The 69,784-nt window shown below is 33.0% G+C and overlaps 1 protein-coding gene across 1 annotated transcript; it reads left to right on the top strand.

Moving 5' to 3' along the window:
- The first annotated feature begins 11,151 nt into the window (after window positions 1–11,151).
- LOC140441269 (uncharacterized) lies at window positions 11,152–37,352 on the top strand. The gene is made up of 3 exons (XM_072531882.1): window positions 11,152–11,285; window positions 22,805–22,898; window positions 32,131–37,352. The coding sequence occupies exons 2-3, from the start codon at window positions 22,842–22,844 to the stop codon at window positions 37,342–37,344; spliced, it is 5,271 nt and encodes a 1,756-aa protein (XP_072387983.1). The 5' UTR covers window positions 11,152–11,285; window positions 22,805–22,841; the 3' UTR covers window positions 37,345–37,352.
- The last annotated feature ends 32,432 nt before the right edge of the window (window positions 37,353–69,784 follow it).

Genomic DNA, 69,784 nt, shown 5'->3' with positions numbered 1-69,784 from the left:
TTTATTATTTAACTGAATCTTCCAGCGGTTTCTATTTATCTAGTCGCAGTAATCAACTTTAATTTATTTTACTCATGTACTTCTCTCTAAGAAAAAAAAATAAATAAAGAACTTACAGGCGACACCAGACAAAGAAGAACAATCATAACAAGAGATAATAATGGAGGAATACTTACTGAAGAGAGCAAAATAAAGGAAGTATGGGAACAATATATAATCCATCTGTTCCATGACGAGAGGGAACATGAACAAGATATAGGTGAAGAAGAACAATACCTATAAATTTTACCCTCAGAAGTAAAGAATGCCCTACAGAATACAAAATAAGGAAAAGCACCGGGTCCTGATCAAGTTCCAGTTGAACTGTTAAAAGTCCAAGATGACGGTAATATAAAGAGACTCGCCCGAATTCTCAACCACATATATGTAGAGGGCAATATCCCGGAAGAATGGCTTAAATCGATATTTTTACCTCTACCAAAAAAACAACAGTCCCAAATCATGTAATGACTATAGATTAATAAGCGTAATGTGCCACCTTTAAAGATTCTCTTGAAAATCGTTTAAAACCGAATTTATAAGAAATGTGAGGAGCAGATAGATGAAACGCAGTTTGACTTCAGAGGAGGCATGGGTACAAGAAAGGCATTATTTGCGTTGACGGTACTCTTGCAGAAATGTCGGGAATATAACAAGACTGCATATGTATGCTTCATAGACTTTAGGATGGCCTTTGACCGAGTGCAGCATATAAAGTTAATAGATGAATTAAAAAACATCAATTTAGCCAAAAAAACATTGAGTTTATTAGGGCTATATACTGGAACCAGAAAGCAGTATTAAAGGTGAACGATGTAGAAACAAATAATATACTGATTGCGATAGGGGTTAGGCAAGGATGCGTCTTGTCTCCGACGCTTTTCAACGTGTACTCACAGGTCATATTCAGAAAAGCCTTATGGGAAAGAAAAGAGGGAGTAAGAATTGGTGCAGAAATCATAAACACCATCATATTTGCAGATGACACGGTAATTATGGCTGAGAGAACTACAAACTTTACTGGATGCAATTAATAGTGAATGCATTCAAATGGGACTTGACATCAACACTGATAAGACCAAATTTATGATAGTATCAAGGAGTCCAATAAATAATGAACAACTAACTCTTGGTGGACAGCAAATAGAAAGAGTGACAAAATATAAATATCTGGGGGCTTACATCAACACAGAATTAGATCCAGACCAAGAGATCAGGGTACGAATAGAAATGGCAAGGGCAGCGTTCTTAAAATTTAAGCAATTGTTCTGTGACAAAAATCTGAATACTGCGCTGAGACTGCGGTTTGTTACATGTTACGTCTGGTCGCAACTATTGTACGGGGTAGAAACATGGACATTAAAAACGCAAATAGTTAAGAAGCTTGAAGCTTTTGAATTTTGGATATATCGGAGAATGTTGGGAATTCCGTGGACTGCCAAGGTCACCAATGAGGAAGTGCTGAGAAGGATGGGTCGAGACAAAAAATTGTTGAGAACAATAAAAGTACGCAAGACTGCATACCTTGGACACATACTGAGGAATGATAAGTATAGTCTTCTGCACTTCATCATGCAGGGTAGAGTCCATGGCAAAAAAGGAATAGGTAGAAAGAGGAAGTCATGGCTGCAAAATATTCGAGACTGGACAAACATGACTGTAGACGAATTATTTCACGTTGGAAAAGACGGAGAAACTTTTAAAAATGTGGTCGCCAACCTCCGTTGATGGGGACGGCATAGAAAGAAGACTTCTCTCTATTTTCCTCTTTTTTATGTCTAAAATTTGTTCTTATGTACTTATTTACATACTTTACTACATAGAATTTAAAATTAATTCTGTTTCCAATATCTTTATTGCGTTTATTGTATTTTTCACTAGTTTCTATTTAAAATCACACTCTTATAATCTTTTGTTTTACATCTGTCTCTTGACTTATTGATATGCATTTTTTAAGATACCTCAAGAAAGTGGCTTCACAAACATGCATAGATTACTTCCATTTCTTCTTTCCTACATTCTATTGTATTGTTTGCTTTTAATGTGCTTCACTATTTTACATGCTATTTATTAGTGTCAGCTTACTTATTTTCTTCTTCTTTATTATTTTTTAATAGGCAAAATGCCTGTTCAATCTTCAGTTTCTATTAAACAGTCATTCCAACATTTTTCGCTTGTGGTTTCGAAATGTTCTTACTATACTGTTTTGTGCCATTATAATAATATGTTTGTTCTATTATATTCTTCTCTTTTGTCTTCATGTATTAACTGGAACTATTTTGCACTGTCCTGAAATATCTTTACTTCTTTTTCTATCGTATAAAGTTTTTCGATTATCCTTTTTATTATTTTCATCACTGCTTTATTCTAATTGTGTCAGGATTTGTTTCTATTGTGCACGTTATAATGGAGCGCACTGTTGTCTTGTACATTCTAATTCTCATATCCACATCAAGATTTTTGTTTCTCCATATAACGCCATTTAGAGAGCCAGATTTTTTATTTTATTAACTTTTGCAGCATGGAGTCTTACTTCATTTTCGACGTTGTTGGAGCTGGATATATCTATTCCTAGATAATTTAATCTCATTGTTTGTTCTATTACTTTCCCGTCAACTTTTAGTTTACATCGTATCGGTTCAGATAGTCATGCATTTTGTTTTTTCAGTTGCTCTTTTCATACTCAGATATTTCCCTTTTGTGTTAAAACGATGTAAGAGTCTCTAAAGATCGCCTTCATTTTTGGCTACCAGAACAGCATCGTCTGCCTAACATAGAACTTTTACCTCTACCTTCTCCAGCTTATATCTTTTACTTTGCTTACTTTCATTATTAGCTCATTTCTAAGGATGTTAAAGGAAAATGAGCTTAGTGGGTCACGTTGTCTGATTACAGTGCATACTTTAATCTGATTTGTAAATGTCCTATTTACTCTCTCTCTAATTGTGTTTTCTTTGTAATTGTCTTTAATTTTTATGATTAGGTTTTGCGGAATTCCCCTGTTAAGTAATAATTTGATAACAACATCCATCTAAATTTTATCAAAGGCTCTCCGTAGACCTACGAAAAACAGCGTCGCATAATAATTGCAGCGTCCATACACGATCTTCCAGATTCAAAACCTTGTTGTTCAGCTGCGAATGCTGTGAGACTATTTATTATGTTATTTATCACTTTTAGTGTAAGGATTGAATTTAATTTTTTTTTTATTTAATTATTTAATTAAGAAAATTAAATAAAGAAAATCAGACCGGAGAAATAAAGAGAAGGATACGGTTGGCTTTGGTATCCTTCGGAATACTTTCCTCCTATATACTAAAAAATAGCAAATACACCCAATATTTAAAAACAAGAGTCTTCAACCAATGTATACTTCCTGTTCTCACCTACGGTTCTCAAACTTGGACGTTTATAAAGGAAAACATGGAAAAAATAGCAAAGACCCAAAGAGCCATGGAAAGGCAAATGCTGAACATCAGTCTATCAGACAAGAAAAGAAATACTTGGATCCGCAACAAAACAGAAGTGACCGATGTATTAACGCAGATAGCAAAACTTAAGTGGAAGTTCGCTGAACATACCATAAGACAGAAAGACGACAGATGGAATAAGATGATTATACACTGGAGACCATATAGTTACAAACAAAAAAGAGGAAGGCCACAAATTAGATGGTCAGATGACTTGAAGAAACACGCAGGCCCGAAGTGGATACAAACTGCGTACAATAGAGAGACGTGAAAGAAGGAAAAGCAGTCCTATGTCCAAAATTGGACAGCAAGGGCTATATAGATAGATAGATAGAGTGTCAGAATTGTATTTAGAAGATTCTTTATTCTATAACTAGAAGGTATCTCTTTCTTAAACATAGGCACAACTATACGTAACCTCCAGCTGTTTGGGATTCTAGTATGTTCAAGGATCATTTGCAAAAATTTTGTTATTTCACTTAGTAATGCCACTTAATCATATTTAAACAGTTTATTCGTTATTTTATCAGATCCTGGAGAGTTTCTGTTTTTAACTGGCCTAGTGCTTTACAGACTTCCCAGGTGTTTAGGTATACATAGTCGTTAAACGGGATATTGGGTTATTCTCTAACTGCTATGAGTAAATTTCCCAGTGTTATTTATACGATCTTTATATTTTTGGTTGATAAGTTTCCCACATCCTGCTGCATTTTTTTCTTTTTCTGTCCCAATATAATACATTAAAAATTCTCCATAGTTTGTTTGTCCTTTTCTTTTAGTCTCTTAAATTACGTAGACATACATGTGCTTATCATTTAGCTGTTCCATAAGTTCCCGATTTCTAGTTAAGTGACTTGATGTTCCACGTTCCTTATGGCAACACATGTTTCTTTTTCCACTTAGTCGTAATTCTTTTCCAATTTTCAGATGATACCGTTTTTCCTTACTATTGTTGTTTTCATCCCTTCTAATGGAGTAGCATGTCCTTGAAAATTCGGCCAATGGTGTTTCGTGAAATTTGTAAAAACCTGTAATATCCTAACAGAGTATAATAATCATAATTTCTTAAAGTCTAAATATGAAACTTGTAAATTTATATTATTAGTACTGACTAGAAATTTGTGGAAATATGTAAAAAATAGACAATTTTATTCATAATATTCAGTTTTGTGTGATAAAGTGAATTGTGATATACGAAAGCATTTCTGTGGTTATAATAGTTCTCATTCACACATAATTTTATTTATATTCTAAATGAATCGCTTATTTCAGAAACAACCTAAGTCACATTCGGACAGTTTGTAGAAGATGAAAAAAACGTTTTGAGAGTTTACCTGAACATTTTCACTAAAAGTAAAGTTTGAAGTTAATAGATTACACCTAATGTAAGAATTTATCACAAAAAAAAGTATTCTAAATCGTTACTGAACTCTTTAGATAAACATTTTTAAAATGGACTTAGGTTGTTTCATTAATGAAATGTCAGGTTTCAAAACAAAAGTATTTATTACTAAACAATTTTAATATCATACAGTTTGTTTTGTTACTTCCTTGGATTTTTTCTTAGTTACTGATGTTTGAATAATATTTTCGTAAAATGGTTTGAACGGTTCCTCCACCCATTGAAGCAGTGTGGTTAAATTTTCTCTTTTGGCCTTAGTATTGAAATTGGGTTTTTATACACCCTTTGAGTTGGCATTTTAACTGTGACATTGCTTGGTTTTGGAATGGAAACATTGTAGGTACTCCATATCGCACCATTAATGTATTCACTAGCTCAAATGCTGTCGGAAGCATCAACGCTGTAGACAAAATGATGCAATTTGGAAATTGAGAACGAAATTCGTTGGTCCCTTGTTAACTTCTGTGTCTCGGTCGACGCATATGCAAACTTATAATACCTAGGCCACCAGTCTTTAAAATTTATAATACTGTGGTGTTTTTATTAATCCAATTTATTGTCTTTATTTATTATCAAAGGTTCTACATTTATAACACTTACAAGTTTATTAGAATCTTTATATATTTATTACAGTTTTGCACTTTTCACTAAGAACTAGAACACAACTACTTTAATTTATATCATTTATTTACAATATTTATTTCGGACTAAAAACTCGACTTCATATGCAAAACTAACTGTAACTTGAATAAAAGGTTCCTCTATATTTATACTAAACAACCGTTAGACTAGAATTCCGACGATTCCCTTCGAACAGACGAGAAGGCCACCCGGACTGGTTTTTCATTCAACCTGCTTGTGGAAACTTCGAATCGTAGGAGACCCGTCAGATATTAACTGGGGTTTCTGCCGGCTGGTGTATGATCTAGAAAAGACTTGAATGGAATAGAATTAGAAATATAATGTTTACAGTTAAATATGAATCATATATTTATCGTAAAAATACTTTCCCTTTTAATTTTACAGACCGTGAACAGGTTTTGGGCACTTGTGGTAACCATGATCTCCGTGTACTTATGGATGTCATAAACTCGGTCAAATTTTCTGAGGTTTTTTTTAAAAACCCCAAAAACATAGTCTCAGGGAAGAAATGAGTGACCTCGAAGTGGGAAAAATTATTGAATATTTTGAAATCTGCCTGTATCGGTTAAAGCCAAACACATTAACACACATCACACTTAATATTGGTGATGCAAAAAATATTAACGGTAAGCTGCGACAGATAAAATAGAATCCACAAAGAAAATAATTCCTGCAGCTGGCTGTATACCACGTATCACAAAAAAGAGGTTGAATCTTTGTAAATGGGTATATTTTATAAAAACCCTTAAAAGGGGTACATCAAAAACACGAACGTTTTCGGAACAACAGTTCCATCATCAGGTTAAAAATACAGGTTACCATGCCTGAGCCACCAAAATATTTGGGTAAAAACCCTTTAAAATATATATAGTTACCAAAGATTGTACATAATGTTATTAATATTATTTGATGTTTAATATTTTAATTAAATTTTACTTCAGGTAACATACACCCATGCTTTAAGTGAGTTTCAGTGTCCGGAGAGTAAACCTCTTCAAACGGACTTCAGCTGGTAACAGATAAAATAGGCCTTGTACGGAAATTGCAGGTAGTTTAAGGTTCTATATAAAATCGAAGGCGATTGCTTCTACATCATCTCATTGAACGCATTTCTCAACTTGATCACGTAGGGCTGTGTAAATTTTTTTAGTTCGGCGGCAGTGTACGACTTTTTTGACAACCGCTACTTTTTTTTGCTGCTTCACCAAGACTTGGGCTTTTAATTTTTAAATTAATCTCCTCACAGACATTGCATGTTTCAGTTTGTGGCCTACCAAAATCAAGGTTAAAATTTTAATGAAAAAATTTATTGTAGTGACTGTATTTTACTGTACTCTCGGGATAATTTTTGATAAATAATTCTTGCAATATTTTTGTATTAAGTTTCGCATCTAAGTACTTAAATTCCTTACCAGAGTAATAAGACCATTTGACTGGAAGTGACTCTTCGTTTTTTGTTGTCATACCGTAAAAGTTACCAAAACTAATGTTCCTTTTATCTTTACTTTTTCAAAACATTTGAGTAGACACCTAAGACACCTTTAGTAGCAGGCTCTCCATCCTTAGCATTTTCAGCACTGGTGGTTGGTTGATCGATGTTCATAATAATATTAAAATACGAAAGTTTTTCTTCCAATATACAGACAACTTTTTGTAAGCAGCAGTAAGAGCAAACATTAGAAACACTATGAATTTTATAGGTCATGGTAAAAGTCGATATGTAAAATAACAACTGACAATTTAGTGCAGAAACAATCTTAGTCCGGGACTAAGGTGGTTTTAGAAATATATGAATATTTTAAATCGATATAAAATCAACTGTGCTTACGGGACTTAGGTGTATTCTGCATTAAATTGTGTGTAACCTACAGAAATACATGTTGGTGGTATAAACTCAAAATCGCCAAAATGTTACTTAGGTTGTTTCTGAAATAAGCGATTTAAATATACTTGTATATATATACAGTGAGTACGTAAAGGTTGAAATTAATTCGTTAAACACTGGATTTAGCCATTGGGAAAAAAAAGTCAGACAGGTCGATTTTATTGTTCAGTTGCGCATTTTTTGCTGAAATTATTTTTTCCCATAATTTTTTTAATGATAACACCTTATTTTGACACTATTATCAAAAACAGCACATCTTTTTGTACACGAATGTCATATTTTTTCTTATGTCAGTTGTAACATTTCCAGAAATTAATTCAGGAATACTAAAACACGTATTTTTATAATTCTCGTTCCGCCGCTGCCTTTAAATAGTTTTTTAAAATTACTTTTTATTAGTGTAAATCTTTAATTGTTAAATGTCATTAAACACGTCATTAAGACTAAATTGCACTAATTCGACTTTACAATAATGGTTAACTATAAAAAAATAATGTGTTTTAAAAAAGATATCGACATCATGGCCCGTTTAAGCGAAATGCAACGCCTAAAGATTTTAATGATGATAGGTTATGGAGATAGGATCCGTACACAATCTGAGGTTCGCAACTTATTTAAAAATAAATATCCCGATAGGCCTATTACAGAATCGACGATGAGCGAAGTCGAAGCAAAATTTAGAAATTTTGGCAATGAAGGTAATAAGTATACGAAAGGCTGTCTAGGTCTTACTTAAGATCAACAATTATATGTAATATTACCAGTGCAAGGAAATTCTCACAAACCTAGCTGTCAAATTGCATTGAAGCAATCGATATGTCAAACGTCTGCTCTAAAGTCTCTAAAAGAAATAAGTGGTACCCATATAAAGTGCAAGTGATTCATGAACTTAATGAAGATGATTTTGTACGCAGACAAGAATTTTGTGAATTAATGATGGATCGATGTAATCATGATCCGAAATAATTTCTAGGGAAATGTATTTTCTCAGATGATGCCTCCTTCTCCTTAGCAGGTACAGTAAATTGCCAAAAACTGTAGGCACTGGGGCACACTTAGTATCCACAGACAGTTAACGTGTGGGCGGGAATAGTTGATAAAATAATTGTGAGCCCATCTTTTATCGACGGTTCAATAAACGGTGACAAGTATTTTGATTTACTTTAACAGCGAATCATTCCCGCACTTGCGACTCTATACACAAATCATCAAAATCCTCAGCTACCAGACAGTTTGCTATAGTACCAGCAAGATGGAGCACCACCGCATTACGCACGACATGTACGTGAATACCTAAATAATATTTTTCCTTCTATATGAATTGGCAGACGAGCATTTTTAGAGTGGCCAGCTAGATCTCCTGATCTTTCCCACTAGATTTTTTCTTATGGGGATATCTTAAGTCTAAAGTTTACTTTAACAGACCTAAGAGTATCGACAAACTTAAAAAAGAGAAAATTAGAACCGAATTAATGCTAAGACACTAGATAATATTTTGTAAGAGTTTCAACATCGTCTTGCATATTGCCAAGAGGCAACTGCTTTGCAATTTGAGCATTTAATTTAATAGGTTGTAGTGTAACGGCTAGCTCTTTCGAAGCGAGCCGTTTTAATGAGTCTGTAGAGTCATTAACCCACACGGGTTGAAATAAAAATCAATCTATTAGTTTCAACGTATATACAAAAATAAAAATAAAATATATTCTATGTCCCCGTCTGGATCCCGCGAGAGTGAATTCCCCGGCGGACGCCCGTAAAAGAAAAATTATTATTACTAACAAAAAAAAAATGGAATACGCGAATTTAATCGCACGCAGACTTGTACTCGCGTCCACTTCAATTCAGCGGAAGCGCCAAACGCACTCGCAATCGAAATATTCGGTTGTGCAGATCCACGGTATACGGTAACGTTCAATGCACGATACCCACGGGTTCTGCTTGATTGAGGACAGAGTATAATCCTCAGTACGGAAGTCTCTCTGCTCGGGTCGGCTCGCAGATTCAATACACCAGCGAGCCAGGGAGCCTAGAGCGTTAGGCACAAGACTAATTTAATTCCGCCAATCGCTCGCCTTAAATAGCCGCTCCAAACCCCACCTCGTCGTCTCGTCGTGGAAATGGATGCGGAATTATCGACACTTCTACGGTTCGAACTGTTGAACGTCCAGCACATCGTTACAGTAGGTTTATTTAGTCCTGTTTATATTTTTATAAATTACATTTAGATATGAGTAAAATAACTTTTATTTCTCAAATATACGGTTATGTGGCATAATCGACATAAGAAAACATATGACAGTCGTATACAAAAAGATGTGCCCTTTTCGATAATAGTTTCAAAATAAGGTATTACCATTAAAAAAGATAATGACGTCATAACTCAAACAATGATGACGTCATCAAAAATATTAGATCAGCAAAAAATGCGCAACTCAAAAATACAGTCGACCTGTCTGAGCTTTTTTTACCCAATGGCTAAATCAAGCTTTTAACAAATTTATTTTAACTTTTACGTGCTCACTGTATATACTTTTTTACAATTTTATACACCTGTACATATTAATTATAATTTTTTATATTAAAAATTTTTGTTTCATATTTTTGTTTTGTTTTTATTTGTAGTAGTAATTTTTTTCGATATATTTTTAAAATAATGCTAAACTTTGCAATTTCAATGTCCTTACGCAAAACAATGGGTTTTGGAATGGCTCTTTTGATGCTGTGACGAATTTGTTAGAATATGTTAAAAAATTGGAATAGGTAAGTTTGATAAGGGCACATCCTGAACGCATGCTCATATTTATTTATTATTATTGTCGGTTCAAAACTCGTGGCTACTGATTGACTCATTGTAATTGAATAATTAGAATCTTTTTGGACACCTTCATTTGCCAATCGTCTAATTGTTGGCAAAGAAATTCTTAACACCTCAGCAATACGCAGAAATAAACAGTAGGTAAAAATAAAACAATTTTATTTTCAGTGTAATTTTAAACTTACTTCACGAACAGCAGAAATTGGTAATAAAGTTTGTCCAGCTTCTTTTTCTAATTCAAAATATTTAAGCAATTTTGAGTATCAGTACGTGTTCCTTTTCCGTAAATCTTTGCATTTTAAAAATATTTTAATGAAAACCAAAACAAAATAAAAATATAAACACAAATAATGCACAACAACGCTGTGAAATAATATCAAATACTGACCTGAACCGACAAGAATCATTCCACTCTTTGACACTTCGAAAGGATGGCTAACATCAACAAGTTTTAGGTCAAATATTTGTGACTCGCGTAACTGATTGGCCAGAGAAAGCGCGCATTTCAAACATCAACGAATCAAACGTAGGTTAGGAATAGACCGGTCATGTATGCAACGCTGTAATATTTTCATGTTTTAATCACGGAACTGCCGCTTTTTTATCACATCCAACTTAATGCGTTAGAAAGAAATCGAAAAACTGTGACGCACTGAAAGAAGGCTCTGAGAAGAACCATACAATAGTACCGTGATCTTATGTGTTACTTTATGGACGCAATATATAATAATTTGATAAATTTATAAAAAAATTCACACACATATAAAAAAATTAGGTATATATTTTTAGAACATAATAGTCAGCTTAAATGTGCTAATACAGCCCTGTTCACTTTCTCTGAAGATTACGATATCAGCGCCGCATCCGTTCATTCGATAAGACTCTCAGTCTTGTTTACTAAAGTTAAGAGTGAACATGTGTTTATAGTAGTTTTTTATTTTTAAACACTGAAATACTGGAATATCATATGGGATTATAAATTTTTAATTATACCATGATCTAGGATTTCATCAATGTTCATAGTATATAGACGTAAGTACTAATCATTTCTTCTTATGATCTAAAAATTGAGGTTAATGTCAGTGTCGGTTATAAATAGTATTCAAATTATTAAACTTTAGCGTATTTTGTATTTCATGACCTAGACTATGTTACTATCAACGTAGACTAGACACACTTCTTACGGTTTCTGAACTATGGAAGAGTGGTTATTATTAGAAATATATATATATATATATATATATATATATATATATATATATATATATATATATATATATATATATATATATATATATATATATATATATTTATATATATATATATATATATATATATATATATATATATATATATATATTTATGTATATATATATATATATATATATATATATTTATGTATATATATATATATATATATATATATATATATATATATATATATATATATATATATATATAATATGAGGCGGAGAAAGCAAAAGTGGTAAGTCATCTGAGCATTATTGTGAGAAACAATTAAATCTACGTAACATGTATATACATGCTTGTGATATATTTTTATTTATTAAGAACATATGTAATTATACTAACATTTTTGTACAAATAAAACTATGTTAAGGGTAGTTTTTAAGGGCTGAAATGACTTACTTACACCACTTTTCCTTTCATGTTTATTGGTTTTACATTAGAAAATCAAAAATAAATTTACTAGCATATTAGTCATTATTTTCTGCTACATCAGGAAATGGCCCAGCTTCTTCATTGACTTCATCAGATGATATAAGATTACTAAAATAGGAATGGTGGACTGGAGGAATATATGGTAGCAAATCACACATATCCCGTTTTTTGGCTGGCATGACTGGTCGAGGTGCTGGGTACAGGCAATCTAGTTGAAGATTTTTCAACAAACAACGATATTAAATTGTGAAAAGTAAAAATCTTCATTTAGTGTTTCTTTATAGAACAGTGAAAATGGCTCATTTTTTTGACTCTAATCCACTGCATTTTTAACCATGAGACTATTTTATTATCCGTATTACTTTTTCTTTTTGTAGGCAGCCCAAGTTGTCAATGTACATATTATGTTTATAGTATGCGATGGATGTGGTTAGTTTTGGGAAAGTTACTCTAGGTCAAAAGTGAATGCATAGCAAGAATTGTCAGTCTGGGTTTTTACCTATTTCTGCCGGCGCAATCGTGCCCATAGCTTAAAGGACCCTTTATCGAGACCGGATTATAGCAGGTAACATCGCTGCAATCGTCCACTGCCCTTAGAGATTTCCAAGTTTCTTGTACCATACTTTCTGGTTCTGGGCTCGGGTTTTCTATTTAAGAGTCCAGATTTTCTCGGCATATTGCTTTTATTTAGCTGAGATTGGCTGTACACCTTTCTTACGTACCGGTTACGCAGGTGTGATTATTGTTATATTTTTTTCTAGTACCTGAGTTACATTGTCTGCTCATTGTAGACGAATTTGACTGATTGTTGTAATAATATCTTTTATAGCAATATCATTCTGCTTATGCACGTTCAGTAGCTCAAAATTATATCTGCGCCTCTAACGTTCAGTTTTCGCAAACTGCTCCAAAAATTTTGTTCCCTATATTTTAACCTTTCTGGTTAATTGGAGGAGGTATTATTATTTTGTCTTTACCAATGTCTCAGTTAACTGATTTTTCTTGTTTTTATTACAAATCAGAATTATGTCTCTATACTTATTCGTTGTAGAATTTCTCTTCGACGGTCTTAAGTCCAAGGTATTTTAAAGATTCGACAATCAACATCTCGAAAACTTCTGGTTTAATTAAGGTCATAAACTTTAGCGCCCAGGTCTCGGCTCCTTTATGGTAATGTTAACCATGCATATGATCGTACAAACTTAGTCTTAGCGAATTTGAGATATACATTGAAAGCCACCTTAGTCTGTGGTGGTGATTATGAAACTATCCCTGGCTTCAGAAATTCAAATTTGTATTTCTTGATCAACCCAACTTACAGAACTTCGTTTTACAATCTATCGAATTATTGAAAAAAATATCTCCCAGAATGTACTAATATTTTTTGTATTTCTCTCACGCTCTCTCCTGTCATTTCTTCATTACTTTGGATCGTGATTTCTTCCAATATTCTTAACAATTTTTCTCCATTGGTGTCTATCTGTAGCTGCTCTGAGAGCTTCGCAGAATGAGTTTCCAGCAGTTGACTTCTTAATTTGGTTGGACCCTCTAATTGGTGATCGTCCTCTTGATCTTCTCGCTGGAACGTTTTCAGAAATAATTAATCTCTCCAAACTATCGTCACCCAGATTGTGGACAGCCTTTTTTTAATCTCGAGTTGATTTAGAATGAAAACGTTTGTCTTATAAGCTGTCCAAGGCATGCGTAGCATTCTTCTCCAGTACCACATCTCAAAGGCATCAATTTTTTGGTTTTGGCATCCCCGAAGGGTCCAAGTCTCCGCCCCGTATAGAAATACTGATAGTACAAGGGCATTCACCAGTCTCATCTTGATATTTTAAGAGATAGATCTGTCTTTCCAAACTTTAGTTATAAATCGCATTTTTTGCCATACCAATACGTCTCCGAACTTCTGCTTCACAGTTAACATCGTTAGTTTTAGACAAAACTGTCCACTATCTGGTATTCCTGCAACATGTTAGTCAGTTGAATAGTGTAGAATAGTGTGTCCAACACCATTATTTTTCTCTTAGCTTTATTGATTTTCAGATCAACTTTATTGCTTTCGTACTCAACTCTTCGCATCAGATTAAACAGTTCTTGCTCATTTGCTGCTATAAACGTAGTGTCATCAGCAAATTTTTTAAATTGGAGATTTTCCTAACAGCCACTCTTACTCCAACGGCCCATCAATCTAAAGCCATCCTCATGACATGTTCACCATTAAATCAGGTGACAATACGCATCCTTGTCTAACACACATTTTTTATATTACTGCTTATATATTTTCAAAAAAATTTCTGTCCTTCTGAAGTTAAAAAATTATTTAAAAAATGTAGGCTTCTATTTAAAAAGAATTTAATGATGCAATAAAAACGTGTCATAAAATCATCGTGGCAAAAAATGTTAAAACCTACAAGTAAGCTAAATTGAACATTTGTTGTCTCTTAGCATTTTATGATTTAACCTGAGTTCCTTAGTCCGGTCCATCTTGCCGAAAAACCCAGCAGTAAATGTTTTGTCCTTGGATAAACCAAGATTTTGCAGGTAGACTAACTACAATGTAGTTTATAGCAATGTTTTATTCGTATTGTAAGTTTCAAAAGATATAGTAAAAAAATTTAAACTTAAAAATGAAGAACGTTTTTAACATAGCGATGGATTGAACAAAAATAGTTTAGGACTGGAAGTCTCTCCTAGTGGAAGCAAAAATTAGTACTGAGTACTTAAAGTAAATGAAGAAAACACGTAAATATATAACTATCGAAAGAAACGATAAAATTAATAAAGGCAAATTGAACGGTGCACATTCCAAACAGTTGAAAAGTTAAATTAATTATTATATACTTAGTAAAATTGAACAATGCACATTGGAAATAGTTGAAATATTTATATATTTAGGTCACAGTCGACAAAGCTTCAACTTTATATTCAGAATAGAAGCTAATGAAACTAGAAAAAAAAATAATCAAGTAAAATGTGATAATTACCTACCATTATAATCTTTACTATGTTTGAATGCTACTTAGCATCAAATCATTTTTTGCCTCATTTTAGAAAAATTTTAAAAAGCATCGTTCAATTTTTGTCCCAAAAACGTAATTTATATCTACAGTGTGATTAATTTCCCGTCTATAAATATTATGTTTGTTTTTTCCCGATATCGTTCCAATTCCACAATATCTTGATAAGTAATACAATTTGTGATTTTAAATTAATAAATACAGCATCATTATCATCTGTGAACACTGACAGCCCATGGAGGGCCATGGTCGCCCGTTGGGGTTTCTAGGCTCTAATTTTTACATGGAGTGGACGCGGACGTGTACGAATTAGACCCTCCGAAATATAGCAAACTGATCACCAGCATCCTTTGGATATAGGTAAACTCATCACGGGCGATAGGTAAACTCATCACCAGCATTTTTGCCCCAAGACGCTGGTTTCTAATGCAAAAGATTGCCTGTTATCTGTTACACTTCTTGTTTATGTGATAACCTATTAAATTCAAAAATAGTTTTAAGCAGATTGCTTTAAAATTTAACTCATATATTTATTTATATCGGGTGTCTTACGGTGAGTGGCGATTGGAAAATTTTTTTTATTTTCGCGTAGTTTTAGGTAGAGATCAATAGAATTTAGTGGAATTCCCTAATACTAGACAATGCATTACATTTGTATTTAATACGTTTAGACTTAGATTATTCTTTTACATGATCAAACCTTGGCGGTTTGCAAACATTTTATGGTCTGTACCTACCAAGGAGTGCAGGTAGGCCAGTGATCAGTTTACAAATCTCTCCGGGTCTATTTTAAAATGCCTGATTTTATCGGGGTGATGAGTTTGTACTATCTACGATGGCATTTATGCTAATTTGTGATGATTTTACGTGTACTCGTGGAGGTCAGCCACACGAGTAGACCTCAAAAAATCCAGCGTTTTATATTATCTAAAATCGTTACTTTTTATTTCTACTTTCTCTTCTTGAAGATCATTCAGTGTCATGTATATTCTGCTTTCTTGAGTTCAGTAGACCATGTTTTTCTTTTCTTTGCTTGTTTTTCCCATTCTCGTATTCCATCTCTTTCTGGGCCTACCTGAGTACTGTTCTTATATTTCTCTTATCATCCATCCTTTCTACGTGTCATCATACGTTACTACGAGTCTCAAAACTATAGTGGATATTTTTATTTTAGATAATAATAGATTAGTTAATAGATACTAATTTTGATTTTATAATATTTTTTACGCTGTAGAAGTATTTTTTTCCAAGTGAAATTCTCGTTGTTACCTCATCACTGTTTTTATTTCCTTGTGTAACTATTGATCATAAATATTTGGAATGGTCTACTTTTTTAAATTTTTGCCCGCTTAAAGATATATGAGTGCCTTTTTCCTAGACTTCTAGACGCATAGTATGTGCCGCTTCTTTAAAATATGTATAAATCTTTTCTGGGTCTTTTAGTATCCAGCTAATTATATCTATATCATCTGCGTAAGCTATGGCTTGGTTGATTTGGTAAATATTGTACCTTTTCTATCTATAGGAGTTTTTCTAATACGTTGTTTCAACGCAAGGTTAAAAAGTGTTGTGGATAGCACATCTCCTTGTGTTAGACCTTCGTTGATAATAAATTCATCGGACAGTTGACTTTGGATTCTTACTTTTGCTTTGGTGTTGGTTAGGCATATGTTTGCTAATCTGATTAGTTTTTTTTGCACATGTAACTCTTGCATTGCGTTATATAATTTCTTTCTAATTATTGAGTCATACGCTTGATTGAAATCTACAAACAGATGATGCAGTTTGGTATTCTGTTCGTAGAATTTATTTTTCCAGCGTTTGCCTTATTGTAAAATTTGGTCTATGCTTGACCTACTTTTTCTCAATCCTCCTGGATAATCTTTTGTTGTTTTTTTCATAAGATTGTTTAGCATTCTTTCTAATATTTTGCTAAATATTTTGTATCCAACAATTAGAAGTGATATTCCCCGGTGATTATTGCAGTCTAACTTATCTCCCTTCTTATGTATATGGCATACCACTGCAATTTTCCATTGTTCCGGCAATATTTCTGTATTCCATAATATCGTCGGTATACTGCGAAAACCAGATAAATGACAAATTTTAAAATATTGAGTTAAGTAGGTATACCAAAATTCTCAGCTTTTTCCGCTCTACATACAGGTAAAACCCAATAAATGATACGACTTACCATTCAGCAGATAATTTATGTAATAAACAAATAAGTTACACCTAATCAACTTTTCATTTTCAAATAAAACAATATATCGCTACTTACTTCCATAAAATTAAAGTTCTGTTGCATGTAAAACAAAGTAAGCCCACATATATTATTATGCCGGACAACAATATATTTCTGCTACTGCAAACCGTATTCAATAAAAAGGTGATAAGTATCATTATTACATTTTACGTGCATGATTTATTAAAATTTCTCTTTCATATCGACTAGTAAATATCTTTAAGTACACTTACTTCATTCTACCTGAAAACGGGTTAAGTTAAAATTTAGAAATGGTTACTAAGCTAAACCCATGAATGATCTTTATAACACATACACAGATAGAGTAACTGAACACAGCAGTTCAATTCTTGATGATTCTGAGAACAATATAGTTTCAATGATGGAATCCATTTTTGATAGTGACTTTTCAGATGTAAACCCCACATATCAGCCAAGTGAAGAGGGATCGCTCTCTCTAGGAAGTCTATATGATTTACACACAGCTGTCTTTGATAGCCTAAATGATGAGAAAAAAGATACTGAAATAGGTGCACCCACGAACAATTTAGTGTCAACTGAAATAGCTAGTTGGATATTAAATCTACTTCTTGACAAAGTATGGAAAGACGTACGTCCACTAAAACGTTGGAGAAAAGTTAACCCCAAAGATTGGGTAATAAAGGTCGCAAAAAGGAGGCGTGCTGAAGGTTTGCATTATGAGATAAAAAAAAAGACCATAGACCAGCAAAATTGCCAAAACCAGTTAATTGTTCAGAGTGCTTTTACAAATGTGCCAGTTATTTCAGCGAAGATTACAGACAAAGACTATGTCGTGATTACTGAAAGTTAGAATATGTAGGCCTGAAACATTTTCTTATTGCACGTATTAAAACGGAGCAACCAAAGAGAGTCGTTGCAGTTCGTTGAAGTTTAAAAAACCACGTGCATTTTCCAAAAAGTGTTACTTTTCTTTGAATGGTCAAGACATACAGGTATGTGAGAAATTTTTTTGTAAGACACTTTGTATATCAGCGTCGTTAATACAGGATGTTGTAAGAAAAACTGATATTCTAGGCTGTTATGCAGATACGGATAAAAGAGGCAAGCATACACCGCCAAATAAAACAAGCAGTAAAACCCGAAAAATCGTGAAGGCTCATATTGAGTCTTTTCCAACCATGGGCCCACATTATATTCACCAAAGTTCAAAGCGTAGATATTTGGACAAAAATTTAAGTATAAGAAAAATGGACCAACTTTTTATAAATGACTGTGAGCAGAAGAAACTGGAAGGTGTTAGCGAAATTACATATCAAAGAATATTTTCTAACGACTATAATTTAAACTTTTTTGTTGCTAAAAAAAATCAATGTTTAGTTTGTAATACATATGATAGGGCTAATCCAACTGACAAATCGGATTTAGAAGACAGTTACAGAGAACATCAGGGAAGAAAAGAAGTATGTAATCTTAAAAAACAAAATGATAAGAAAAGATCTAATGAACAACGGGATTTTGTTTCAATTACTTTCGATCTAGAGGCCGTACTACAGATTCCAAGTGGATTGACTGGAAAACTATATTATTCTCGAAAATTATGTGTCTACAATTTGTGTGTATATGAAGCCGCATTACCAAATGCAGCTTACTGTTTTGACTGGTCAGAAATTAACGGTAGACAAAGAAGCTCTGAAATAGGAAGCATTATACTCCACTACTTATCAAAATGTGTTCCAGAATATGTAAGTGAAATAAGTTTATTTTCTGATACCTGCAGAAGACAGAATCGTAATCAGCATATTGCAGCCTTACTATTATGGTATGTTCAAAACATAGACCATTTAAATATTATTGAACACAAATTTTTAGAGTCTGAACATTCCTATATGAAAGTTGACTCTATGCAGAGTAATATCGAAACCGCTAAAAAACACAGATCTATCTATGCGATGCCAGATTACTTGTCTGTTTTTCAAAATGCAAGAGAAACTAAAAATATCAAGGTTGATGATAAAAAAGTATGTATAGAACCATACAAATGTAAACAAGTTAAATACTACGACTTTTATTATTTAAAAAATTTGTCACACACTTTAATTAACAACCGGACAAAAGACCAAAACAGCGAAAAAATAATGTGGTTGAAGATAGAAATAATGAGATGCGTGAAAGGAGGGACAAACAGAATCTATTTTAATTATGACATGTCAACAAGCTTCAATTATTTCCTTACTGATACTGCACGGCAGTCAAAAAGAAAAAAGCACGCCAAGTTATCAACTAATACAAGCAATCTTGAAGAACTTAAACGACTTTATGATGCACATTTGCCAATTAGCATAGCAAAAAAGAGAGATTTGGTACAGCTATGGGCTAAGGGAGTGATACCAGAGGAATATCACGGGTGATATCGTAATTTGAAAACGGGAAATGATGTAACAGACATCTTGCCAGAGCCTGCTTTCAGTGACGAATCGGACGAGGAAGCCTCAAAATAATAATATTGTTATTAAAATAAATTTGATTTTTTCTATAAAACTGCCTATCATTCATATAAATAATAACTATAACTACACACAGATGTTAACAAAATTTTCAGGGAAAACCAGTTAAATGTCATAAATATCGACTAATACCTTAAAACATTGCTATTACCTAGTAAAAGCCTCATATCTCGATCACAAAACTGGAAAATATTATACTTGGTTTATTATATTTGTGTTAAATATGTTATTTGAAGAGTAATTGATTTATTTAGATTTACAGGTAAAACCAGGTAAATGATAGCATTTCCAACTTAAATTTACGATTAGTCAGATAGGTGCCTTAACTTTTTCAAACTAATGATAGAATATCATTTCAGATATATGCATCTTTCACTAGAATACCTAATATCAAAAACAGGCTGACTGATTAATTCACAATAAAAAACTAAACTTTAAAAACGTTTTTTCTCGATTTCGGTATTCCGACATTTACCTGGTTTTCGCAGTATACCGACGATATGTCTAGTATTAACTTTGATATTTCACTCTGTCTATTTCAATATCTGTCAATCTGTCCTGCATATTTTAACATTTCTACGGTTATTGTATCGCATCCTGAGCTCTTGTTATTTTTTATTTTTTTTTTATTACATCTTCTATTTCTTCTTCTGTTGGTGCATAGGTCAGCATCAGCCTCTCCGACTAATCTTAGCTCTTCTATTTTGTAACGCTGATTTTGTTTATTCAACAGTTCTTCGAAATATTCTCTCCATCGTTTTAGCACTGCTTTTTCATCTGCTATTAGCTCACCATTTTTGTCTTTACATAATTTTTCCTTTGTTTAAAACATTTTTTATCAAAATTTATTTTTTTATAGAATTGTTTCATATCATTTTTCTATTCATGTTCATCTAGCCTATCAATCTTTTCTTTATTTTGTTGTCTCTCGTACCATCCTTTTTTGCTAGGTTCTTTGTTTTCTCCACTAGTTCTTTTAAAGCTGGTATAACTGCTTCTTTTAAAACCCTAACAAATACATAAATGAACATAATTTAATGAAAAACATAAAACTGTTGTGCTTGTTACTGCATTTCTCCCTCCAATTCTCTCATTTCTCATAAAGATTAGAGCATTTTCCGTACGCACTTAACACGTTACTCGCGCGTCGTATAAAAATTGCAATAACTTTTTGATCGTTAAATTTTAAAATCAGAAATTTTTTAAAAAACTTCTTAAAATATTAGATGTTAATCCATTTCTCTTCTTCTTAATATGCCTATCCGTTACGAATGTTGGCGATCATCATGGCAATGTTTATTTTATCTGCAGCAGTGCGGAAAAGCTGGACAGCTGTTGTATTGAACCAGATTGTGAGGTTCTTTAACCAAGATGTTCTTCTTCTTCCTGGACCTCATTCTCCAAATATTTTTTCTTACAGGATGGCTTAAACGAGAGCATATCTGGATTCATTTCGCATAATATGTCCGAAAAATTGTAACTTTTGAAATGTGATGGTGGTAAGTACCTTTCGGTTTTTATTCATTCTTCCGAGGACCTCCTCATTTATGACTCGGTCAGTCCACGGGACCTTGAGTATTCTCCGATATAGCTACATCTCCAATGCTTCCAGTTATCTGGACATATCTTCGTTCAAGGTCCACGTTTCAGGTTCCAGCATTTTTACTTTTGTATCAAGAGAGAGGTTGTGACTCTTGAAGAAGGTCCCCATCTGACTGAAGATGGATCTAGCTTTTCCGATGCGTGCTCTAATTTCCTCGTTGTTGATCCATTCTTCATTGATTATGGTGCCGAGGTAGTTGTAGTGCGTCACTCTTTCTACAGGGGATTGGTTGACGTAGAGTTGACCCTCTGTTATCCTTTTCTTGCTTATTATCATAATCTTTGTCTTCTTGACGTTTATATTGAGTCCATATTGTTGACTGTAATACGTAATTTTGTTCATAAGAACTTGTACGTCTTCCAAGTTGTCGACAAATACTATGATGTCATCTGCATATTTAATGTTGTTTAGCCGGGAACCATTTAGTAGAATACCTTCTTCAGTTTCATGCAAAGCTTCGATGAATATTCTTTCAGAGTACAGATTAAGGATTAGAGAAGACAAAATACAGCCATGCCTCACACCACGCATGATTTTCACATAGTCATTGTGTTCTCTTTCAACTCTGAGATTTGCTGTGTGATTCCAGTAAAGATTTCTAATTATCTTCAGATCTTGGTTGTTAATTCCTGCTTCTTTTAGTATTTGCATGATCTTGGCGTGCGGTACTCGCTCAAACGCTTTTTCGTAATCGACCAGATATGTGTATACGTCGCATTTGACGTTTCTGCATCTCTGGAATAAGACTTGTACTGAGAACAAAGCCTCTCTAGTACCAACAGCATTTGTGAACTAGAACTGGTTGGGGGAAATTTGACTTTCACACAGTTTGTAGATTCTCTTATGAATTATCTTTAGGAACAATTTTAGAAGATGACTCATGAGGCTTACGGTAATCTTCGCATTTTTTGGCTCTTGGTTTTTTTGGAAGTGCAATAAACTCATATTTAGCCATTCTGTTGGTATTTCTCCAGAGTTGTGTATGTTGTTGAATATCTTTGTGATTATTGGTATTGATTCGTTGTACATTAATTTTAGTAGTTCTACTTGTATATTAAGCTGTTATTATTGAGCTGTTAATCCATAATTAGGTCAAAAGGGAGACCGCTTGTAACACAATTTTTAATTATAAAAAAATGTCCGACGAGTAGCATAAAAATCGCCATTTTGTTTGTAATTAGAATTAAGAGTTCTGACTATAATATACGCTTATTTTTTCGAAATTATAAATTGTAATGTTTAAATCATGCTGAGAATCGTGAGTTAAATATAAAATTTCATTCAAATTAAAAAATTAAAATGTTTGCTTTTTTCTTGTTTATTTATGTTTTCTCACGCTAATCAAAAAATTTTATTAAAAAAATTTGTACAGATTTTTATTACAAACGTTTTATTTCCAAATTTGCACGGTTGATTGCACAGAAATTCAAAATACGCACCTTGTTGCATATACCTAAATCTTACATAAATATGATGTTTGCTTTTAATTGCACCAATATTGTTAATTACAGTTGATCCAAATGATCAAGGTCAATAACCGCCTACCCGATGGATCCTAATAATGTGGATGGGTCTAAGGTACGGAAAAAGAGTGTTCCGTCAAAGGTAAGAAGTTGATTTATTTATTTATCTATTATATGGTAAAACCCCATTAATAGACTAAATCCCAATAAATGCTTAGGTTTAAAATATTAAAATAGTATAGATTATTATAAAATAGAGTGTATCAGAACGAAAATTTGACCCCCCCACCCCCCGACAAACCAAGAACTTTATACCAAGAGGAATTTTTATGCAAAATTCATGCCCTCAAGTGTAACCCCCTACATCAACCCCCTCCCCCCCCAGTGTGGTCGAGTGGCACATCATTTGAAAGGTAATTTTTTTTAATTTACGTAATAACTGTGAAGGTAATTTTGGATTTAACTAATTTATTGGTTGAATATCAGCAATAACAATAAAAACATAAAATTTCAACAAATTAACTAATTTAATGTTTTTAGTGACCTCAATACAATAATACAGTACCATTTTAAAGCCTCTTTGTACATTTGCATATACCTCCGGTGCCAATAATCGGCATTCTGTCACAATTCTTTGTCGTAACTCTGCAAAACCTTTAGGCGGAGTGGCGTATATTTTTGATTTTAGGTATCCTCAAAAAAAAAAATCCAAAGGTGAAAGATCCGGTGATCTGGTCGGCCACTCTATTGGACCACTTCTCCAAATCCAAGGCAATGGAAAACGTTGATTCAAAAATTGTCTTATGCGTATATCATAACGTGGGGGAGCCCTGTCCTGTTGGAAAGTCAGTTCATCCTCTAAAAGATTATAATTAGATTCCAATGGTTTAGTGATGAGCGGATCAATAACGTCTTCTAAAAAATTTAAATAAGTTGTTTCGTTGAGATTTCCTTCAAGAAATAATGGTCCAATATCGTAATTCGCTAAATTGCCAACACATACATTTAATTTATGAGGTATTTGTGTATGTGTCTTCATGAAAAAATGAGGATTACTGTTACTTCAATAACGACAATTATGTCTATTTACTTCACCATTTAACATAAAAGTAAACTCGTCGGAAAAACACGTATTGTACAATCGATGATGGTTGTTATGATTTCACTTAATTCTTCACAAAATTGAAGCCTACGATGTAGCTTCAAAATTCGCCAAATCAGTCTTTGATTTGTGGCATGAGCTTTCTTTCCAGAAATTCAATATACTGATGTTGATTCATCATTCCATTCACAATGTACAGCCTCCCTGTGCCCTTACTGCTCATCACAGACCATACCATGATCTTGAGAGGATGCTTTACTCGCTCCACTATGCAATCCTTGTGATATTTTTCACCCACTCGTCTTCTGACGAAGGCCGACTTATCCATGAGTATCTCCACTGTAGACTTATCGGAGAAACAAACCTGTGATTAAAAAAAATTATAAGATATTTTTTTTGTGATAAAAACAGTGGTTATAGGGATTTAAACTTTAGTAGTGACGTAATTTACCTAGTTCCAATCCCCAATTGTCAAATTTTGGTGTTCTTTGGCCCATTCCAGTCTCTTTTTCATCAGGCTTCCAGGCTTCTTTCTATTGCTTACGAAGATATCCCTCATTTTTCTTTCGTCTCTGGGTGTAGTGACACGCTTTCGACCACATTTTTAGGCACGCTGGTGAGTCAGAGGATTGTTGGTATCAATTTTTCTTGATATTGCTCACTCTTGCTTGCGCTACTTGGCATTGTTGAGCTATATGACGTTGGAAAAACTTTGTATTCAATAAAAGTGTCTTTATCTCCACCATTTTACATACAGGGGCGTCTTTAGCCTAACCCATTACGATTTTCTTCTCAAAAATCGAAATGTTTTGAAAATGTCTTTAAAATTAAAACTAATTTTTTTTCACTCACAATCACTACTAATACATTAGTAAAACATACTACAAAGATAAAACGATACTAATCTTTCAAAAACATACAAACTCAGTTGTAAACTTCAAGCGCACATTCACCACAATGTGTATGTTGTCACGTAATTTGACACAAATGACAGTGTTAGAGCTGTAAACGTAAAAAAAGTAAGGTTATCAGTGACAAAATATATTGGCATACCTTAATCGTATAGTAGCATACTAGCGGACCAACTCGACATCGAGTTTTTTAAATGAAATTTTTATTTTGCGAGAAAAATTAAGAGATCAATACAAACAATATAAGCAAGAATATACATAACATTCATCAATAATAATGCAAGTAAAAAAAAGTGATTATGAAAGTTGACCTAAAAACCGGAATGCAATTTTTAGTTCATCAAATGTCGACATGGATATCATTTAGCAGTTAATTTTGCATGCTGATCATGAATCCGGTGTCAGATTTGCTCTATCTTGACGTTTTATGCGCGTTTCGGGTCACGTCCGGTGTCGGATCGCAACCGGAAGTACATATTTAGATTCGTCTCGACGAGACCTTTCGATCCATATATACATGGTGGGGTCAAGTAAAAAAAAGTGATTATGGAAGTCGACCTCAAAACCGGAATGCAATTTTTAGTTCATCAAATGTCGACATGGATATCATTTAGCAGTTAATTTTGCATGCTGATCACGAATCCGGTGTCAGATTTGCTCTATCTTGACGTTTTATGCGCGTTTCGGGTCACTTCCGGTGTCGGATCGCAACCGGAAGTACATATTTAGATTCGTCTCGACGAGACCTTTCGATCCATATATACATGGTGGGGTCTAAAACTTAAAGTAAATTTTAACTTCCGGTCATCTCAAAACCGGAAGTGAATTTTTGTACCAAAAGTATATCTTGACAATCTCATACGTAATACTAATAATATTCCGAAAAAATATTTTAATTATCTAATATGGTTTTTGAGTAAAGTGATGGACAAGAAAAGGGCTTAGCGTTTTAGTATATAAGATGATTTTATTACAAAATTTTTGAACAAGTTTGAAAAACTTAAACTTTTGTGACTGATCATAATAATTTGATCACCCACTGTACAAGGTTATTGACACTGGATCAATTTTGTTACTGTACATTTTATACTACATTAGATATAATTGCAATAAAGAGAATATGTAAAAGAGAAAGTAATAAAAAAGAAAACACCAAATTTTGTAATTCAAGTTCGTTTTTCGAAGGAAATCTAGTACCTTCTAAACAAGTTTTAATTGGCTGAGGATCACATATTTTGTGTAATTTCGAGGTTGAATTCTTCCATTGGTTTTGCCAGGACTTTTTGATTTGGGACCTTAAAAGTGGTTTTAGATCTGATGCTAGTTGAACAGATTTGATGTCTGATTTGGTATAAATTGCTTCTTTTGCAGCATTATTAACAGTCTTATTACCTAAAATACCAATGATGAAGGAATTCAGATTAATGCTATGTTTGTTCCAGAAAAGTAAGACAGTTTTTTGCTTCATGTAAGTATGGCATGAACCAATGGATATTCCAAATATATATTTTTAATCGTGTCGATAGATGACATTGAATCTGTACCTATTGCATTGTTCTTTGCTTTAGATTTTTTACATAAGCAGTTTAATGCTTGTAAGATGGTGTACAGTCTCCTGTATTGATAGAGGTGGATTGTGAAAGGCAGAACTTCTGAATGATACTATTTGAAGTTGTTACAGAATATCTGACACCTGTCTCAGTTTTAGACGCATCCTTGTAGAGAATCCCGTCATATGAGTTTGTGTTGACTAGCTTCAGGAAATATTGCCTCAGAATTTGGCTGCTGGTTTCATTTTTATGATAATTATTAAGCGAAACGTTAATTTTTGGTATGTTATTAATCCAAGGAGGAGTCGATGATAGTATATGACTATTTCATATATATATTTTTATATATTTTTATATATTTTGAAAAATCAACAGGTCCTGAAAGGGAAGTGGAATTTGAGGTAATGTCTAATATTTATTGTTAGGCTCACAATTATAGGGTTTATAAATTTGAATTACTTTTACCTGTTTAGTTTGCTTTTGATGTTGGATATTATCCTCTCATTTATATAAACCAAGAAATTATTGAAGTTATACTTCTATACGCACGGTCGGCGTTGAAAATTTTCATGAGAGTGAATCTGTGAAACCATTACATATGTAAGATAATGAGTAAGAGAGAGACAGAAGATATATTTTCTCTCTCTTCCTCTATCGAGAATAAAAATGTTCCTTTTGTATATATATTGATTATTATATATATATATATATATATATATATATATATATATATATATATATATATATATATATATATATATTATATATAATATTGTATGTATATATAAATATATAATATATTATATATAATATAATATGTATTAATATTATTATTTATGTGATATGTTTTGTATTATTTAAAATTAAACGTTTATAATTATTTTAGGCTTTTGTATTTAAAATAATCACTGTTTTACCGAGAACTGTCAATTTTGAAATCCGTTATTGTTATGTCTAATTGGCAAATCCTTTACGTGTTTGGTTCATACGCTGGTGGATGTGAAATCGAATCCCAATTATGAATTTCCTTTTTTATTTTTGAAACATTTAAAAACTTGACGTTAATCTTATTAAATATATGTAATATACGCAAAAAAACATAGATTTTAAAATAAAATGAAAATTATTACATAATCCGAGTTGGGTGGTCTGTGTCGTTTGAACTGACAAGAACCACGTGTTCAAGTCGGGCAAGGAAGCATGTTGCTCTTTAACTATTAACATTTACAACCATTGTCATCGCCTAGGGTCGCATTATATTTTAAATTTTAATATGTAAACCATATATTGATATCTCCACTGCAATTTTATTGTTAGCTACAAGTACCAAAAGAATGCACTGAGGATGATCTGAGCTAGATCGAAATGTTTTTAAATTTTTTAACTATGGTGTATAGCCAACTACTAGGATTTTCCCATTAATTATATATATATATATATATATATATATATATATATATATATATTTACAGTTTCATCTTACTTCAGTGGTTTTTAATATCAAATAGTGAAACAGGCATTAACTACTTTACAATTATTTTTTTATATGATTCGTAATAAAACAAAACATAAAAACACAACACTTTTCTACCTTATAATTTACGGTTAGGCTTAGTATAAGAGACATCTAAATATCTGTTTGTTAGCTGAGAATTAAATCTGTATTAAACCGATCTATTTTTAATATTTCGAGTAAATTAAATTTTTAGCTAAGTCAAAACAAGTTCCTATTCTCATTTTCGAATTTTTTCTTTATGTTCGTCTTTCAAAAGTATTAGTTCCTTATTTAGTAAGGTTATCAACGATTTTATTACTAACATTTATGTCCTAGTTATCCATAACTAAATAATTTTTTTATGTTTAGTATCAATACAGGAGATGTAACCATAACCATTGAAGATTTTAACATTACATTAAAGCATATAAGTATGTATAGATACGAGCGAAAATAAACTGGCACACGGTCAGAGTTTTGTCAGAAGTTTAAAATTATAGCGACAAATATATTTTTTTAATCATCAATATGTAGACTGTAAACATGGAAATTACCTGTCGATAACAAAAAAAAAACAAAAGATTAGCGAATTTACTAGGTAGCTTACATACTTATCAGCAAGAGATACGGTGGTAAGTCTATCAAATCGACGAAAAATAAAAATAATAAAAAAAATGGGTGTGACAGTCCAGTGGGACTGCCGGTAGAAGCTATACTTCTATATACGCGTTCGCCGTTAAAAATTTATATAGGAGTCAATCTGCACAATCATTACATATGTAATGCTATAGGTAAGAGAGAGCAGAAAGAGAAAAATAATTAGTTATATAGGTATATGGTGCATCGTTTGCCGTATATAAACATTTGACCTGTAATAGGAGTATAGTAAATGAAGGATTGTATCAATATTTCAATGAAAATATATATTTTTATTTTTATATATGTATAAAAGGAGTTGAATGCAAAAAAAAAAATTTTACACATACTCTGCAGTAAAATTCATTGTTTATTTTGTTATTAATATAAAAATTACAATACAATAAATACACCGCAACATAATTAAATATAATAATACAATATAAATTAAAATGTAATATTCATAAGTATTTAAAACTGCCGATATACATAACTTACTTTACGAAGATAAAAATAAAAAACCAACAACTCGAATTATGTTGTAAATTTTCATTTTATTTTAAAATTTATGTTTTTTGCGTATATTACATATATTTAATAAGATTAACGTGAGGTTTTTAAATATTTCAAAAATAAAAAAGAAAATTCATAATTGGGATTCGAACTCACAACCACCAGAATGAACCAGTATCAACCAAACACGTAAAGGATTTTCCAATTAGACATGACACTAACAGATTTCAAAATTGACAGTTCTCGGTAAAACAGTGATTATTTTAAAATACAAAAGCCTAAAATAATTATAAACGTTTAATTTTAAATAATACAAAACATATCACATAAATAATAATATTAATACATATAATATTATATATATATATATATATACAATATTATATATATATAATATATATCTTATATACTAAAACGCTAAGCCCTTTTCTTGTCCACCACTTTACTCAAAAACCATATTAGATAATTAAAATATTTTTTCGGAATATTATTAGTATTACGTATGAGATTGTCAAGATATACTTTTGGTACATAAATTCACTTCCGGTTTTGAGATGACCGGAAGTTAAAATTTACTTTAAGTTTTAGGCCCCACAATGTATATATGGATCGAAAGGTCTCGTCGAGACGAATCTAAAGATGTACTTCCGGTTGCGACTCGACACCGGAAGTGACCCGAAACGCGCATAAAACGTTAAGATAGAGCAAATCTGACACCGGATTCGTGATCAGCATGCAAAATTGCTGCTAAATGATATCCATGTCGACATGGATGAACCATGACATTTGATGAACTAAAAATTGCATTCCGGTTTTGAGGTCGACTTCCGGTTTCGTTTTTATTAGTCAAATCAATAGAAAATTCAACGTAGAGTTCAAAAATGTAAGTTCACGAAATTATCATTTATAGTTTTTGAGTTATTGATAAAAATATTTTTACTTCCGGTCATTGTATATATTGTATTTTTTTCTCGCAAAATAGAAAATTCATTTAAAAAACTCGATGTCGAGTTGGTCCGCTAGTATAATATTAAATACAAAAAGGAACATTTTTATTCTCGAGAGAGGAAGAGAGAGAAAATATATTTTCTGTCTCTCTCTTACTCATTATCTTACATATGTAATGGTTTTACAGATTCACTCTCATGCAAATTTCCAACGCCGACCGTGCGTATAGAAGTATAACTTCAAAAAGATTTTTGCTTGCAAAAAGCACCCAATCTTCCAACCTCACTAGGAACTTGGTATAAATTTGGAGGTAATTTAATTATATCTTCCTGTTATAAGTTAATTTTTTCTACTTGCCTTTTAAAGAGTAATCTTGGAGCTGCATCTCTACTATTTGCAAAATTTCGAAGCCGTCTTCTATAATATTCTTCTAAGGCAGTACAGCTAAAGTCCATTAAAGCTATAGCAAGCTACCAATCTTCCTTTCTTTTTCAATATCTAGTAATATATTTCGGCCACTGCGGAAATCGTTGGTTTTCAGTCATAGTCTTAAATGACTCTGGCGGTCTCTATAGTCGATGCTAATAATATAGCATGAAATGTCTTAAATAAAAGATGTTCGTCAGTCTGTAATAAATATTTTAGGATAACCCATTGCACCGAAGGCATTTATCGACCGTTTGAGCTGTGGGTATGCTGCAGCCTAATCTGCACTTGTTTGACCTTTGGTAATAATAACTGCTTCTATTCCACAGGGGGTTAATGTAAACGAAACCGAATGGTTTAATTCTTCGCAAGAAGCTGTGGTATCTGTAAAAACAAAATATTTTGCAAATGGAAGATTGCGTGCTCGTCGCATAATAGGTGTTACAACAATGACGGCAAACGGGTTTTCATTATATTTTACTAAAATTCCTTCTGCTACATTAACCCCAATTGTTTGTTTCAATTTCTAAAAGAAAAACCAAAAAGGTCAGTAATTAGAGATTTTTACCGAGACTCTCTTTACCTCCAAAACTCCAGTTTCATCGCGAGGTTCCAAACTTTCAGTTCTCCATATATTGTGCCAATGCTGCACTGTACGATATTTTGGATTCATTTCTGGATTTGCTACAAGTTTACTGTTAAAGCCAATTTAAAATTCTAATTTGGACTTATGATAAACTAGAAACTCTTTAATTCCCATTCCATTATCAAAATAAGAAAAATATTTTTCTTTTGTATCAGCGGATGGACGAAGTTATGAAAGGTATGCTTGCCAGCTATACTTACAATATCTGGCAAACCGTCCTTAAATAAATATGTTATGATTATTTCCCATTATGTATGGAATATCTCGGTAAATAACGACTGTATACAAAAAAAATTAAATAAAAAATATTATTTAGCAGTTGATTTTATTACAAAAAACAAATAAGTAACGAAAAACAATTGAATTTTTAAAATAGCAATGTACCATTTCATTAGGCATTAAACATGGCGAAGGTCATTGAATTTCGCATAAATATTGCATACATTTAGTAGTTTTTATAATTTATTTAAATATATTTTGGTTTTATTTTCTATTGCATTGTTTTAGTTTTCTTTAAACATACATTACAGATATTTGACAATCAGTCTCCTTTTAATTTTAATAAAAAGTCGTCTTTTTGGTCTACGAATATTTAACATTCCGCATATGAATTTCGCACCAAAGTAACATTCTATAAATATACGTGTCCGTCATCTCTCCGCCTATTGGTTGAAACATGGTCGCGTGTTGCAAAGGACCAATAGAAATGACCTAGGTGCTAGATGCACATATGGAATGTTTAGATGCTTACCGGTGAAAATAAATGCAATGGCCTAGGTGATAAATTAAAAAACATACGTCCTCGTATAAAAATTCCAACTGTATCTGACAGAGACGTAACTTTAAATTATGTGTCTCGAGTAGAATTGTCACTCATCGTATAAAATCCTTGAAATTAACTATAGAAATATTTAGTAGTATAGATTTAAATCATAAATAGTTTTGAATTATAATTCGAACCCAAACTTAATCTAACTGAACCTATCTAAAATATTGATAAGGTTTGATTTTTTTTTATAATAATTTTTGTTTTTCGTATTACTTATTATATTGTTGTATAATATACCTAAAATTAAGTTTTACTCTTATTATAGTTTTGTACATGTTGTACAACTTTGTGTTTGATTTATACTTTTATATGTTTCAGACCCAGCAGACTCGAAATGTACCAACACAAAAAGCGGTGGGAGAATATCCTAAAGGCCCAGTTGCAAATCTAGGTACTGACTATGAATGGAAACTCCACTGCCTATTTGCAGTAGCTGCATTCAAATATTTTGAAAACTGGAGCTTGGCAAATGAATATATCGACGCTGGAAAATTCGATGATTTGGTATTTAAAGTTGATGATGAGTGCTTGTTACTACAGGCAAAATTTAAGGAAAACAAACAAGTCTCTGATCGAGACTTCTGGTCAACTAAGCCAAAATCTGATAATTTTAGTATTTATAAGTATATTCTATCATATAATGATATAAAATGGAAGTTTAAAGAGCTCAGGACGAATGCTATAATATTATGTACTAATGCCAATTTACCAGATAGCATATTTAATTCTCAAAAAACTTCTGAAAATAATATAATAAATATAATATTTGGAGATCAAGTAACCATAGGTACTATTAAAAAAGAACATCGCAAAAAATTTGAGGAAGTTAAAACTTATCAACAAAATATAAGCGACGACGATAAAGACAAACTTGAATGGCGAAATATATCTTTAAATGATAATGATATTGAAGAGTTTATGTCCAAATTTCTAGTCATCAAAGTAAGTAAAGAACAAATTGATAAACGAGTTTCTGATCTCATTACGAGCATGGAGAAAAAAAACCCTTCGTTAAAAAATTTGTATATAATAAATGATATTCACTACTGGCGCAACTTGGGCTCTAAAAATTCCGTTTACATGACGAACAATTATATGAGATTTGTTTGGTATAGAGAGGAAAATGATAGATGTATTCAACAGTTTTTAAATTACGACACCTCTTTTTTAAATCCCTATCAGTTTTCATTATCCATTAATTTAATCAAAACTAAACACAATTTGGATTTATATTTATCCAAAATAGTTAACAGTATAAAATTGATTTATACAAAACAAGACAAACCCGATGAAATGTTCTTTAAAGAAGTACTATTTCTAGCATTACAGACAGATTTCAAAACGATTGAAAATGCTGTGGAATGGTTTGAAATAAAAAACGTTAAATATTTAGTTGTTTCCTTTTTGGAAATGGACGAGAATCAAAGTAAAGAAATATATAAAAAAATATCGAGAATATTAGACACTAGTAAACAAAAGAAGGTTATCATTGTGGCAGAAAATTTCGGATTTCAAGATAAAAATGTCGAAAACGATCAAATCCGCTTAAACCTATTCGATAAAGACACACGAGAAAGAGTTTGTAACAGGACTATTGAATTTCAAGGTGAATCTATAACATTAAAACATCTGTTAAATAATTGTAAGCTGTTAAATTTAATGAATGGTTTTCAGTCCTTAGATATTACGCATAAGTCTTATATTTGTCCTTTGGTTAAATCTACAGGAGAACCATTTGATTTAAACGGAGATTCCTACAAAGAACTAGTAGAATCTATAAAAAATAAGTTATCGTGTGATGACTCAGACTTGGAAAGTCAAACAATTTTAGAATTCCAAGGTCGGCAGATTATAATAGATGATATAGTAACAATTTGTAAGATAGAATATCTAATTGACGAATTATTTATTTTACAATTAATTAAAGAAGAACCTTTATCTTTAGGAAAATCTTCAATACCGTCAATAACATCGGAGAAATATTATGTGCCTCGACTTTTAAGTAGGGATTTTCAGAATTTATTTTCTGAAGAACTCCTACTTGATCAACTAAAAACAATTAATAAAAAGGTAGCTGTGCTTACTGGTCCCCTAGGTGCTGGCAAAACTACTCTTTTAGAAAATATAATATTATCGAGAAAGTTGAAAGATAAGAATTGTTCCCGACTGACGTGGATAATAAATATAGAATTATCAAAAGCGGCAGAGTATCTCCGAAATAAAAGTTTTAATCACAGTCTTTTAGGTTTGTTAATCTATAGTGAAGATATTAGAGGTAATTTCGACATTCAGGCTTTAAAATCTATACAAAAGATTATAGTAATCGATGGAATAGACGAAAATAATTCAGAGTACATTCATCAAGTGCAAGATTTACTTGAAGATTGCTCAACGTCGGAGAATCTGAATATTTTATTAGTTATAATGGCTTGCAGGAATTATGATTTTATTTTAAAGAAAGTTCGAAATAGGCCTAACGTGGAAACAATTGTGGTAGAGCCGTTTAATGAAAAAGATCAAGAGATTTTTTTTGAAAAGTACGTTACATTTAAAAATGCAACTAGCGTACAGAAAACAAAAGATATGTTTTACCATTTAAAAGCACAAGCACCTGGAATTAACAAATTTTGTTCTACTCCATTTGCGTTAAGATTATTAATCGATATATTGCTAAATAACGAGGACCATGTAGAACATATATCCAAAATATTTTCTAAATCGTTAAGTGTGTATGAATTTTATAAGCTTTTTTTAGAAGAAAAGAAAAACACGTTTATTCAACAACATAAAGGTGAAACTTGTGACAAAAATAGTATTGTAGTAACAGATGCATTTAATACTTATTTAACAAAAACAAGGAAGTTTGCTGCTAGTAAGAGCCTTCCACGAGAATTACAAGTGTGTTTCAATACTGATATATCTCCTTCTATAACTACGTCGATGCTTTCAATTGGGATATTCGAAGAAAATAACGGAGAATTTAAATTCATTCACAAAAGTTTCGAAGAATACTTTGCTGCCGAATATATTTGGAATTTTCTCAGTCATAAACGTATAAGCGACTCTATGCTCTTAATTCTGCTTAACAAACTTTTTCTTAATATTCAGTATGCTGGTGTCTCTGGATTCTTTGAAGAAATTCTGAACACCAAAATATCAGTCGGGGATGTATGTTTCAGTAATATTAGTAAAGAGTTTGGTCGGGTACTTAGTGAACAAAGATGGGTAGAAAGTATATCACTTTTAGTATTTCAAGGCTATTTTAGTATTGTCAAATTTGTATTTCACGAATACGATGATTTTTTCAAAGTTATTAATCATAGGGGTTCTTCTGGTGAAACTGCATTGCACCTATCTGCTCACTATCCACATTTTGTCAAGTACTTAGTAGAAAAAGGTGCTGAAATAAACAGCGTTGATGAGAATGGACTGACCGTATTTCATTACATCATTATGATGTGCTGGGACTCAGACAAATACAAAATATATTTTAATATGATCTTTGAGAAAATGAAACATCGGGAGAATTTTAAAACAATAACGTTTTTTGAGGAGTATTTGAAACTTATACGAAGAGATCAGCAAAACGGTATTCGGTCTAAGGTAGAATATGATGTTATTCTGGATTTGATTGATTATTTAAAAGATCATGGATTGCATTTAAGCATTAAAGATAAAGATGAAGATACATCTGTTCATTGGGCTGCACAAGCAGGTTTTCTTACTTTACTTAAAACACTCATAGAAAAATATAAACTAGAATATACGGCTGTTGACAAAAATGGAGATTCACCTCTTCATTATGCTTGCCAGTTTGACTCTCTTGATATACTTGAATATTTCGAACAGAGCGAATTACTGTGTGTGAATAGTTCCTCACTTGTGGCTTCGAATAAACCGCCAAGAACAGTAAAAATATTAAATGATTTGGATCAACAGAACGAAAGCGTATTAGTGAAAAATAAATATTTGAATTTAAGCACTGTAAATACAGACGGTGAAAGTCTTATACACAGAGCTGCTGCAGGAAATGCTATGAGTGTATTAACTTGTTTAATTAATACATATAAACTAAATCCAAACCTAGTTGACAAATACGGATATACACCTCTTCATGAAGCAGCTTCCACTAATTCTTTGGAAGCTTTCCAATATTTATTAGAGACTACGCAATTGGACGTTAACGACTGTAACAACAAAGGTAACACTGTTCTACACAGCGCAGCAGGTGGAAATGCTATAAAAATAATCCAGTATCTATATTCACAAGATGACTACAAACATCTCTTTGAACAAAAAAATAACGATGGTGATACAATCATCCACAGTGCAGCGAGGGGAGATGCTGCAGATGCTTTAACATTTTTAATATTCACTTGTAAATTATCTTGTGATGTTCCAGACAAATATGGTAATACTCCTGCCCATGATGCAGCTAAAAACAATTCTCTTAATGCTCTAATAATTTTAGAAAACAACAGTGTAAACTTAACTGCTAAAAATAAGAGAGGTGTTAGTTTATTACACAGATCAGCTTCTAGCAATGCAATAGATGTAATTAAACATTTAACTACCGGACTTAATAGAAATGCTAGTGCAAAAACTAAGCTAAATCTGGTTGATAATTATGGAAATACACCTTTGCATTCAGCAGCTTCAAACGATGCATTAGAATCTTTCAAGTATTTGTTAATTCAGGCCAAACTTGATGTTAATCAATGCAACCAACGTGGTGAGTCGGTAGTTCATAAGGCTGCGTATGAAAATTCTATGGAAGTGCTTGAGTTTCTTATAGATGACTATAAACTAAGTCCACAGTTAGTCGATAAATTTGGTAATACACCTCTTCATGATGCGGCTTACAATGACGCACTGGAAGCATTCAAATATCTGCTTCAGTCCGAGAAAATAGATATAAATGATTGCAACAATACAGGCGATACCGTGCTTCACAAAGCAGCATACGGAAATGCCACAAAAATAATTGAATACTTACACTCAAAACCTGCATACGCACATTTATTTAATATTACAAATAAAATTAAACAAACTCCTTTGCATAAAGCTAGTAGAGGAAATTCTGTAGACGCTTTAGCCTTCTTAGTCAACAATTATCAGTACCTCATTAATATTGCAGATGAAAATGGCAATACTCCTCTTCACGAAGCAGCTTGCAATGATTCATTGGAAAGTTTTAAATATTTATTACAATGGACAAAATTGGATATTAAAACATGTAATCTAAAAGGTGAAACTGTTATACACAGTGCTGCTTGTGAAAACTCTATGAAAATGCTAAAGTATCTAATTGATGAGTGTAATATGAGTCCAACTCTAGTTGATATACATGGCAATACACCACTTCATACTGCAGCTTTCAACAATGCCCTTAAAGCTTTCACCTATTTGTTAAAGACTGAGAAATTCGATATTAACGAGTGCAATGATAGAGGTGATACCGTTCTACATAAAGCTGTACGTGGGAAAGCCATAGAAGTAATTGATGTTATATTTACAAGTTTTGTGCAATGATCTTGATAAACCAGGAGAAATAATAAGCCACATATAAAGCAATATGACCATAATCGATTTGATAATCTATATTGTGAATTCATCGTACGTAACAAAGTGCTGTTCGCCTGCTTGCTAAACTTGAAAAAAATACTCAACAGAGTTTAATGGAATGATATTCTGGCGACATTAGTTAGATATGAGAGACAACGACGTTGTTTCTGATGCGACCATGTACAATAAATGGCTAGAAATAGATTTGTACGAGTAAGTCTTGAAAACATCAGGTGGAGAACATCAAGGACTGGATAAGATATAGAAGAGTAGAACGGAACGATCATATAAGCCGAATGACAACAAATAGACTAGTAAAAAGTAGAAGACAATCAGTAGGAAGACCACGAAAACGGTAGAACGACAACTTACTGGAGGAACACTGAAAAACGGACAGTCATGTCTACATAAAAAAAGAAAGAGAAAAAAAATTCTTGAAGATAAACTGACTAGCCATTGCCGCTAGAAAAACTTTCCAAAAACTGAAGAGATAGCTTGCAATCTACTACGCACGAAATAATACTCCGACGAATGAAGAGACCTTACACTTATTGAAAATAGGGAAGACGATTTTGTTAAATCAAGTATGAAAAATATAACAGTTTGTCAAAGTACTGAAACTACAGTAGGTTAGAAGAACAAAAAATACCCTATTTCTTTAACTGAATCTTTCAGCAGATTCTATTTTCCTAGCCACTACAATTAATTTTAATCTTTTTATTATCTGTCTTCTTTATGTCTACAATTATTGTACTATGTTCTCGTTTACGTACTCCACTATATATGATACACAGATTAATCTCTTTCTGGTATCTTGATTGTGCGTATTGTGTATTGACAGTTTTGTGGGATTCAACCAGAGAGAATTATAAAAACTAGTCTCCTGCAGCAAACAAAATTGCTACTGCAATAGAACTTGCTGGTTTTACAGAAATCCATTTAATAAGAGAATTTAAAAATTTTCATAGTTCCTTTATACAATAATTAAAAAAAAATAGGCAGAGCATGAAGTCTGGGTGTTCTTCTAATAAAGATTATACCCCTAAAGTTAGATGGTTCAAAATAATTAATAGTTTTCGCAAACCTCACTTAAAAACAAGAGAAACCACATAAAATGTTGGTATCTACTATAAATAGTTTAGAAGAGTCTCCAGTAGCTAAATATCGAAGTGTTAATTTCAATTTCACTTTGGCCGTGATTTAATTTCTCATATTAGTAGATGTTTTTTTTATTTCTTCTTCCAATCTTACCGTTTTCACTTACTATTGTTGATTTAATTGCTACTAATGGAGTAGTGTTGCGTTGGACATTTGTAAAAATCTATAATATCCTATACTTAAGAATCAAATTTGTAGGCAGTAAATTCTCCGAATTGTGAATGCGATAAACCAACAACATCGTTGCCAGTTTGTAATGATAGATATTCTAGCAATTTATCAGTTAATCATTGACATGTAGCAAAATTATCATATTAATGATCGTTTTGTATTATTATATGAAGGTATATGAAGGCTTATTATATGAAGGTATATAATAAAATGTATTTAGTAACATCAATATTTATGTATAATATTATATTTATATACAATACTTATATATAGAAAACATCTAAAGTACGATAATATTCTTTGTAAAAGTCATACCTGACAACATCGCATTCTAGGACCGGTAGAAAGGAATAGTAGATCAACGTTGTCATAATATAGAGAGAGATAAATTGCTCATTGACTTCCTAGCTTAGCATTCAGTAGCGTATCGTTCACACTTTTACAGTGACTTTTAAAAATTAACCGAATTAATATACCTGAGTAGCCGACTTTCACCGACTATCGCGGTTTTAGGGAGGTGTAACTATTACCTTCTAAACTAAAATTATTATTTATTGTAATTGATTCAAATTTATAAAACAATAATAAAAAGTAATGGGTTGTACAGCGATGTAGTATATCTTTTCTAAGTAAAAATATTAAGAGAATAAAAGTTTTGATTCTAAAAGTATGTCGAGTGGGAGATAAAAAAAATTGAACGTATTAAACGAGCACTGAAAGATATATGTGGCGTCCTTCATTATTTTTAGTGGCGAATTTTGATTTCTCGTACCAAAAAACTCCAGCTTACCAAATTTCGTGTTGTTATCCCATGCCTATCACGAAATATTTAAAAATAAAAGTTTAACTTTGACCCCCTTTATTTTGGTTATTATCAACTTTCGAACTAAAGTAAGTTAGTTTAAATCAGTCTATTTTAATCTCAGGAATCTAAGATTAAGTTATGGCCATTCGTTACCAAACACCATGTATATTATATTAATATATATAATAACCCAAATGTCAACAATAATCACATTAAAATTAACATAATTATAAATAGGTACAATATAATAGTCTCCCGTTTTATACCGCTGTCGCGGCTTTGGGAGTATAGCAGGGTAGTCTGCTATATCTATGGCCTACGGTATACAAGGAAGGTAACATGGCCAGTGCTACGCTTCAACCGTCTATTATTACCCCTGGTTTTACCCAAGGTACTCATTTTTATTCAGGCTGCGTGGACCTGGGGCCTATAGACATTTTTAAAATGTCTAGATGTTCTTGCCGGCGGTAGGATTCGAACTCCGGACCACCGGCTTGCGAGGCAAGCATCCTACCGCTTGCGCTACGCAGGCCTTTAAATAGGTACATATTTATTTAATACAAGTAGCTTTGTCGTAACTTCTTATGATATTTTTCGTACGCTATTGGAAGACCTTTAATAGCAATAAACCATCACTATTACTTCCAAGAATTTACTGCCTAGATTTCTGGATTCTGACTATAACAGAGTATAATATTTATGGCTAAAATTTGGAGAACGTTCCGAATGAAGTTAGCTACAAATAAACTTCACTAAACACAAATTTGCGTTTGCGGTATTGACATGTCCTTATTATGTATATGTTTTATGACTTACATACACAGAGAAAGGTTAGAGGCAGTACATTTTTATTATATTTTATTGTGGAATCTGGTCTTTTTTATTTTTTTTTAATTTATATAAAACACGAACGAACGAATATTTGTTGCTTTCTATATTAATTACAGTTAGTAATAAAAAAAATTGTATTTTTGCCCTTTGATAGATTAGCGGATAAATTTGGCAATAGTGTCAGAACCTGAAAACACTAGTTGGCAGATTACAACAGATGTCCAGCAGATATTAATTCTATGAACAGCAGAGCTGCAATCGTTAAAATATACATTTTTTTTTAAATTTTTATTGCTGAGATTAAACTATGTATCATTATTGGCCATTTAATCCATAAAATGTGAATTTGTAAATCTTAGATTTATTTTCGTGTGACAGCTGTGGTTCAGGTGGTTGAAAGGTTATATTGAATAATTTTGTGAAGGATTGTGACTTATTTTCATATAGATAATATCATCTTCATCATTTTGGCTTTACAACCCTGTGTGGGTCCTAGCCTCCCCAAGAATTTTTCTCCAGTCGTCCCTATCCATCGCCTTCCTCCGCCAAGCACGTATTTCCATATTTCTCATGTCTTCATCGATGTTATCTAGGAATCTTGTTCTGGGTCTTCCTCTTCTTCTTTGACCAATAGGTCTATCAAGGAGCGTTTTTCTAGTTGGGTCGGTTTGCTCCATCCGCAATACATAGCCTACCCACCTCAGACGGCCTATCTTTATGTGTTTTACGATATCTGGTTCCTGGTATATCCTATAGAGTTCGAAGTTGTATCGTCTTCTCCAGACACCATTTTCATTTACCGCTCCATAGATGCGCCTTAGTATTTTTCTTTCGAAACATCCTAACATGTTTTCATTGCTTTTTGTTAAAGTCCAGGTTTCTGAACCATATGTTAGGACTGGGCTTATTATTGTTTTGTAGAGTTTTACTTTTGTATTTCTTGATATAACTGTAGATTTAAAAAGGAGATTAAGCCCAAAATAGCATCTATTAGCCGTGCAAATTCTGCGGTTTATCTCTGCGGTAGTGTTATTTTCAGAAATGACGAGCGTTCCCAGGTATACAAATTCGTTAACTGCTTCGATGACGTCATTTTCTATAACAAGTGGCCGTAGTGTTTGTGGTTGCGTACCTATTTTCATGTATTTTGTTTTATTGGTGTTTATTATTAAACCTATTTTTGTAGCCGCTTCCTTTAATGCTACGTACGCCTCTCGTGCTGCGTTTTCCGTTTTCCCAACAATATTGATATCATCAGCATATGCTAAGATTTGCACAGATTTGTTATATATTGAACCGGTAGTTGTGATTTGTGACGTACGTATTACTTTTTCCAGAGCTAGATTAAATAGTATACAGGAGAGTGGGTCTCCCTGACGTAGCCCGTTATTTGTTTTAAAAGGTTCAAGAGTTCCCCTGGATTCGTACTTTGCATTCAACTTTTTCAAGGGTTAGTTTGGTTAAACTTACCAACTGATTTGGTACCCCTAGGTCTATGATTGCTCTAAACAATTCTCTTCTATTTACAGAGTCGTAGGCTGCCTTGTAGTCTATAAATATGTGGTGCGTGTCTACACCGTATTCCAGTGTTTTCTCTAGAATTTGTCTCAGGGTTGAAATCTGATGAATTGTTGATTTACCACCTCTGAAACCAGCCTGGTATTGTCCTATTATTCGCTCTGCATTTGGTGCCATACGATGGCATAGTATATTGGAGAATATTTTATACGCTGCATTTAGGAGCGTAATTCCTCGATGGTTAGAGCATTCAAAGATATCTCCCTTTTTGTGTATGGTGCAAAGTATTCCAATATTCTAATCATTGGGAAGGGACTTCTGTATCCATATTTCTTTTATAAGCTGCTGTAGCGCTATTATGATATCGTGGCCACCTTCTGTATATAATTCCGCTGGGAGATTATCTATTCCGGGTGATTTGTTTCTGGCTAGTTTGTTTACAGCGTCTTTAACTTCCAGGATCGTTGGTGGATCCTCCTCCCTCTCGTCTGCTCCGCTTACCTCGCAGCTTTCGTCTTCCGGGTTTTCTTCTTCTTCCTCTATATTAAGTATCTGGTTAAAATATTCCGTCCATCGGTTTAGTACGTCTGGTGTTGTTAAGAGATCGCCATTTAAACTTCTACATTGATTTGTGTTTGCCTTAAATTCTTTTCTGTTGATGTTAACTTTCTTATAGAATGTTCTGAATTCTTTCTCTCTGTTGAGGTTTTCTATATATTGAAGTTCCTTTTTTAAGTGGTTTCGTTTCTTCATTCTGTGTATTTTCATATAGATAATAACAAAGTAAAAATATATATTAAAATCTCTATAGCAGATTTTACTTTATTATTCACTTTCTAAATTTAGTGTTTATAGTTAAATAAAATATAAACTACTTTTCTCGTTATTTTTTCATTTTATTTTCATGTTTAATTAAATTAATATTATGTCGTATGCTCTTTCGTGATTTATTATAGGACATAGCAACACTGCCAAATACAAAATTTCCTTCATTTACAGCTTTCATTCGGAACGTTCTCTATTCTTTATCCATATTTATAATTGTTTATTCACGAACTATTAAACTTGTAAATTTAAAGTATTAGTACTGACAAGGAATTTGTAAAAATATGTCAAAAATAGACAACTTTATTTAAAATACTCAATTTTGTGTCATAAAGTGAATTGTGATAAACTAAAGCATTTCTGTGGTTATAATAATTCTCATTTGTACATAATTTTATTTATATATTTATATATACATAATAATTATAAATTTTTGGAATTAAAAATTTTTGTTTCTAAATTTTTGTTTTTTATTTGTACAGGTAATTGTTTGCAATTACGATATCCTATCTGCCATAATAATTGACTTGATACTGGCTTTTTTAGATGCTGTGTCGAATTTATAAGAATGTAGTAAAAAATTGGATACCTTTGATATAGACATTTAATCGTTTTTATCAATGTCAAACTTTTTTTATTGTAATAATTCAGTAGCTGTCAATAAAACTATATTTTACTCTGCGACTTCAACATTTTATTTTATCATCGTCGATCGAGAAAAATCGCACAATGGGAAGTTAGAAACAATTCGAACTTATAACTATATTCACATTTGTTCACTACTTTTCTAAGGTGTGCCCAGGATGTCTTGTTTTACACCCCGGCCATTTTTTTAAAAAATATACATGGCAAGACTATAACTGAAAAATTAATTGATACTTTTTGTAAAGAATATATTATACACTAATCTGTAATAAAGTTTAACTTAAATTTAATTTTGTCGTGCGTTTAAAATATGCTAATAAAATTTAACAACAAATTGTAATATAAAAACATGAATTTTATTTGATTCAAATGAGAGTTTAATTAACACGTCATTCGATATTAAATTCTACTGTAGATTGTTTAACATGTTTTGTCCATTTCTACCAAATATAAGTACTTTAGAATAAATAAAAAAAAACTGGAGCAATTTTACATAACATTGTTAGAAATATTGGATTGGTTAAACGGCCATGACGACCTCAGTGCACTTTCATGTGTCAAACAGTGACACGTAGTTTAGTAGGCATGTAATAGATGCCAACGACTTGTAGGGGAGAGGGGGGCAAGTTGTTACATATTTGATTCTATTATTTATTTGGGCAATAGTAGATCTTTTATATGAAAACTAAAATCGGATTAAGGTAGTTGATACATTTACACAAATAATGTTAATTTTAATTTATTTAAAAAATCATATTTAACATTTTGTTATTATCAATTTAACTCAACTTGTAAATTGTAACAACATACCCCACTATGAGGCAAATTGTTACAGTCCATGGGGTAAGATGTTACAATAGAAAAAAAAATTCTAAAAACTTCCCACAACATTATTTAGTGGTCACAGAAAGAACGCTTGCTTAGCTACAAAAAATATTATAAACATAACACAAAATGAAATAAAATAAAAAATGAAAATCTGAACAAACCTGTTTACAAGAATGTTAAACTAGTCACTATCGGACGAGCAGTGAATACAAATATAAAAATCATCGTCTTTTCCACAAGCAATATGTGCCCACTTTTGACACACAATGCACCGAATCCATTCTTCGTTTTTGGACTTCGAAAATGGAGCTAAACATATCAGACACGTCGATTCCTCATCCTCTTCCGAGCTTTCAGAATCTGATTTTTTGAAGGTGTTTTTGGTAATGACGGTCCGTTTCTTACATTTTTTAACAGTAGTTTTTACCTTGTTTCTTCATTCACCTGATATGTTTCTTTTGGTTGCCCCCATATTTTTTTTTCTTTGTCTTGCCTTTTCTTCCTCCTCCAAAGCTGATTTAATGGGAGTATCAGTCAAAACAGCGGAAGTTCTTTTCTTCCGACCCCCTTTGGATTTCCTTGGCATTGCTTTTGGATAAGACTTCAACTCCTGGGGTGTTATATGAGTAGGTGAATCGACAGGTTCATTTATCGCCAAGTTAAAATCTGTGCTTGTAGAAGGTTGCTGTTGGGAAGGAGTTCTATGTGTTTCGGTACCAATAGGTGCCGGATCTATGACTACTGTTGCGTTTATATTTTCTGTTATTGGCCTATTTGTTACCTCTGCAGGCAAGAATTCATCATCTTGAAAAATTTCTCTGTTGTATGGCCAAATTCCTGTCACACTAAATCCTTTTTGTATATTGAGAGGTGTAACAGCAAGAGGAAATGAATCTTTAAGAACGATAGGTATATCGTAAATGTTCATTACTTTACCGGGATTAGATCTTAACCATGCATCTGCAGCACTATTAAAATATTTTTTAAGTGGGCCAAATACCGTCCTATCAAGCGGCTGCAACTTGTGTGATGTATGTGGCGGGAAACTTAAAAGAACCACTCCATTTTCTTTGCAAAAATTCAACACCGGAATAGACAAATGAGACTCGTGATTATCTAATACCATCAAAACGGGTTTCTCTTTGCTACATCGTATAAACTGGACGAAATGTTTCATAAACAACAAAAAGTTATCACATGTCATCCATCCAGAGGAATGAGACGCACCTACACAACCAGGAGGTCCATTGGCTACCATAACATCTTTGAATTTCTTTCTCGGAAATATTAAAAATGGAGTTACAAAATTTCCAGTTGCGTTGACAGCTAATGCCAAGGTAACAAGTTGACCTCTTTCTCCAGATGTGATAGCACCTACCTGCTTAGTTCCCCTTTTTGCAATGATTTTTGTAGGCCTTTGGACAGTTGTATGTCCAGTTTCGTCCATATTGTACACTTCTTGGAGCTCAAATTTATATTTATCATAAACTTCGCCGAGATTGATAAAAAACTGTGACACATTATGACGATTAAACGCGGTAGCTCGACCCATACTAGTAGCTTCAGGTGTCCGGACTGATAAAGTTCGATGCCTCTTCAAAAATCCATATAGCCAGTCTCTGGAAGCTATTTCATTAACCTTCCAATTTTCCGGAACAGATATTTGGTTGGCTGTTGCATATTGAAATGCAAATTTTCGCAAATCAGAAGTTGTAAGACCGTAATAAATTTTAGCAGAATGCTCAGTATATTCGGCAAGTTCCTCTTCTTCAGCATTGTTAAATATTTTTCTGGCCGTAGCGTAGCCGACTAAGTTCTTGTTACTGTTTTCAGCACCTAAGTTTGATTTTCTTTTCATATAGCGGTGCAATGTCATAAAATTAACTCCATAGCGAGTAGCAGCATCCCTAATTGACAAGTGTTCTTGTAAAACCGATTGCGCCGCCCTTTCAAATTGTTCGGTTGGAATAATACCCCTTGTGGTTTTCTTGGTATACGTTCGCACCATGTTAAGCTATCTGAAAACAACCAAAACAATTTCATGATAGAAAAATTTAATAAAACCTAATCTGTGTTTCTAACATGCTTTGAGAAAATAAATGTAGGTAGGTAAGCTATTCATTACAAACAAATTACTATCTACAAAATATGTCTGATCATAATATTGGATTTTTAGTGAAATCATAAATTATGGTAACCATATTGTAACCATTGTAGGTATTTCGATATATTCTTACATTAACGTGTTCGGGGCAAGTTGTTACAGTAACAACCTGGCCCCAGATTATTGTAACAACTGGCCCCACGTGTACGAAATGAGGTTAAGTCAACGTTTTTTGGTAAATATTGAGAATCAATTACTAACAATAGCATGCCAATAACGAGAAATATATACGCTTCAAAACTATATAATACACATATTTATACTACTTACCAATTTCTCACAAATAAAAACAAAAGCCACCTGACAACGATACAGTTTTAGACCCGAAACCACATTCTAAGCAATATCACTATGATGGATGTCTGACTTGAGTATCAATATCCGTTCACAGATGACGGGTCGGTTGACCCAACTTTCCATAAAATATCGGCAACTCATGATACTTGCTGCGTTTTAAAATAATTGTGTAACAACTTGCCCGTGTAACAACTTGCCCCCCTCTCCCCTACGTCACTTTTTTTTTTTTTTTTTTTTTTGGCATAGACTTTTAGTCATTCAGCCAGACTTAACATATTAGAAAAAAGGTTGTCTGAGTTTATATTAAAATAAATATACAAAACAGTAAACAGGTAATAAACAGGGTCACTCTCTTCTCGCCTAGGGGCCCATCAAGGCATTTTTTTTTTACATACAACACTAGGCCACGGTAAGAAAGGAATGTAAACAATTGGGTTAGAGACAAAGGTTACGTTATTAACTAATGTATAATTATTTACATGGTTATTTTACTATCTTTTAAAAACATAACTAATAAATCATACACTGCTCTCGAGTCTAATGATAATAGGTACTGAAGGTTCCAAGGGGCTAATATATTGTGTTTATGTAAGTTATTTATTAATCTGGATGAAATTATAGTATTTCTGGGGCAACTGAAAAATATATGATCTAGGTTTCCTTCTTCTGTACAAAATTCACATTGATCATTATCTAAAACCTTAAGTTTAAATAAATGTTTGGGGTAACAAGCATGCCCAAATCTCAGTCTTATGGATCGTGGTAACATATTTTCTAGGTACATTAAAAAACTTATACCAAGGAGTTTTAGGAATATCTGTTTGAAGAGAAGTGTATCTGTTTGGACTAACAATGGAATATTCTTTCCATATATTATCCCATCTTTGGTATAATCTTAATTTTAAGGAAGCCAGAAAGTCGCAAGCCGTGATTTTATACGAAGTTTCTCTACCAGACATACTTTCTCTTGCTAATTGGTCTACATGTTCGTTATTTTCCAAACCTATATGTGCTTTAATCCAAACAAAAAGTACATTTTTGCCCCTTGTTACTAACTTTTGTTTGATATCCTTAATTTTGTAAATATAAGGGCAACTGTACGTATTTGGCAATCCCGGTTTCCCAATAGAGGTCAAAACTGATAAAGAATCTGATAATATCACTATATGGTCCGAGTTACTTTCTGTTGCATAAAGGCCTCATATATTGCAAGAGCTTCTGCTGTAAAAATAGAGATCTGGGAGTTCAACTTAAATGTGCGTTCTATTCTTTCCAATGGGATAAAAAAAGCGCATCCAGTGCCGTTTGATGATTTGGAGGCATCGGTAGGTATATATAACGACGGAGTTTTCGAATTCTGATAATATTGAGTGAATAATCTTTCTATTTATGTGTATACTGTCACTATATTTTGGTACCATGATATCTGCATTTGGAACATGATATGTTGCATATGAGATGTTTTGAAGTGTATACGTAGCTTTATCTATCTCTTTTAATGCTTCCATATTATGTTGTAGAGCTTCGCAGACTAAGGGCGATTTCTTTTTTTCCCAGTATTTAGTAGACAAATCATAGCAATTCAGAGTGATGAGCTTTGTGTATAACGATTGATTTTTTATATATGTCTTTACCAGAAATTTTTCGGTCAGGAAGTTTCGTCTGATATTTAAAGGTGGTTCCAAGGCTTCCAAATACAAGGGTTGAATTGGTGTGGACTTCATAGCTCCTAAACATGTACGTAGAGCTGAATTGTGTATTACGTTAATTTTATTTAGCAATACATTACTGGCTGATCCATAAAAAATGCTTCCGTAATCCAAAATAGAGCGAATATACGCTCTGTAAAATAATAAATTTACGTCTACATCAGCACCCCACCACGTTTTATTAATCGATTTAAGGAAATTTATTCCCTTGTTGCATTTGTTTAACATATCCTCAATGTGATCCTTCCAAGTCAAATGTACGTTACTTTACTCGTCATCCCTTTCTACCGCAAAGGGTTTGATTAGTAAGTTTTTTTTAAATAGGAAGAGAAATAAGATACGTTAGATTATTGTAGCGTAATTTGTCTGGATGAGAAGTGGGGGTGGAAAGAGAAAAAGAACATCCAGGTGCAAGTTAGTTCACCTTGGAAACCGACGCTCACGTGTTTTGAAGCTTAAGATTGCTGCACAATAATTTGCTCAAACATCTAAACATATTTTACATGGTTTGTAAATAAAATATCTTAATATGAACTGGCCACTTCTGGTCCTTTGCCCTTTTCTCAAAAGTCACATTTTTGGACTTAACGCGTTTTGCTTTTTAGCGATTTATTTAGCCTACATTAACGCCTACATTATCGTTAATCAAAGACGAATATAATGTTCCATAACACTGATATCGTCTTCCTGGTGGATGAAAAACTGATGAATTACTTTTACCGCATCCATTGCCTGCTGAGGGAATTGGAGCTGGTTCTGGATCTGCTTTCACTTCCGGGTCACCTTTTTCTTTTTCCTTGTCAGAAAGTACAGATCTCGTAGCTACATTTTTCTCAACTATCTTCGAAATCTATTAGCTCTTCCGGTCCGTCGGGGATAGGAAATTTAAACTGTCTGGTCCAAACAGCTAACGGCGGGTCATGTTTATCTTTAGTCAATCCTTGATCAATTTTTTATCGTATTGTTCGTCACCTAGGATTTACTTTTAATTAGGACGGCTTCAAGAACGTTTAGTTTGAAATCGCCATTATTCTCAACCAATGCCATCAAAAACTTTTCTCCTGTAATAGCTTTTCAAACTATTGATGACACTTTGGTCCATGAGCTGAAGGACACTCGTTGTGTTTGCTGGCAGAAAACAAAGTTTAATGTTTTGAAGGTCGCACATTGTATGATGAGCAGCATTGTCTAAATGCAGAAGAATTTTTTTGTCTTTCAGCTCGACATCCCATTTTTTATCGGTTCTTCAAAAATTTCCGAAGTCTTCGAAGTACCCTTATTTGCTTTTTAAGTTGCAAGTAGGTTTTTGATGTTTTTTAAGCAAAGTAGGATTTTATACTTCTTTATCACTAACAATTTTCTCTTCACTGAACCTGTCATATTCGCGGCCACTAAAACCGTAATTCGCTCCTTGAGAGCTTTCCACCAACGCACTTTTCCAATTTATATTTCAAAGTTCTGTTTGATATCATTTTAAAAAACAATCCAGTCTCATTAACACTTAAAATGTCCTCTGACGCATATCGTGCCTTTAGTCCAGGCCATACGTTTTCCTAGCCGATCCTTTACGTTTTAGTTGATAGTTGATCTTGTTCTGCAACTTCCACTTGCTCAGTCAACCTTCAGGCGTCTGGAAATTCTCAATTCCAAGCTCAGTTGCGGAAAACCCAGCTTTTTTCCTGACCACAGGCCCATAAACTGGAATATGAAACTAAAGCATAGCGCGATCTAAATCTTGGTGTTGAGGTTTTCGCAACTTCTTTCTGCTACCACCTTTTATTGCTGCTTTAAGCCACTTTGTTCTGTCCTTCCATATCGTAGCCATAGTTGACTGAGACAGTTCCGTACGGCATACGACTTCCAGTTTCTTTTCACCTTTTTCTATTGCCCGAGTTATCCATAACTTTTCTTCCATCGAGAACACTTTACGCTTTTTCAAGAACATGTTGACTGTTCACACACTGAGACACAACTGAAACGGGAAGTGAGAAAGATGACAAAATCTGTGTGAAAACAGTTAGGCACGCCGCGCGAACAATAAAAGCGTGTCACTTAACCCTTGGATAACAATGAGTAGGAGGGGTGGCCGCATTCCTTAAGCGTAAAACAAAACATCCGCTGTACAATGACCTTGCCACTCGTGACTTAGTTAGTCTGTGCTTTAAACACAATAACACATTTGCCATTGACTATTGAACGTTGAAAAATCATCGCTATAAAGAGAGACCGATATCGGTATAGAGAAAGAATTGATACATTGTCCTTATGACAAACCAAACAACGTTTACTATTTTTCTTGTTCTAAGGGCCGGTTTCACCAACAACAAATAAATCACTGAATAGTTAATCGTCGAATAAAATTTATTAGTAGAATAAATTTTATTCCGTTTCAATAACTATTTGTAATCCACAGTTAGTTATTCGTCGAATAAGTTCAAAGTTAAGTCAATTTAGAAAAAGAACTATTGAGAACAGTCAAAAGAAGAAAAACCAGTTATTTAGGGCATTTGTTGCGCAACGAGAAATACTACATCCCTCAGTTGATAATAAAAGGCAAAATAGAAGGAAAGCGAGGAATTGGAAGAAAAAAATTGTCCTGGTTACGTAATATCAGAAACTGGACAGGACTTGGATTTGAGGAACTCTTAAGAACAGCTGAAGATAGACAAACGTTTGCCACCATAACCGCTAACCTCCATTGATGGAGACGGCACTTGAAGAAGAAGAAGTTCAAAGTGTAATGACACCTCTCTTGGCCTCCACCTCTTAGGTGCTTGGCCAAGCGCATCGCACTATTTTTCACTGTAATCATATACATAAAATATAATATTTGATATTGGTTGATTAATTTGTCAAAATAATAATAATTGTCAATGTCAATACATAATTTATATAAAAAAAATCTGTTTGTTGTGATTGTAAATTATTGTGAATCTGAAACTTGAGAAAATGGACAAAAAACGCGAGAGCACCAAAAATTATTTAGAGAAAGAAATGGAGAACTTTGATAATCTAAACCTAGTTTTAAAGTCCACATAATCAAATTCAGCAAAAGGGTTTCTTCTTTGCAGCTGCAAGCGTGGTCTTCTCCTTCGCTGCTCATTTCCGTCATCAGAGGATGAAGATGAAGAAGATAATAATCTAAAATAAATATATATGTATACAAAATTCAAATTGTGTGATATAATTACGTTTACCTGCAATACATTGTTGATAATTTCTAGTTAAACTAATGAATTTTCTTTATTATTGATATTTAAAGTGAGGTTAGCTGTCAACTTATTCGAAGAATAAATATTTATTTGGCCGATATTGGACTAATAACTTATTTGGAGTTTATTCATAGAATAAGTCTTATTTGACGTTGGTGAAACGCAGATATGTCAGTTTTATTGGTCGAATAACTTTATTCATTGAATAGACTGCTATTTGTCGTTGGTGAAACCGGCCCTAAGGGAATTATCGTTATCTAGGAAATCATTATAAAGAGCGACTAGTGTACCTAAATACACAAACAAATAAGTTATAATTATAACTTAAAAAATATCCGTAAGCATCACACTATCCGTATAACAGTTGTAAGCATCACACTTTGACAAACCGTATATTGCTTACCGTTAGTGCTATAATAATTTTGTATATAGTAATTCATATACCCAAATGTACAAGAAAAAAAGTTTAAGAAATTTAAAAAATAGCTGTAAAAGTAAAAAGAGAAGCTTAGAAGAAGAAGAAGGTTAGAAGAAATTAGAGAACCGTAACTTAATTAAAATTAGCCCTAGAGTTTTCTAGAGTAAACCGTTTTAAAGGTAGTGGATTTTTCTTTCTAATAAATCTGCATTATGTAAACCTAAAGCTGCTTACAAAAAAGTTAGAGAACATTGTTTGCGAAAAAATAGGGAAAATGGCCCAAAAATTGTGTGAGTGGCGAAATTTGAAAAATCTTATCTCGGATACTGTAAAGCCTAAAGACTTCTACCAAACGTCATTTTGAAGAAAAGGGATAGAATATATTTTTTTAAACTAATGACTATACCTATACCCACGTGAAAAAAAGGTAAGGGAGACAAATAAAAAATTTGCGTTTTTTGCTTCATTTTTTGAATACAATTTTGTCAAAAAGCTTATTTTTGAGTTTAAAAGGTGACGTTTCAATAGGAAATTTAATTTTGAACAATTTTTTTGTAAACGTGTCTGTACGAAAATTGTAGAAAATTCACCCAAATGCACCCTGGTAGATAGGGACTAATTTACCCCGTATTCAAAACGCATCCATTTAAATGGTAGAACTCTGCATCCTTTTCATATTTCGGAGTTCATTGACCATTTAAAATAATAAATCACTTAGCAGCGCTATAGGTTAAAAAATAAAATAAAAAAAAATATTACATTTTTAATGATTAATCATTTGTAGATAGGGCCGTTAAGGTGGCTAATCAATATCATTATTTGTCAAGAACAGTTTTTTGGTTGTATTTTGTGTTTGTGTTTATTTATTTATTGCATTCCAAAAATGAAAATTGCATTCCAAAAATGAAAAGGTTATTACGAATCATAGAAGTTCCAGGAAAAATATTTATTTTCAAAAGACTTTGGCCAAATGTATATATATACCAAATTAATATACTTACAATTATAATAATATTAAATATATTTACAAAAGGAACATTTTTATTCTCGAGAAAGAGAGAAAATATATCTTCTGTCTCTCTCTTACCTATATCTTGCATATATAATGGTTTTTCCAATTCACTCCCGTACAAATTTCCAACGTCGAACGCGCGTATAGAAGTATAACTTCAATAATACAATGAGAATATAAATCGGAACATTGATAGAACTTGCCATGAGTTCGCTCTGATGAAGCCGAGAGGGCAAAAATATGCATATCAGCGAATGGTGGTACGCTGTAACAAAATCAAACTAAACCGTCTATTTAGTTTTTGAGATAATACAACTCGTAACTGAATTCTTACACTTAAATAAGCAATGAGCAACCAAGAAGATGTACTAAAACTCCTTCCGAAAGAAGCAGAAATCGACAATTAGAAAAATAAAAAGCTGTAAACAGCTGAAATAGATGGCATAACAGTGGAACTGCTTAACTACGCTGGCAAAAAACCTGGAAAATCTTAGCAGGCATATTTACTGCATGAGATCCAGATGCATACCAGACCACTGTAATACAGTACATATAATTCTTATTCATAAGAAATGTAGCAAAGAGGATATTAAAAACTACATACCTATAAGTCTACTACCAACCATAAACAAGATATTTACAAAGATCATCAACAACAGATTAACAAATGCATTAGACGCTGCGCAGCCAAGAGAGCAAGCTGGATTCAGAAGTGGATTCAATACCCTGAATCATATGGATACGCTTCGAGAACTAATGAGTAGAGCTAAAGAATATGAAATACCGCTAACATTAACCTTAATAGATTTCGAGAATGCTTTCGATTCTATATATCCCAAGGCAGTAATCGAAGCTTTGACTAATCAAGGCATTAACAAACCGTACATACAGACTTTAACAAAAATATACAGACAAGCATAAGCAACGTCTGTTTTGACTTGCAATTTTTAGAAGGCTCAGATTAAGGCAGAAATCTGAATTGTGTTTCGAAACTATTTTACGGATTTATTATCAGATGTCGCTATTGCGTCTATATCGAAGCCATTTTAGTGTTGCTTCTTAAAGACAGAAAAGATTTATTTTTCACGTTGAGAACGCCTATGAATTGCTGTTCTGATGAGCTTTATTAGGGCGAAATACGTATAAACAGATACATAGACACTTTGTAGAGGCTCAGATTAAGGCAGAAATCTGAATTGTGTTTCTAAACTATTTTACGGATTTATTATCAGATGTCGCTATTGCGTCTATATCGAAGCCATTTTAGTGTTGCTTCTTAAAGACAGAAAAGATATATTTTTCACGTTGAGAACGCCTAAGAATAGCTGTTCTGATGATCCCTATTAGGGCGAAATACATATAAACAGATACATAGACACTTTTTACGTGAAATCAAATCTTGACTGTCTTTTTCATTTTATCTTGAAAATATATTTAGCAAATAAAACTGTCAAAACAAAGGGTTATCCATTGATGGAGAATACCTCAGCCATCAAGATTTGCTGGTTGCAAATAATCCTGCAGAACTATACGAGAACTAATAAGCGACTAAAATGAAACTAGCAATGAAGTTGACCTAAAAATAAAATTAAACAAAACGAAAAGAAACAAAAACTATGTACAACGAGCTAGTGGATGTCTAAGATGTAATAATAAACAACACTGCACTTGAGACAGTAGACGACTATGTATATCTGCGACATAAATCTGGCACCCTACTCCCAAAAATCAACAGAAGAATAAAAGTGGTTTGGGCATCTTTTGGTAAAAATTCAGTTATATTTAAATACACTCCATCTGAACAAAAAAGCATTCGATCAGTGTATATTACCAGTTATTACATACAGAAAACAAGGTCACTGATGTAATCCAGAGAATTAAATCTTAAAAATGGTAGTGGATGCGACATTTAGCGGGAAAACTCAGAATAGATAGTTGTCGAAAACTCGTGGACAGAAATGAAGAATTACTATATAAAGAAGGCTGCAATATAATCAGTAGAATACGCTAAAAATGATTTTTTTTATTAACATCTAAGATGTTTTTACAATTTGTTTCACAATAAAAACAGTAAGTAAAATTGTTTGTCTTTACAACGTCAGACAGATGTAAGGTCCAGTGACCAAAGCATCAAAACACAAATATTGGCTTATTTAATAATAAATTGGATCGGTAGGATGCGCACATACACAGATACGCGAACACGAATACTAAAAGCGGCACAGCCGCACAAGCTTCATAATGGCTGGGCGCTGTTGAAGTCGTAGCTTCGACTACTGACTACTGTAGGCACTGTCAGGAACGGTTTGGTGGGTCTAAAGCGATCATATCGCTTTAATCTCTTCGCTTGTTGGTTGTTAAGAAGATTGTATGCCAGGGTGTTAGGATGCACGCGCAACATGTTTTAATATTGTTCAGAAATTCTTTTGCACTCTTTAGAGACTGTTAGTACCTGCCGATTTCGAGGTAAGGCGTCATTATGGGTATACGAAGGGACATTAGCGATTGTTCTTAGTGTTTTAGATTTAAATCTATGTATTTTCATAACATTAGATTTGCTAACTGATCCCCAGAGCTGCGAACAATATGACTAAACTGGTTTTATTATTACTTTGTATATTAGCAGCTTGTTGTCGAATGTTGTTAGCATTAGAAATGACTGAGAGTAGACTAATCTTTGGATCTTTACCAGGTTTTTGAATGAATATAATCTGTGCCACTTTCCATTACAACGCGAAGTAGTGCAAACCTAATATAACATTGTAGATCATAGTGATCATTGTGTAGCAATCATAGGTTAGTTCTTGAACTACCTTGCCGGGAAGTGGTTCTTCTTTTTTACAGCCACTACTCTAATAAATGGACTAAATGCTTTCGAAATATGTTCTACGAATGTCTCGGATTTCTCTGTATTTGTTCTTGCTTATTTACTTTAGGCATTTTTTAAAGGAGGTATGGCGTCTTGTGGTACTTTTACTGTTCTCGTCACTTCCCATAAAGCATACTTTGAACGGCGTCAGATTTTGTAGAGAAGTTTGGATTACCTTATTTTTTTTTCTTTTAACAAATTTTTTTAGTCTTCTGGTGACTCTGTTTATGTTGGCACTACATCCCGCCTTTTGTATAAAAGTAGTTAGATATTGTATAGAGTTTTCAATTTGTATTTCTGTTTTGAGTGGCAAGTTCATTGATATTTGTTCTGTAAGTGCGCTTTGAAATATGTTCCAGTTTGTTTGGTTATTGGTTTGGACTGGAGGCTTACTTCTGAGTATGGACTCTAAGTCAATTAGAATCAGAGAATGGTCTGACGAAAGGTCCCAACATGATTGATTCTATCTATTGCGCAGTAGTTAAAATGAAATCACACATGAAATCTAAGAGATCTGGTGTTTTATTTGGATCTGTAGGTCAATAAGTTGTTTTTCCTGTAACGCTGAGAATGATAATGATAACGATGATTTTATATATGTATTTATATATTATATATATATATATATATATATATATATATATATATAACAGAGACAAGAAGGTATCGATAATTATAATTTTTCTTCTTTGATCAGTTCTGTATAGAGACCGCTGTAATTTTCTGCTACAAAAACAATACTATCATGTATTTTCAAACGTAATATAGAATATTTTATTTAAAAATATCATTTAATATGGGTTTGGAATAATGAACTTTTGTGGAATGTGATAGGAAGTTAAAAAGGTATGCAGAAATTTTCCCAGTGATTATTAAACTTCGAGGAGTATGTCATTATTCTATACTTTACGCTGTATTCAATTTATCTGATGTGAATATAATAACGGAGTGTGATTAATTGGTGTATTTCAACTGAGTATATTATACTTTAGGTTGAAAATAAAAAAAACTGTTGAATTTAAGTGTACAGTATTAGGAGTAGGTAATACTAGTACTTCTTACTAGAAACATTGGTAGCCCTTTAATGAGTATTTGTGTGCTGCCGGTAATTTATTAGTTAATAATAAGCATTTATTATTTAAAATATCAATATTTGAGAGTACATCAGGTTTGTCAGAGAATTTTTGTTACCCATAATACTTCACAACATATTATTTAATACAAAATAAATGAGCAGCTGAGTATTAAAGACGGACTACTCCATTTTGTACTTTTTTCAGGAAAGCTGAAAAACTGCAGTGCGTTATATTCTCTACATCCAATTGTGATTTCTTTTATGAAATTATAATTACAGATTATTTGCTTTAGTTGTACATTAAACAAAAATAAATAAACTTACTCTTGCGTTCAAAAACAAAAAAATTCCCTATGTGGGGTTAACAGGAAAGATTATTGGTCTTGTAGAATAACGAATGTCTCAGAGGGACATAGCAGCTGTGGTAAGCGTAACACAGGGCGTTGTGTCAAAAACGTATGCTAGGTATCAGGAATTAGTAAGGCTGAAGAATAGTGTTATATTTTTATTATTTTTCTAATTTGTTATTAAAGGTTCTATTTATAACACTTACGAATTTATTAAAGTCTTTATTACTAATTTATCTTACACGAACAATCTATTATAATACGGGCGTTACATTTTAAGCGCGGCGCAATCTTCAAAAAATTAACTGTTCCTCCAAATAAAATGTCCCATTTATATATAAAATGCCGTTATCTAGAGGGATCTGGCGATGAGTCGATGACCTTCCACCCATTAGACGACAAGGTGACTCATAGACTAGTCTTTCAGCGAAGGAACTAGAGGTTTCTGTCGGCAGGTAAACAAGTCTCGCCGAAATGACTAGAACAGAAAAGACATTAGCAATAAATATGTTTACAGTTTTGAGTCATATGACACGTCATTATTTATCGTAACAATAGATTAAGATAAACTGGCCAAAAAGTAACAATGGCTCGCCACTATCGTTTAATTGGTCAATTAGAGTGAAGAGACTCAACAATTTCTCACAGCTCCAAAGCCAACAGCTACAGGTGTAAGTGTTTCAGTTAAAATGATAATATTTTGTACCCAAGGACTATAAACAGTAGACAGTTACAGTACAGTACAGTTACAGTACAGAGTTATCCAGACAGCTCAATATTAATCGCTTAAATTGGTATCTGTAACAATGAAACTGTAACATGCGAAAAATGCGCTATTTTCAGTCGAAACTAGGATTTGTAAAAAATCAGATGATCGACAAATTCGTGTAATGAAGAAGACAAGCAAAAACGGAAATTATCAGATCTGTTCACATATATAAAGGAGAAAGTGTCATACTCTAAGGAAGCATTATGACCAGTAAAAAATCTTTTTTAATTTTCATTCAACCAGCTTTGATAGCTCGTAGGTATTTTGATTTGTTGCTAAAAATCCAGTTAGGCTCTGGAGGGATGCAATGGGAAAGAAATTAATTTTCATGCATGATAATGCGCCTGCATATACCAACAGAGTGATTATATACTTCCTTCTAGATATCACTGTTCTGAAGTGACTTACTTGCTTACCCGACCTTAAACTTATGGAGCAATTGTGGGGTAAGCTTAAAATAAGAATTAGAGCTCACCGACAGAATCCACCAAGCACTGCACAGATAGTACAAGTTACTCTTGAAGAATGGAATAACCTGCCACAACAAAATATTGACAATTTGTTTAGAAGCATGCCCACGCAAACTGAGCTTGCATAAGGGTTAGGTGTGGTTACACTGACTACTAAAAAAAACATAAATAAATAAAAACAATTTCAACGTTAGTCGTTTCACATTTAAAATTTTTATGTTAGTAACCTTAGAACAAGTGGTTTCAGTTTATTATTTCAAGAGTTTACCGTTTTCTTTAATTTTTATGTATTGGCGATTAAATTGCTTTAAAATAAAGATTCTTTTACTTTGTATTCTGGTTTTTTAAATTCGCTTAAAATAATAAGAAATACCAGATGATTCCATATAACTTTGGTTGTGTAACTTCTATCATCTCTGTATACTTTTGAATAACGAAAATGTAAATATATTTATGTTTTATTACCTAAAATCAATAAAGAAAATGGAGTTTGCCGATATACCAACCAACCTCTGGAGCTATCCGTTTTTGAATCCAATGTAGACCATTTTAAAATTAAAGTTGAGAGAGCGATTTTAAAAGTATTCCTAAATAAGAATATCTTTAAATTTGAAACAATACATAGTATAAAAACCTACTATTATTTCTATTAAAGGTATTAAATTGTTTTAAAGTAGTTTTTAATTATAATGTTAGTGATATATTTTAAGACTAGTGAGCAAAAAACATACGCTTCATCATAAATCTTTATTTAAAAAATTAAATTACTTAGAAAAAGTTTCATTGCTCAAATTAAAAAAAATCATTACAATACATTAAGGACTAAGTCGTATTATCGAAGTATTGGCGACCATAAACAGATTAAAGACAAGGAAAGCAGCAGGACCAGACGACATTATAAATGAGTTCTTCAAGAAAGGGGGAGAGGAACTAGCCCATAGAATCCACAACCTAATAGAATGAATATGGGAAGAAGAACGCATGCCGAACGACTGGAATTGTGGTCTGATAACACCAATCTGTAAAAAAGGCGACAAGACGAAATACTAAACTAACTACAGGGGAATCACGTTATTAAATACAATGTACAAAATATTAACTAATTTGATCAGACAAAGAATAGAAAAAGAAACTAGAATAAAAATAGGTGAATACCAACATGGATTCAGAGAAGGCAAGTCAACAATAGATGCAATACACATTGTAACGCAAATCGAAAAAAGTTACGAGCACGGAATAGATCTACATATACCGTTTATTGACTACAAGCAAGCTTTTGGCAGTGTATTAAGGGAGGAGCTAATTAAGGATATGAATCAATTAGGCATCCAAGAAAAACTAATAAGTCTCACGAAAATGACGATGAAGGAATCCAAGGCACGAATCTTAACAAGGGAACAAGGTCAAGGAACAAGGTCAGATGAAGTACAAATGGAGGTAGGTGTCAGTCAGGGAGACTCTCTGTCAACAACAGTATTTAACATTGCCATAGAGGGGGCAGTAAGAGCAGCCAAAATTATGGGAACGATTATCGAATCTTCAGCCCAACTGATAGCGTATGCAGACGATATTGCACTGATTACTAGAGATTTAAAAACCATGCAGAACATAATATTAATACTAGATAAAGAAGCAAAGAAGAGAGGGCTAGTAATAAACCAAAGCAAAACGAAATACCTCAAGTGTTCAAGAGAGAATACGAACATAGAGAAAGAAATTAAGCTTGGTGTATATACATTTGAAAGAGTACACCGTTTCAAATACCTGGGAGTGATGGTGAATGACAGAAATGATAGAACGGATGAAATAAATGAACGCATCCTACTGGGTAATAAAACCTACTGGAACTACCAAAAATTCCTGAAAGAAAAGCACATTAGTAAGAAAACCAAATTAAAAATTTACAAGACTGCAATTAGGCCAGTGATCACCTATGAAGCAGAGACGATGTCCCTAATACAAAAAGATGAAATGAGGTTGGAAATCTTAAAGAGAAAGATAATTTGACGAACAATGGGACCGATGAGGATAAGTGTAGGCGAATTTAGACGCAAAGGCTCAGGTGGCTGGGACACACAGAAAGAGTTAACCCAGACTCTACGCTAAAGCGAATAACTGGATGGAGACTAACAACAAAGAGACCAAAGGGGAGACCCAAAACAAGATGGAGAGATCAAGTCTTAGGAGACATAAAGAAGCTGAGAATCCACAATTGGAAGGAGCGCTGTAAGGACCGGAAAGAATGGAGGAAAATTGTAGACAGGACCAAGTCACACACGCTGCTATAATAATAGAAAAAACAACAGCGGACTGATTCTCCGCAATAAATGAATCAGAGAGCCCAAAAGGGCGGCAAACACTCCGCCAGGAGTGAATAAGCCATGATGATGAAGAACTAAGTCGTACTGAGTGTCATTTCGCAGGTCCTGACATTCGCAGTATTCACCATAGTCATATTTTTCTTGATGTAGCATTCATTTCAGCAGAAGCTTTATTTGGTTCGGTAATAAATGCACCAATGGTAACATCAGAATATCAACTCAAAAGTTCTAACCATTTCCAATTATACTGAACACACCAGAGTAATTGGAGCTGGATTAAGTTAAGAAATAACTCCTTTTTTTATCAACAACAGCTTGCCATTGTCGGAATTGTATGCTAGCTCTCCTACATCAAACACTTTATTTTTAGCTTTATTGCGAACAAAACGGAAACGTTTGCACTTAGCAAATGGCATAGTGAATACCGTGTGCGGTTTTTAAAAGTTTTTTAGCTTTATATGTCCAATTTAGTGCAGTCAAATTCTCACCCAGTTTTTTTAATTTTCCATATTTGGAAAATACTTACTATACTACAAAACGCGCACATTGCTAGTACATTAATATTTTTATTTTAGCCCGCACAGCCATCAACAACCAATCGTATTACATTAATTTTTGCAAGATCTCCATTTCTAGTTTTTTCACGGATCTCGTTAAAAACCGTAGATGCAACTTGGTTGGATCATTTTCAAAAATGCAAATTGAGACAAAGTCTGGATTCAGTGAAGTTGACAAATTACCAGAAATGACAGCAAGATTATAGAAGTACAGCTGTCGACTGTAATATGCTATTTGGTCAGATACTTTTGGAAGTAGCAAATTTTTTTGCATGTCGAAAGAGATTGTCAAGAGTCCATTTAATCGTATCAATGTTCTTTTTTCTGCAGCTTGTTTTATTCTCTCTTCAAATTCAAGGTGGGAGGCAAAGATATCTGCAATATGTTGATCATCGATAAACTGTTTGATCCTGCAGGGAGATGGCGGCAATTTTGCTGGATGTATTACGACCTTTCATACGTCTTATCTGACTACATTTGCGCGGCTGCAGTATTTTTTGTGATTGAACTAACGTACTGATTCCATGGGCCTTTCTTACTTTCTTTTAAAATACGCCTAGAATTGGCCCCAAGTTTTTTATAATTTATTAAAACCGTGGTAGTACGGGTCTTCCTGAATTATTGGGACAATCAGAGGTAACACGTTCTGATTGTTTGCATAAGAAACATTCCATCTTGTCGGTAGACAGAAAAATTCTATTATCATTGTCTTCAAAAGAAATTAACAAGGAGGTGTGAAGCTCAAAATTATCAGAGGGAGGAAAAATATATACTTGACGGCGGACGCTGAAGATGTATGAGTATTCATCACCTGGAATGCTTGCTTTATGGAAGGACATGGGGAAGATTATTTGGAAACCAAGACTCTTCACTGCATTCTCGACCAGTTCGTAGGGAATGTAAGGGGAGATGTTCGAAATTAATATTGTTTTTGTTGGGGAGACAAGTTTACAAATACTTAAAATGAGGCGTCCGACTTGAACGTTTGGGTGGGATTTTAGAAGTTGATCAACCAGATTTGATCTGGTTGATATTCTGGATGCATAGGAAATATTTTTTGTTCCGATGATATCACCAATTGCTTTAACGTAGTCTAGAAGTTTAAGGTTTTCTTCTGTGTGGAGAACTATCACCTACTCTTTTTTCGGAAACGATGGTTTCGGTGTAGAGTTTGCAGCGGTTACGTATGAGAGTGAGAGTGGCTGGAATGTTGTTTGTAGCACTTTGAAGGTCCATGGTTAAGGTAGAAACTGTAGGAGTATTGTTTATACTTGTACTGCTCATGTAGATACAGACAATAACCTCGTTTTATATCTCTTCTTTAACTGGTTTTGCTATTAGAAGTTGTATTAAAATCCATTGAATTGGATGGCCAGCAAAAACCAGCAGACTGATAAAACCAGTCTCTGGTATGCACTTTGTATAAATTAAATATATTTTTTTTATGATTTAATAATATAATAAAAGCAATAAGTACAAAACTTGTACAGAAATCACTTTCAGAAATTATATTATTAAATCTAAATTAGGTACTAATTACTACCGATAAGTCAAACTGGATTTTAATTGTACTTGATACACGTCCTATAACCTAGTCTGGTTATGCAAAAATCATGGATTTCACGGCAAAATTTTTCGCAGATATCTGAAGCTTTTAAGACATAGGTGGGGGTTACTAGATGACGAATAGATGAAAAAGTACTCATAACTTTTCCTTGCGTTTTTTTTTAACAATAATTTATGGTCACAATTTGATTTTTTGTCTATAAGCTTTTTTCCTTATATTTTACATACACAATATTTATATCATTTTTTTATATCAAGAATATCTTTATTTTACTGGTTTTTTAAATTAAAATTAATAAATAATTTACGGAGATATTTGCAAAAACAGCAGTTTTTTTGCACTAATTTATAAATTTTTTTATTAACAAAATAAAATGTTATTAATACATTTGAATATCGGGGAATTCCCGTCTTTTAAATTTGTGCGCTATAATTTGTGATAAGACGACTTCGGATAGGACATTCAAAACTCACACATGGCTACCTAATGTCCTCTAGCATCCGTCCCTCCTGTCAAATCTGCCAATCATATTTGACAATCAAACATATTTTCACTGAATGCCATCAACATTTGGCCAGAAGATTACAATACAAACTCAAAAGTGAAGTACGAGATATCCTAAACAACCCTGACCAAATAAAAGCTGTGCTACAATTCCTTAGAGATGAACACTTATATCAAAAAATATAATTAGATTTTAATTTAGACATTGTATAACATATTATTATCTTATTATCATTCCGTATTATTGTAACATATTCTTAATGTAACACTTAATGTTTGTGTAATGAAAATTCATGTTATAGTACCTGTGTAAGTGGCCATAGTAGCCGAGCACGTTAAAGTTGAAATAAAAAAAAAAAAATTGTGCGCGATTTCGCCCCGATCGGTCAAATAGTTTAAAAGTTATTTAATTTATTTATTCCTGAGGCTAAATATTTTTTTTTTTTTTTTTTTTTTTATTTTTTTTTTATTTCAACTTTAACGTGCTCGGCTACTATGGCCACTTACACAGGTACTATAACATGAATTTTCATTACACAAACATTAAGTGTTACATTAAGAATATGTTACAATAATACGGAATAATAATAATATGTTATACAATGTCTAAATTAAAATCTAATTATATTTTTTGATATAAGTGTTCATCTCTAAGGAATTGTAGCACAGCTTTTATTTGGTCAGGGTTGTTTAGGATACCTCGTACTTCACTTTTGAGTTTGTATTGTAATCTTCTGGCCAAATGTTGATGGCATTCAGTGAGAATATGTTTGATTGTCAAATATGATTGGCAGATTTGACAGGAGGGACGGATGCTAGAGGACATTAGGTAGCCGTGTGTGAGTTTTGAATGTCCTATCCGAAGTCGTCTTATCACAATGAGATCTCGTCTTGAGAGGGCTGAATAGTCAAATGTAGGCTGACTGGTTATTGACGGTTGTATTTCGTGCAAGATCGAACGGTTAGAGTTCCAATGCTGCTGCCAAAGGAGTCTGGTTCTTCTTTTAATATATGATTTTAGGTCCTTACAAATTTGAATTTTATCGGTGATTTCAGGTGATGCTGTAGCAAGTTTAGCATAGTGATCTGCAGTTTCATTGCCTTCTATACCAATATGTGATGGCAGCCAGATTATGGTAACTGTTATGTTTTGGGACAAGATAATTTGGTAAGAGTCTAGGATCTTTTGGACGATTGGATGATCAGTAAATATATTTTTGATAGAATAGATTGATGCTAAAGAATCTGTGCATATGGCAACCTGCTTATTAGGTGGAGATATATGGTTAAAAGCTTGCAATATACTAAATAATTCGCCAGTATGAACGCTGCTGATGGCTGGTATAAGTGATGACTTAATTAGTGAATGAGAGGTTGTAACAGAGCAGCCTACTCCTGTGTCATTTTTTGAGGCATCCGTGTATAATATTAGGTCGTATTTATTTGTATCTATAATGTCTTTAAATGCATTTATAATGATCTCTTTCGGATGTTTATTTTTATCGAAGTTGGTGAGCGAGGTGTTAAATTTGGGCGTGGACATGATCCAAGGAGGAGATGGAGGGAGATAAAGAGGAAGGGTATGTGTAAGAGAGATATCATTAAGTGTCTGTGCTAAAATTAGTGGAATAGGTTTTATTGGTGGTAAGAAATTGGTATTGTGTAAATTATACGTGGACATTACAAATAAGGGATGCACTGGATTAGAGGGGTTAGCTGATACCGATGCTGCATAAGAGAGTAGCAGTTGTTTTCGTCTTATACAAAGAGGAGGTTCGTTAGCTTCGCAATAAAGATTATCTACAGGACTAGATCGAAAAGCGCCAATACAAAGACGAAGGGCTGTGTTGTGAATTGAGTTTAGAAGGTTAATATATGTTTTGGAGGCGGATATATATATGTGACAACCATAATCTAGTTTGGAGCGTATTAGTGATCTGTATATTTTAAGAAGTGAGTTTTCGTCAGATCCCCAATAATGATGTGATAGAGTTTTTATTATGTTTAGTCTTATGCTCGTTTCTCTTTTTATTGCAAATATATGTTGCTTCCAAGTTAGTCGTGAGTCAAACGTTAATCCGAGAATTTTGCATTGTTTAACAACAGGAAGAGGGACATTGTTGATCAAAATAAGTGGAGATGGAGAAGGGGGACGTCTACTAAAGTTTATAATTTTAGATTTTACATTGGATAAAGATAACCCCATGTCACTAGTTTTTTTTAAAAGTGTGTCAACAGCAGTTTGAATAAGCTTCGAGGTGGTAGAAGAGTTTTGTCCATGACAGTAAATTACTAGGTCATCAGCATACATGATATGTTTAATAGGGGAAATGAGGTGAGAGCATAAATCACTTATTGCTAGATTAAAAAGTGTAGGACTTAGTACCGATCCCTGAGGTACGCCATCAGTTTGAGTATAAGTAGAAGATAAAATACCGTTGACAGAGACTCTGAACGATCTAGAAGATAGAAAATTTCGTATGAAGTTAAATATATTACCATTAATATTAAGAAGGATAAGTTTGTTTAATATATATTGCCTACTTATAGTGTCAAAAGCACCTTCAATATCAAATATGGCAGCTACGACTTCTTGTCTTTTGTTTAAGGCCTCTGATATATGAGTTTGGAGGATTACAAGGTTGTCTTGGGTTGAACGGTTCTGACGAAATCCTGACTGTTCACTAGCAAATATCTTATGTTTTTCAATGAACCATAGGAGTCTTTTATTAATCATTTTTTCGAATATTTTGCACATCGTACAAGTTAGTGATATAGGTCTATAAGAGTTGGCCAAGGAACGTTCTAGGTTAGGCTTTTTAATAGGTATTACGATAGAGGTTTGCCATTGATTGGGAAAATGGTTAGATGACCAGATTAAATTATACATCTCAAGTATTTTGAGTAGGCTACAGTTTGAGAGCTTTTTGATTAATATGTAAGGAATGTCGTCAGGACCAGCGGCATTGTTTTTACAAGTTTGAATAACTGATACTAGTTCTTCAAAAAGAAAGGGAGAATTAAGATGTGTGATGTCCATTATTGTTTCGGGTGAGGAACAGGGTGGGGTGTTAGGTAATGGTTTTCGTAAGGAGGCATCTATTTTACTTTTGAATTTAGTGTCGAAGTGCGTTGCTAGGGTTTCACCGATTTCTCGATTGTCAGTGATTGTAGTGTTATTTACAGCAATACTAGAGATTTTGAGGTTGGTGTTGTTTCCTTGGATTTGCCTAATCTTTTTCCAGAGGTCCGCCGGATTGGTGTTTGAATTAATAGAGGATACATATTCTCTCCAAGATGATTTTTTACTTTGTTTTATAATAAATCGGGCTTTGGCTCTAGTTTTCTTTAGTTCAATAAGATTCTCCAGATTTTTGTTTTTACGGTAATTTTTAAGAGCTAATTTTTGTTGTTCTGTTGCAGTTTGGCAAGATGTATTCCACCAAGGTACTGCCTTTCTTTTATGGGAAATACTATTTTTGCCTATGTGCAAATTTGCAGCTTTAAGTATGGAATCTGTGATTAATAATAGATTATTGTTAATATTGTCGGATAGGGATAGAGAAGGTAAGGTGTTATCTGTTTGTGAAGTATAGTCTATCCAGTCGGCATTTTTTAGCCGCCAGAAGTTTCTGGTTATAGTTTGTTCATGGTTGGAGATATCAGATGATACAAATATTGGAAAGTGGTTGCTGTCATATAGATCATCGGAAGTTTTCCAAGTTAGTGAAGTATATGTTTTTGGGTCGCTAAAACTAAGATCTATCGCCGAAAATGTGCCAGAGGAAAAGTTCAGATGCGTATTAGAGCCTGTATTTAGTAGACAGGAGCCTGTGCAATTGATAACGTTTTCTATAGTTTTACCTTTGCCATTAGTATGGTTTGACCCCCACATAAAGTTATGAGCATTGAAGTCACCTACTAGAATATATGGAACGGGGAGCTGATATATAAGATTTAGAATTTCAATTTCTTTAAGGGGGTAGTTAGGAGGAATGTAAACACTGCATATCGTAAGTTTATTAGGACACCAAGTAGTTACGGCGATAGCCTCGAGTTCGGTGGTGATGAGAAGATGGGATGAATATATTTCACTTGAAATAAAAATAGATGTCCCACCACTGGCTCTGTCACAATTAGTTCTGATATAATGATATCCTTCGAACTTTTTTAGTGTGGGAAGCTTAGATATTTTTGAGTTCGTTTCTTGTAGACATATGATATCGGGTTGTTTTTCTGTCACTAGTTGTTGGATTCTTTCAATACGGGGAAAGAACCCATCGCAGTTCCATTGGATTAAATTGAAGGTGAATCTTGAGTTGAAGGGGTAAGGGGCAACTGAGATGGTTGTTCTGGCTGTTGGGAGATAAGGATTTTGGTTTCATCATCGGTTAGGAGTTCAGATGAGACGCTGATATTATCAGAGTCATCTGAGTTTAGCTGTCTTTTGATTTTCTTTTGAAGTCTCGTAAGTCGATTTTTAAGGGATCTTTCCTTAGTTTCTGAATGGAGAACTGTTATGTCTTGTAATAGTCCTTCAATATTTGACGTAAAAACAAAAGCTTCATTAAGTGGACTAGGATTACCATGTGTATTTTCTAGGAAAGCGATAAACTGAGTCTCGGTCAAAGTTAAACCAGATGGATTATTTTTATAAATGGCCGCTACGGATTGTAGTGAACTAGCTGTTAGATTATGTTCCTCTGATTTTGTAGTTTTTGCTTTTTTCTTGTGAGGTTTGGAGATAGTGTTTGTGTTTGTGGATAACGGAGGAAGCATTTGGTTAGACGATGGTTCGGGTGTACTTGCTGAAGATAATAGAGAAGGAATATCAGAATTGCTGTCTGTTGATATAGCTCTTTTTTGTCCTTGTGTGGGTGGAATTGATGGGTGTATAGTTTCAGTATCTATTTCAGTGTGGGTTTCTGTGCAATTTAAAGTAGTTAGGTCTGATTGAACAGGAGTGTTTACGTCAGAAATTATATCAGTAATTTCAGATGTAGAGGGCTCTAGATGGGGTAGTTCAGTTTGAGAAAAAGTAGTTGGATTATTGGTACATGAGTCAGCGGTATGTCCGACCTCTTTACATAAAAAACAATGCAATTTATCCGTAGAAATAAATATTCTATAAGGTGTGTTTTCGTATGTAATAACGAAGTTTCTATCTATTGAAAAGTTCTCTTTATCGGGGATAATATACGTTACTCTTCGGAAGCTCATTATGTGTGCATAACCTTCTCCGAGTGCACCACATTTCACAAATGACACAGGAGAGACCAGCTGTAATCCAATATCTTTAAGGGCTTTCTCAATTATGGAATGTGGAATTGAAGGAGATACGTTAGATATAAGAAGGCGTTTAGCTGGGGTGATAAGTCTTCTGATGGGAACTACTGTAGAGTTGATAGAGATATTTTGATGTGTTTTTAGAAGGTTATCGACAACTGTAGGCGAGGAAAAATAAATACAGATGCGGTTATTTGGAATACGTGATGCAAAGGTAATGTTTTTTGGGATAACAATGTCCCCTATAGCTTTAACATAGTCAAATAAAACAGTATTTGGAATAGCGTGCATTAAAATGGCTTGCTCCTTACGTGGGAAAGTAGGAGGTGGAGGTTTGGATAAAGTAGCAGCGACATATGATTTTGTGGGGAGGACTTGTGGAGTTGTGAGGTTTTGATTTGAGTTCATTTTTGTGAGTGTTCCTGGATACCAAAAACACTTCACTTAATTTTTAGTATTGCAACAGTCGTCCTATTAGGACACTGTGGATAAAATAATAGGAATATAACAGTTACCTGTATCTGCAGTTTTCCTTCAGTTGAATATAATAATATTATAGTCCAATAATAATTGCTTTTTCCATAACACACAAAATAATTCGAATTATCACATCACAAGGTAATGTTTACTCGTTGGCTACATCAATGGGAATTTTGAATACTAATTAATTGTAATATAACTATTAAATACTGTTTAATATACACACAATTATTAAAAATTAATAGGAGAACTTTTATTTATCAAGTTTAACTTTGACAGTTATTTGACAGATGGCTAAATATTTAAACTATTGAACTTGCTCTATTAATGATGCTAGACACATTTAGCAAATTTCAGAGGATCCTTTAAGTTCCAAACTATCTCAGAAGTTAAATGTATATTGCGTTTTCATCGAAATTATTTACAAAATTAACGTTTGAAAGAGGGGTATGTTTTTTACTTATAAACAATTGTAATAACTTATATATTTTTTAAGCTACAGACTTGTACGTACAACTATTGGATAGCTGGTAAAAAAATCACAAAAAAAAACCTTCTATGACCAATAG

This window comes from Diabrotica undecimpunctata, chromosome 5 (assembly GCF_040954645.1).
Source record: "Diabrotica undecimpunctata isolate CICGRU chromosome 5, icDiaUnde3, whole genome shotgun sequence".
In the NCBI taxonomy this organism is placed as follows: Eukaryota; Metazoa; Arthropoda; class Insecta; order Coleoptera; family Chrysomelidae; genus Diabrotica; species Diabrotica undecimpunctata.
The sequence above is the reverse complement of the archived record's forward strand: the minus strand, read 5'-3'. Positions and strand labels throughout refer to the sequence as shown.

Coding starts and splice junctions, on each gene's coding strand:
- LOC140441269 (XM_072531882.1), top strand. CDS start 22,842: ATGGATCCTAATAATGTGGATGGGTCTAAGGTACGGAAAAAGAGTGTT. Junction 22,899..32,130: donor AAAAGAGTGTTCCGTCAAAG/GTAAGAAGTTGA, acceptor TATATGTTTCAG/ACCCAGCAGACTCGAAATGT.